The 61,727-nt window shown below is 43.8% G+C and overlaps 12 protein-coding genes, 1 long non-coding RNA gene and 1 other non-coding gene across 16 annotated transcripts; 7 read left to right on the top strand and 7 right to left on the bottom strand.

Moving 5' to 3' along the window:
- Positions 1–9,361: 9,361 nt before the first annotated feature.
- On the top strand, positions 9,362–11,527 carry LOC129593166 (uncharacterized). Its single transcript, XM_055489372.1, has 3 exons — positions 9,362–10,402; positions 10,968–11,126; positions 11,215–11,527. Exons 1-3 carry the CDS (start codon positions 9,362–9,364, stop codon positions 11,320–11,322), a joined length of 1,308 nt encoding a protein of 435 aa, XP_055345347.1. The 3' UTR covers positions 11,323–11,527.
- Positions 11,528–12,590: 1,063 nt separating this feature from the next.
- LOC129593165 (uncharacterized) lies at positions 12,591–15,581 on the top strand. The gene is made up of 5 exons (XM_055489371.1): positions 12,591–13,091; positions 13,237–13,557; positions 13,923–14,249; positions 14,305–14,463; positions 14,563–15,581. The coding sequence occupies exons 1-5, from the start codon at positions 12,591–12,593 to the stop codon at positions 14,698–14,700; spliced, it is 1,446 nt and encodes a 481-aa protein (XP_055345346.1). The 3' UTR covers positions 14,701–15,581.
- On the bottom strand, positions 15,015–22,250 carry LOC129593132 (DDB1- and CUL4-associated factor 11-like). The gene is made up of 9 exons (XM_055489321.1): positions 21,703–22,250; positions 20,865–21,152; positions 20,509–20,644; positions 19,907–20,087; positions 18,892–19,121; positions 17,752–17,853; positions 16,804–17,014; positions 15,939–16,045; positions 15,015–15,420 (listed from the first exon to the last, which is right to left on the bottom strand). The coding sequence occupies exons 1-9, from the start codon at positions 21,960–21,962 to the stop codon at positions 15,295–15,297; spliced, it is 1,641 nt and encodes a 546-aa protein (XP_055345296.1). The 5' UTR covers positions 21,963–22,250; the 3' UTR covers positions 15,015–15,294.
- A 461-nt stretch (positions 22,251–22,711) lies between these two features.
- On the bottom strand, positions 22,712–26,368 carry LOC129593144 (uncharacterized). 2 transcript variants are annotated; one of them, XM_055489338.1, is made up of 5 exons: positions 26,003–26,368; positions 24,594–24,645; positions 24,125–24,514; positions 23,315–23,416; positions 22,712–23,226 (listed from the first exon to the last, which is right to left on the bottom strand). In XM_055489338.1, the coding sequence occupies exons 1-5, from the start codon at positions 26,179–26,181 to the stop codon at positions 23,113–23,115; spliced, it is 837 nt and encodes a 278-aa protein (XP_055345313.1). In that variant the 5' UTR covers positions 26,182–26,368; the 3' UTR covers positions 22,712–23,112. The 2 variants fall into 2 exon arrangements, with proteins under 2 accessions (XP_055345313.1, XP_055345314.1); XM_055489339.1 differs by having other exon boundaries at positions 23,336–23,416.
- An 862-nt stretch (positions 26,369–27,230) lies between these two features.
- On the top strand, positions 27,231–28,388 carry LOC129593226 (uncharacterized). The gene has a single exon (XM_055489442.1). It carries the CDS (start codon positions 27,249–27,251, stop codon positions 28,296–28,298), a length of 1,050 nt encoding a protein of 349 aa, XP_055345417.1. The 5' UTR covers positions 27,231–27,248; the 3' UTR covers positions 28,299–28,388.
- Positions 28,389–29,597: 1,209 nt separating this feature from the next.
- Positions 29,598–31,494, top strand: LOC129593156 (uncharacterized). Its single transcript, XM_055489360.1, has 4 exons — positions 29,598–29,744; positions 29,920–30,302; positions 30,363–30,538; positions 31,030–31,494. Exons 1-4 carry the CDS (start codon positions 29,708–29,710, stop codon positions 31,286–31,288), a joined length of 855 nt encoding a protein of 284 aa, XP_055345335.1. The 5' UTR covers positions 29,598–29,707; the 3' UTR covers positions 31,289–31,494.
- Positions 31,495–32,414: 920 nt separating this feature from the next.
- Trnan-guu (transfer RNA asparagine (anticodon GUU)) lies at positions 32,415–32,508 on the bottom strand. Its single transcript has 2 exons — positions 32,471–32,508; positions 32,415–32,450 (listed from the first exon to the last, which is right to left on the bottom strand). It is a non-coding gene; the product is annotated as a tRNA-Asn (tRNA).
- A 1,216-nt stretch (positions 32,509–33,724) lies between these two features.
- LOC129593146 (thioredoxin-2-like) lies at positions 33,725–35,178 on the bottom strand. Its single transcript, XM_055489340.1, has 2 exons — positions 34,819–35,178; positions 33,725–34,132 (listed from the first exon to the last, which is right to left on the bottom strand). The coding sequence occupies exons 1-2, from the start codon at positions 35,041–35,043 to the stop codon at positions 34,037–34,039; spliced, it is 321 nt and encodes a 106-aa protein (XP_055345315.1). The 5' UTR covers positions 35,044–35,178; the 3' UTR covers positions 33,725–34,036.
- Positions 35,179–36,291: 1,113 nt separating this feature from the next.
- LOC129593128 (carboxypeptidase B-like) lies at positions 36,292–40,193 on the top strand. Its single transcript, XM_055489318.1, has 11 exons — positions 36,292–36,533; positions 36,621–36,708; positions 37,628–37,782; positions 37,850–37,946; positions 38,214–38,382; positions 38,461–38,516; positions 38,676–38,774; positions 38,842–38,932; positions 39,035–39,237; positions 39,633–39,717; positions 39,793–40,193. The coding sequence occupies exons 1-11, from the start codon at positions 36,445–36,447 to the stop codon at positions 39,984–39,986; spliced, it is 1,326 nt and encodes a 441-aa protein (XP_055345293.1). The 5' UTR covers positions 36,292–36,444; the 3' UTR covers positions 39,987–40,193.
- A 228-nt stretch (positions 40,194–40,421) lies between these two features.
- LOC129593131 (N-acetylneuraminate 9-O-acetyltransferase-like) lies at positions 40,422–43,069 on the top strand. Its single transcript, XM_055489320.1, has 8 exons — positions 40,422–41,076; positions 41,227–41,325; positions 41,385–41,553; positions 41,615–41,722; positions 42,088–42,133; positions 42,221–42,292; positions 42,354–42,562; positions 42,870–43,069. Exons 1-8 carry the CDS (start codon positions 40,982–40,984, stop codon positions 42,969–42,971), a joined length of 900 nt encoding a protein of 299 aa, XP_055345295.1. The 5' UTR covers positions 40,422–40,981; the 3' UTR covers positions 42,972–43,069.
- LOC129593129 (uncharacterized) lies at positions 42,964–47,497 on the bottom strand. The gene is made up of 5 exons (XM_055489319.1): positions 47,131–47,497; positions 46,625–46,775; positions 46,428–46,566; positions 45,767–46,038; positions 42,964–43,371 (listed from the first exon to the last, which is right to left on the bottom strand). The coding sequence occupies exons 1-5, from the start codon at positions 47,177–47,179 to the stop codon at positions 43,041–43,043; spliced, it is 942 nt and encodes a 313-aa protein (XP_055345294.1). The 5' UTR covers positions 47,180–47,497; the 3' UTR covers positions 42,964–43,040.
- Positions 47,498–47,728: 231 nt separating this feature from the next.
- LOC129593164 (uncharacterized) lies at positions 47,729–48,798 on the bottom strand. The gene has a single exon (XM_055489369.1). It carries the CDS (start codon positions 48,796–48,798, stop codon positions 47,851–47,853), a length of 948 nt encoding a protein of 315 aa, XP_055345344.1. The 3' UTR covers positions 47,729–47,850.
- A 363-nt stretch (positions 48,799–49,161) lies between these two features.
- Positions 49,162–53,812, bottom strand: LOC129593141 (aldo-keto reductase family 1 member A1-like). Of its 2 annotated transcripts, none has more exons than XM_055489336.1 (9): positions 51,220–53,812; positions 50,961–51,128; positions 50,722–50,822; positions 50,620–50,642; positions 50,487–50,563; positions 50,311–50,427; positions 50,065–50,247; positions 49,437–49,609; positions 49,162–49,372 (listed from the first exon to the last, which is right to left on the bottom strand). In XM_055489336.1, the coding sequence occupies exons 1-9, from the start codon at positions 51,292–51,294 to the stop codon at positions 49,258–49,260; spliced, it is 1,032 nt and encodes a 343-aa protein (XP_055345311.1). In that variant the 5' UTR covers positions 51,295–53,812; the 3' UTR covers positions 49,162–49,257. The 2 variants fall into 2 exon arrangements, with proteins under 2 accessions (XP_055345311.1, XP_055345312.1); XM_055489337.1 differs by having other exon boundaries at positions 51,611–53,812.
- A 229-nt stretch (positions 53,813–54,041) lies between these two features.
- On the top strand, positions 54,042–55,456 carry LOC129593143 (uncharacterized). Its single transcript, XR_008691061.1, has 3 exons — positions 54,042–54,187; positions 54,511–54,669; positions 55,045–55,456. It is a non-coding gene; the product is annotated as an uncharacterized LOC129593143 (long non-coding RNA).
- Positions 55,457–61,727: the final 6,271 nt, after the last annotated feature.

Below are 61,727 nucleotides of genomic sequence, written 5' to 3'. Positions count from 1 at the left end.
ATCCGCACTGTTCTATCACGACAATCCTGGGCTATTTAACGATATCACGAATAAAGGGAGAGAACCCGTCGTAACATAGTTTCAAAAGGTGAGTACGTTCAACTGTCCGGAAAACTGTTCTCTGATTTATTTGATCAGAGTAAACCTTTGATTACGGGAGTACCAGTCAATGTTCGCCTCGTAATGAGCCGACCAGAGTTTTCTCTTCGCACTTGGGATGATAAAGTGTACAAAGCATTTATTCGGAACCCGCGACTTTCAGTGCGGCGGTACATTCCATCGCCGGATTTTATGACAGCTGTGGCTTCGCAGTTACTAAGTCGCACAGTAAAGTACCACATTGAACGGGTGGTTATGCGTGTCGCAGACATTCCGCGTTCAACGCAAAGTACGGTGATAAGCAACCTGCAAATAGGGCAGATCCCAAAAGTCATGTATATTGCATTCGTGGGAAGAGACGACTTTCATGGCTCTTATACGAAAAATCCGTTCAATTTTCGGCATTTCAATATTCAGCAGTTGAGCGTTGAGGTCGATGGACAGAGCTATCCCACGAAACCTTATACTGCGAACTTTTCTAAAAATCAATCCCTAGAGTGTTATGACGGGCTAATGGATGCACTGGGCCATTTATGCAATCCCCAAGGCTCACTATGCTTCGACCGCGAAGATTATAACAATGGGTACACGATTTTTGGCTTCGATCTTACTCCTGGGTGCACAGAACGAGGACCCTTGACCCTGATAAAGCAAGGCAATTTAAGCGTTGCGGTAACCTTCGAAAAAGCTCACACAGAAACCATAATGATGGTCTGTATGATGGTCTATGACAGTGTAATTGAGTTTAATCAGCATAGACAACTCATTGCTGGTTTTTCGACATGAACACACGTGAGCTCGCAAACGCTCTATCCAGTAACCCGATCACTAAAACCGTCAGCCGCGGGGTTTTTGCTGCAGACGAAATTCCAATTTCTTTGAGACCATTGCCAGCAGCATGTATTGCCAATACTGACCCATCTACTGAAAATGGAACGCACTGGATCGCTTTCTACCAAGAACACGAGGACGCAATCGAAGTTTTTGATTCGTATGGTAAACTTCCCGAATTTTACTCGAATTGCTTTGCTACACTGTTAGAAGGAAAGCGAATGATTTCGCAGTCATTACAGCTGCAATCTAATTGCAGTACTGTTTGTGGTCAGTTCTGTTTGTACTTTATCTTCGAGCGGGCAAGTGGCATGAGCTACGACAAATTTGTCCGTCAATTTTCTGCTAATCTCTTACAGAATGACAAGATGGTGCAACACAAGGTCAACTTTTATTACCGTATACAAACAGAATTAGTATCCACTAAACTAATCAAACAGTTCTGTAAAAAGTTATTGTAGTAAATGAACATCGAACATTATTTGCGTATCGGAATGAACGAAAAATCAACCAAAGCTGTCGAACACTGTATAGTACATTATTCCAATAAAACAACAAAACAGCTCAATCTAAACCTGCCTGCACAGCGCTAAACAACTGATCGTGGTGCTGGTCCAGGAACGGTTTCACATCCAAGTCAACCGCTTGAGTTACTGTCACTTCTTTAGCCTCAAGCAACAGCCCCAATGCGATACGCTTTTCCACCAGGCGCTGCTCGGCCGCCTGCCATTCCTCTTCAGTCAGATCGGCCGGCTGAAAGTCCATCTGTTCACGTGCTTCTCGAATTAATTTACCCATTGCAGCGATAAGGTCTTCGGCCAGCAGGTTGTACTGCAATCCTTTCTTAGGCGCTTCCGCAATTTGACCATCCAGTTTACGAATATCTTTGAACAGTGTCAGGTCCAGCATCAAGTCTTTCAAAGCGTCATAACAACGTTCCCCAAAGGAGATACCATTTCGGGTTGGAATCAAGTCACCATTTGGGAAAAGCTGGTGGCGTCGAATAGTAGCGGTATTCGAGCGCATATACCGCCCCCAACCAAAGTATAATCCAGCGTCTAACGAATACAACGGCGTGAGCTTTCCAGAGTCGCAGGTGCTGCCCCGAGCAACCTCATCCAGGTCACCTTTTCCAGTGATCATCAAGCCAGCAAGCCGCATAAAGTTGTCCCGCCCCAGCGCCACCGATTTCCCAAAGGTGGCTTTCCAGGTGTTGTCAGGTAGCTCTTTCCATTCTCCAATAATGACCTTAGATTGTCCAAGCTGTCGGCGCACATACACAAACTTGTCGTTACCCAGCTTGTACACAGGAAGACTATCCTGCGTGAACGCATAGCGCGCATGTTGCTCGGCAGGTACTGCTTCAACCACTGGAACTGATCTGTCCTTGCGTCCTCGCTTGCCATTGGCTTTGGAATTCGAATTCGAAGCGTCAAGGACACCACCAGCTTTACCGTGCTTGGAAACGACTGGAGCGCTGGACGTAGGTACGATTGGCAATTCCATATTCGTAACCTCCGGTTTTGGAATGGTAACTTTCAGATCCACAGTGCGCGGGCGCTTTGGCTGCTTTTCGGAGACATCGTCCCGGGAAAAAATGTCTAAAAACTCCATTCCTATTCGAGTGAGAAACAAATCGAATGCTAATTCTAGTGACTTAGGTTGAGATAAAACACACTGAGCAAACAGGCGGTTTGGGTTACGAGAGTTTTTTCGTTTGCAAGAAATTGTGTCTCGTACACGGTACACGTCCGTACGGCGGAGAATACGATGTACCACTTTTCGTAGCTAAGCGTAGGTAAGCTGTACTACCTTGCGACACTGTACTCACAGCATTAAGTGTTCCAAAAAGGCTCGCATAACGTAATAGCTAAACGGTACACGTACGCATGACGAGATGCATGCACGGAACACCTCTAGCATTACTAGTCCATGAGCAGGTGACTAATACCTAGAATTACTCATTTCACTGATCACTGTTTCACTAGTCGGCATTGGTAAGCCAAAATGGCGGTAAAGTGCGTTATTGATGTCGATTGGTTTGTGATCAAAGGTGAAAAATATATTAAACAGCTAGCCTTTTTTTGTTTGGAGCGCGGTGAAGTAGGGGCCTATACATTCTCGTTACCGCGTTGCGCTACACATCACAGTCAGGAGCTGGTCCGTCAAGCTCGCCATTCACATGGGCTGTTATGGTATACTGAAGGTGACTATCGGCATAATCAGGTGACATGTGTGATGCAAGACATTTTTCTCAAAGTTGGACATCCCAGCGACGTTACCTTTCTGGCCAAAGGAGCTGAAAAGTGCCGGCTTCTAGAAAAATATTTACCCGAAGTGCAAAACCTAGCAGATTTAGGCTGTCCTACGTTCCGCCTGCTGTGCAGCCTGCCTCAGACAACTCTGCGCAAAGCGGTGACATTTGCTTTGTGGCTTTTTTGCGATGGTAACCATCACCAATGTGGTTGCCACTGCGGAATTAAGCTGCATTCTGGACTTGGTTCAGATTGAGCGGCTGCTACCGATGGCTCTGTACATTCCCAAACGATTTTCAGGGCTTTTGATTCGGACATTCACGCCCTTCAAAGCCCACTGCCAGTTGTACAAAAATGGAAAGATTACTGTGAATGGTGGCCACACTGAAGCGGATGCGATTTTGTTAGTACAGTACTTTGAACAAATGCTAATCAGAATTGGTTATTCTTGTTCTTTTACGAATTTCAAAGTAGTTAATATTGTAGCGAGTCACAACTTTCAGAGACGTTTTGATTTGTGTAAGTGTAGCATAATGCTGGATGTACAGTATTCACCTGAGCTTTTTCATGGTTTAGCCATCAAATGTCGAAGTTGTACTGCTGTTTTATTCTCATCTGGAAAGTGCAATTTTCTTGGTGCAAAAAATCTGAATGATATAGAGCAAGCTGTGCAGTATATTTCCATGTTAATGGACAGGCCCAATAAATTTATTGATTCTTAAATCCGTACGGCAGTGTCTTCCAGTCTTCGACAATTCTACGCTTATCGTACGTAAAACGTAACCGCTTACACAATTCAGTTTGCTCAATGGTTAATGTCTTTTTAACGCGTTTCAAAAACTCTGGGTACACAACTGCAATAGTATTCCTGTTGTGCAAAATGCCCAACATGCTATCAAAATTAACAAACGAGCTAACACTGCCCTTGATAGTGAACCCTTTCACTTTCACGACTGATTTCCCATCGTTGGTGTAGTACGCGTAGGTTTTGGCCCCCAAACTGACAAACTGTACAATGTGCTGACCAGGGCTAAGTTCATTCGTCAGGTCGCCTAAGAAAATTCCGGTTGGCAGCGGCGTGTCACTTGGACGATTGACAAAAAAAACAGAATCTGTAATAGATCAGCCTTTGTCGAACTTTTTAATACTGCAATGTTGAAGACTTACCTGTGTCAAATACAGAAGTCGGTCTTGTACTTGTGCCATTATACCATAAAGGTGCAAGCGAGCCCAACACGTCGTAAATCTGAAAACCGCAGCAAATACAAACGGGGTAACGGACAGACAACAGTTAACGGACAGACAACTTACGCGGCTAGCACAACATTCGTGTTTGGGTTTTGTTCAACAAACCCTTCCTCTTTCGTGTACGTTATTTGGATCATATCCTCAGTAAACAGATCCCAGGAGTGCACATGGTTTTTTCCTGAGTAGAGCATTTTGTAGAATACTTGAGGGTCATCAATAAACATGGTATTCAGTTTGTTATCTTGCATTCCCAGGCGCCCCCAAAAGCTGCGAAATAGCGTGAGCATATTAGTAACTACTTAAAGTTGAACGATATGACATCGTACCTATTTAAACACAGTTTAGCCAGCGCGCGCAACCCCGGGTTATTCTCAATTTTGTCGTAATCCAAGCGGATATTTCCCTTTCATAGTAGGCCTGGATGTATTGTCGCTTTTCTTCCTCTGTACGAACATGCTCAGGCCATCCACTAGCTTCTGTTTTGATTTTGAGGAAGCGATCAATGTAGTCTTGAAATAGGCGGTCTTCTTGGTTAGGGAAATTCCAGACTTCATACACTTTTCGCACAGTGTACCCTTTATCCAATGCAGCATGCAGTTCGGGTGTACACCAAGTACCAGTCAAAGATCTCTCACTATCAGTGTGGCCGCACGGTTGATTGCAGTATCCGTCCACACAGGTACGGCACAGCGGGAATGTCAGCTTGCCGTTGCTGCGATATGGCAAAATTGGAAGGTATAAGTTGCCAGGGGGAAGAACTTCGCAAAAAATCAACCCAAAGTAGTTTCGGATATCTTCAAAGTCGCGCAAAATCACGCGTGGGTGTCCGACGGGATAGCGCTTGTACTTGTTAACGAAAGGATACTCGCTGCATACATCATAGTAACAAATTTTCTCATCATGGACAGCCTGATGATGCAGCCTAACAACATTGGTCCGACCTCCAAAAAAGGCATCACGGGGATTCAGTGGGCTGGAAATTGTTAGCCGGTTAGTGTACTGTCGCATTTCCATATTGGCTCGCACCTCCGAATCGTACTCGTGCTCCCATATCTTTGTAATGCTGTATCCGAGGGATTTCAAATACTCCTCTCTGTCCAGTGTTTCTTTATAGATCTCCGACATTGGAAGATTGCGGAACGGATGCACAGTGTCGGGTGCAGTGCATATTGGGCAACCATGATACCAACATCCATAAAATTCATACACTCGGTTCCGTTGCGCGTCGTACCCGTCAACAAAATAAGGTCCAATTTTCCTCTCGCCACCAGACCACCTTGACTGCAGAAGACAATTGTCCTCCTCTTCCATCCACGCCAACCACTTTGCCGCTTTGGCTGACTGCATCCTATTGCGGTTGTAGCCGTGATTTGGTAGCAGTCCAATCTGGTTCGGTTTAAGGACGAAAGAGCGCCAGAACCGGTTGCACAACCCAGCTATTGTAAGCGCCGATACAAAGGGACACAAGCCACCGCTGATCGTCTGGAACAGTTCTCGGAATTTTTGGCAGCATCGCCGCAATACCGTTACGTCGTTTCGGCAATAGGTTGTGAACTCTTCCCGGAAATTAAACAGATTTTGTTTTCGGGCAGCTTCTTCAGCGTACCATACATCAAATTCTTTTTGCGCATTTTTGTCCATGCTGTCGTATCCGTATTCTTCTTTCGCAGGGAACTCCAGAATCTGGTCCCAATTCTGCGGGCGATTGAAACGATGAGGAAACGTGCCCTTTGCAGTGTTTGTAATACCGAAAGTTGCTGGCCATTTTGCCAGGCTTTGCGGGTTATAGTTCATGCTGTCCCGGAAACAGATATTTAGTTCGCTAACATCTAGCTGGAGGATCTTTCCACCGTTAAAGATGATCTTCGGTACGATCCCATTTTCGACTAACCAGTGCAATATAAAGTACCCATCAAATGCCTACAACAGCATAGTGATTATGTAAATGTTCGTTTAACCATCGTTTAGTGACCTCTACCTTGAAGTTGTGGGCGATGACATAAAAGTCCCGATGCTGCTCTTAAAAAATAAATCTGCAGAGCTGATCAGTGATGTCGACACCGAGTGGCGTGTTTTCGTCGGGAAACACCCATTCTCGACCATCACCGTCTTGCACTACCTAATAAACAACTATTGGTAAAAAAAAAAGTTGAACAGAGCTCCGGTTTATAATTACCGCCAAATTAGGAACCAGTCTGCTGTTTTCAGAGACATAAGTCTCAAAGTCAAAAAACAGAAAGCGCGCGCTCGCGTGTTTGGCTAGCTCCTCCGCAGTCACCTGGTGGGGCTTGATGAAACATTGGTGATCTTCAGGAATAACATGTAGTCCACAAGGTTTGCAAAATATTTCACCGCACTGGTGGTTATTTTGACCTTTTCTCTGCCGCATGGATACAATGCAACGACAATCGGGACACTGGAAAACCATGCTGCACAGGCTTTTTTGGGCCTTTCCTTGCTTACCAGCACCTCGGACTTGCTTATGGTGCTGATAACAGTCAACTCCAAAAAACACACGATGAAAATCCGGGCAGGTAATCTTGTGGTCCATGTCATACGGGCAGCTTTCGCGCAGACAGGAGTGGCATAAACGGGAACAGCGATGAGTGCCGCGCTGGTTGTACCCTTTGCTACACCCGAAGCACCAATAGGATCGCTTGAAAAAAGCCGGTAACGATTTCAGTAAGTCGAAATGATGGTTATGATGCAAAAGGGCAATGTGCTTGTCTTTTGCGTCGCCATTGTAAACAACTTTGTTGGCGTGCTCCGTGCTAATCACTGTTATTTGACAATCCGGCAGAACCTTTTCAAAAGCTGCAATATCCGCTAAAGTAAACTCGCGTTCGGGTAGCTTTGCTGTGCGCACCAAGGTTTTTGCCTCCAACGTAAGCAGCTTTTTTCCACGAATCAGCTTCTGGTAAAGGTCGTGATTTCCATCGGCATGCGCCTTTCCAATCACCAATGCGCGGGCCATGCAGATCTGATCGTCGTTTTTTATGACAACAACTGACCGCATTTTCTCCAGCTTGCGGCGGAGCAACTCAGGAACCGTACGAACACAACTGCCACTAGGAGCGTCTGTATGGTGTACCGAAATTTCAAACCGCTGATCCAAAATGAACTCTTCGTAGGAATTAAGAACTTTTTCGATTTCCGCCATCCACCGTTCCACCGTTAGTTGGGACCGCAATATCGGGGGTGTCCAGATTGGACGATCTAACGAAACGCAGTCGATGCGCAAACGAACTTTCTGCCCGTCACCCACATCCCGCAAGACAGTGTCGAGAACGTAATCCAATAACAAGACTATGACTAATGGCACCTCGGCAAACTCAATATGCTCAAGGTCACTGACCTATTAAGAGAAACTTTTGCCACATCCATTATGGTAAGTCGTAGTAGCGGCGGTTACCTTAACGGAAAAGACCTTGAAGTGCAGCTTCCACTTAGGGGAGAACGAGACTCCTTCACTGTTCACAGTAACATGCTCTTCCACCCGTAGTAGATTTTCTTGTCCCGCTCCCTCCTGAATGTCACCACCAGCGTCCCACTCCTCTAGCGCAAAAAAATCATTCGCGGCCGTTTGATCTTCTGCGGATAGCTCGTACGGGGCATCCCACTCCCCTAGGGCAAGAAACTCTTCCGCGCCCGCTCTATCCTCTGCAGACAAAACGTACGGTGGCTGTTGCTCGGCGAACCATTCCGGTAGATTGAAAAACTCGCTGGCCGCCACTTGGTCTTCTTCCGACAAAACCGTGCGCTCTTGATGCACAATATCCGGCTGGGCGGCTAATGTGGCTAATGCTAAAAGGTCATCGTATGACGGTTCATACTGCGACATCTTTGTTTAATTCATATGAAAATTAATAAAACATAATTACTCTAAAAAGAAGTTTACGAGTTACCAACAGGTCAGAGTGTTCACCGCAACATTGGCTGTATCACACAGCAGTCAGTACACCGCCAGTTAAGACGTGTACCGTGCACGGTACACGTCTGAGGTCATGTGAGCGTTATTCACCGGTCACCAGACGTGTACCGTGGCACGGTACACGTGTGACGTCGACAAAACCTGTCGCTAAGTCATAGCCATACTACTCATGTTCCGCATTCGGATTATAACTGGTTTTGCGACATTTCAACGCACTAGAAATCGATGTCGGACTTTTCCAAAGGCCTTTCATGTTGACACAGTTGGCGGCGCAGTGACATTTTGAAGGTCTAGTAGGTATTTTTAAATTGTCAACATTCACCCGGAAGAAAACGAGTCACTCAGTGTTGAGACTGTTAATTGCTCTGAGCAAATATTCGCCCGAGAAGAATTCGACTCCATTCTACAGTACAGGTAATTCTCGGTATGGGCTTCCTATGCCGTTCGCCTGATAATTACGACTAACACGGTCTCCCTTGGATTTCTTCCATAACCTTTGACCACCGGTCAGATTTCTTTAAAACGTTAAACAGAAAAGTGATAGAACTTTTACCGGCATATACTAAGACTGACAAAATCAGACATTTTTTCTAACAATGCTTTAGAATATTTTAAAATCATGTATGTCCTAAAACATTAAGTCATGTGGGAAGAAAAGATTGAGCGTCGATAAAATGCAGTCAGGATCTCACGGTATCGTTCAACATTGAAACGCGCTGCCGGCAGCGACGTGCGCATTATCGGTTTAATTTAAAGAAGAGTCCTTATACAGCGGCACCGCTAATTACTATGCCCTGCAACCGATACCCATCTCCAACCCTCCTCTCTCCCATTCTCTTCCATCGCATCACACGGCCGCTGACGATATCCCCTCCACTTGATGCGTCCGCTTGCGAAGCCGGTGGCAGTGAAAAGACTATATTGCGCATCTCTCCCAACACGCACATTTTTTAGTATCGATTTCATCATCCAAACACAGCGATTTTATTACTTTCCCATGGAGACCCCCTCGCCGGATTCACTACACCTCATCCTCCCGGTCCCCGCCCGCAAACCCTCCCTCTTCGCGCCGGAACCCGCCGGTGACCTTTGGGAGGCCGGGGGTATCACCGCCTTCTTTTTCTTGTTACGTTGCTTCGGGATTTTCCCCTGCCACCAGGCCTGCCGCCCGCGGGGCGGGGTGTCGCAGTTCCGTGCCTGGCAGCTGCTCCTCGTTATATTGACTATCGCCGCCACCGTCCTCGATACATGGAAGTCCCTGGTCCGTTATAAAAACCGAATATCCTCCCTAGAATTCACCGCACTGGCGATGATGATCACCCGGCTGTTTTTCGGATTGAAATGCTTCTTGACCATCGTCAAAATATGCCGGATGAGCGACCGCCTTAAAAGTCTCTTAGTTCAGCTGAATACTTTATGCAACGAGGATACGGAAAAGCGGCGAATGCGCCGGCAAATCAACCGCCTTGCGCTCGCCTGCTTCGCCTTCGGGCTCGCTTCGCTCGTCGCGATCTGGCTAGCGGCGTACTGGAGCTTCTCCCTCATCGTCAACCGGATGACCACCGACGGGGGGTGGACCGGCGACACCCCCAATCCCCTCCTGGGGCGGGTGCCGGTGTGGGTGACCTTTGTGCTGTATCTGGTCGCCTTCACGATCCACGTCGGTGTGGACGTGTTCGCGCAGTTGCTCCTCGTTTTATTGGTTTATCCGCTGGGATTACACTTCCGGCAGTTGGCGGTCGGGCTGACCGCCCCGCCGGGCGGTTGGCCGGAGGGGTATGTGGGGCAGGCGACAACGCGCCACCTGCAGCTGACCAGTGTGGTGCGGACGGTGAACCGGCATTTCTCGATGGTGCTGTTGTTGATGTATTTGGCGGATTTGATGGGGTTTATAACGACGACATCGTTGGGGCTGCATCGGGATAGTACGAAGGAGTATATCGATGTGGAGCTGCTGCCGGTGTTTATTGGGTTGGTGCTGATTTCCGGGATGAATGCGCTGCTGCGGACGGGGTTTGCCGTTTGGCTCAGCGAGAAGGTAGGCGATTTGCTAACGTACACACGAGTAAAATAAAAATTATTGTGTAAATAAAATAACTGCTTTTCCTTTTACATAATGATATACAGTATGCAACTCTTTTTTGTTGTTACATAAAGTAAAATTTAAATGAATACTAGTATATAAATTAATTTATTTCTCGCGGAATCCGGAAGCAGTAATAACAGCAATACGCATAATGTTAACTACAGTAAATACAATAATTTCAAGAAATTATTGCAAGAACGTAAGAGGAATTATTAAAGAATTTATTACAGAAGAAATGAAACGATGCCTAACAAGCAACGTGCGCATCCGTAAGCAAAAGTTTAATACGAGTAAAATCGTGTGCATAGTACGGTACTTTGTAAATACATGAGCGAATGCAACTGCATACATTTTTTTATTTACATTGATGTGATTCTGCGTGCCTTTACGGTATTGCTATGCGATTTTTTTAAACAGACATTTTGATAATTTATCATGTTAACGTCATAAGCTCCGTAATTTTGTAATTTAACTTCGTAACCGGCAGTTTATTTACTGAGCGAATCGAATGATATAGGCGCATTCAGTGCTGCCGTATCTGCACGAAGCTCAGTTACGCGCCGTCCGCGAGGATGACCGGTTTTTATGCGGCATCTTCGTGGCACGGCTGCAGGGAACGCGGATCGCGCTGACGGCCGGCGGATTCTTCTACGTCACCCGGGAATTTGTCATCACGGTAGGCGAAAATACTGTGCAGTGAAATTCGTTTTACTTACTTTTGCCAGCATTCCCAATTTCCCAGTGTGGTTGTGTATATTTCATAGATGTTTGGTATCCTACTGACGTACGTGCTGTTCGTGTACCAAATGGAGGACAAGAAAATGGACGTCGCCTCCTTATCCGGCCTGCCCCGATTGATGCTGGCCGTGTAGCTTTATTGTCTATCCTACTTGTCGCCGTTTTAATTAAGGTTCTGTTTGTGGACGAGAGATATATTTGTCCAATGCCTTTAATTTGCGGCGAAATTTATTCTAAGCGCACTCACATCATTATTGACAGCTTGTATACACGCTCGTAATGTACTAGCATACCGGAATGCTTTCCTGTTTGCCTACGCGGCTGTAATCTGTGTATTGTCACACGGACATTTCTGTACCTGTCTACGAGTATTTTTTACTGAATTGTGATTTACACTTCTGGATCACGTTCAGTCCCGCTTATAAATGTGCAGAACAGCGCATTAAAATAAATTTTTTTTGTATGTGGAGCTGCAATAAAAAACGCTTCAAGATAATGTTGATGTAGCGGTTGCAGCAGCCCGGCATCTTCACACTGCGCAATTCTATGGAAGCACTGAACAGCTGATTAATGAGATTATCTCATTCGCGGCCCGGCATGTGACGCGCTGTTGATGACGCCCACGGCCACCTTGTGCCGGCTTAATGCGGTTAAACAAGACGTCTCCCAGGCAGCAAGCCAGCCATCACGCGCATCATCTGCCACTCTTCCCACACATCTCTTCCCACCCGTCACAATAAACATACCGCCTATTATCCATTCGATTATAACGTTCCCAGGGAACGCCGTGTCAGGATAAACGTAACCCGGGCTGGGAAAACAAACGAGTAAATGTCGCCATTGACATCAACGTAATGTTCTCCAAGATTTCCATATTATTATTCCTACTGGATTGTGAAATGCAGTTGAGCGCAGTCAGTCATTTCCGGATGCACAAGGTACGACTAGAGAAAAGAATACCTATTCCTTTATTCTTATACTGCGCACACCAGCACTTCTCTGTTCGAAGTTTCGAACCCATTGCCGGCGATTTTATGCGCAATCGAAATGTACTTATTGATTTTATGATTCGACTGGCCGATTTCCACTTCTTTTAGCTCTGCATTGTAGCCTGGTTAATTCCGATAACGAACGAGACTCTAGCCTTCCTGCTAAGCAGCCAACAATCTTCGACGTAGGACTGCAAAAGTATGTAGATGCTCGGCTTTTACGCACATAAAGCAAACGAGTGCTTCTCTGTTCGAATCCGGTGCCGGCGATTTACGCGCTTTTGATGTGTGCCAGATCTATACTGTTTGTTGATTTTACTATTCAGTTTTTGAACCGCGGACCGGCTGGCTGATTCCCGCAGTTATTTGGTCTCCCATTTGTATAAACCAAAGGTCATCACTGTATAGACCCAATGGATATCTCCTCCAGCGCCAGTTTCATCCTGGACGGCTTCAGCGCCAGCAGCAGTCATGCCGACTGCATCAGCCTGCACGACACGGCCTTACTAGCCGCCTCCAGCAGTATCTGGTCGTCGTGGGCCGTCGCCGGGTTCCTGCAGCAGTGCCGGCTCTTCGGGCTATATCTCCATCCAACACCGGCCATCCGCCGACCCACCCTGGCTGCAATCGTGAGCGGCAATGTCTGGCGCGTGTTTCTGATTTTCTTCGCGGCGCTGGTGGGTTTCCTGGACACCTGGAAAAGCGTGGAGCGCCACAAGAACCGCCTGACGACGCTGGAGTTCACGGCGATCGGAATGGCGTTCTACCGGTTTGTTTTTGTCACCGTCACGGTGGTGGTGGCCTGTCATATGCGGCGGTTCACGAAGCAGGCGCGGACCATGCTGCTGGCTATCGATGACCTTTCTAATGAGATCCCTCGCGCCACGCGCTGGACCTACTCGATTCGCCAAAAGGTCAGCGCATTTTTAAAAATTGTAGTCTGGTTAATTCCGATAACGAACGAGACTCTAACCTGCTAAAGACCCAGTGTGAGACTACAAACTGTTTTCATTAAAACAGTCTATAAAATTTTATCTAGTGTATGTTGTTGGATTGTAGGTGGCGCGCCTGGCGTGGGCGTGCACGGCCATCGTCCTGACGACCATCATCGTGGACCTGGTGGCCAACTACTATACCTTCGCCAAGATAGCGGGACGCAGCGGCCACGAACTGCAGCTGGAGTGCGGCTGGCACTGCCCGACGGCGTTCCCTATCGCCGGCAGCGCACCGGCCTGGTTCGTGGCTACCGCCTACTCGGTGTCGATGACGTTCGAATTCGGCATGGTCATCTATCCGCAGCTGCTGGTTTTCCTGCTCATCTACCCCCTCGGATTGTGGCTCGACATGTTCAGCAAGAGCATCAAGGTGAGCTACGAGCTCGTATTAACCGAACTGGAAACCTGTTCGGTCTTGTTCTAAGGACTGCTTTCGCTCCACAAGGAAACCAGCTGCTTCAGCCTGCACGTGCTAGCTCTAGAATTACCACAGTTTTTGCGTAAGCTACCCGATTTACAGCCGGTTCAAAGACGGCACGGTCGTCAAAATTAATAACAGTATGCGCTTCACAAAGAAACCAACTGGTTCTGCGTATCAGTTCCAGAATTACCGCAGTTATCAGTGTGAAATGGGCTTGACCTTTCCGAGAGCTTTTTGGTCGTTTTCTAACAACAGCGCTCGCTTCCTAAATAGCTCTCGAATTGCCACAGTTATTCGTGTAAACAATCTCGTCAAATTTTTCGGAACAGGAGCACTGCGTGCAGCAGGGCCACGTCAAGCACAAATTCGTCTACACCATGCGCCAGCTGTCCCTCAGCCAGAAAGCCCACTTCCACCTGCGCCTGACCCGCATCGTGGCACAGCTGGACGCTGCCTTCTCCTCCATGTCCTGGCTACTGTATCTCAACGACCTCATGGGCTTCATCGCTACCGCCTCCCTCATCCTGCGGCACAAATCCAGCGTCAAGGAGGGCGACAGCGACTTCGACCTCCTGCCGCTCTTCCTCATGACCGTCGCCGCGTCCGTCCTCTTCGCCACGCTGCGTACCGGCTGCGGGGTGTGGGTCAGCGAGAAGGTACTGCTTTTCTTCAATTAGTCTTCATAAAGAAGGTTCACTGGAATCGTTGCAGGCACATTCGTGTCTGCCGTACCTTCACGAACTCAACCTCCGCGTCACGGCCGAGGAGGACCGGTTTCTCTGCAGCTCGTTTGTGTCCCGATTGCAGGGATCGCGGATCGCACTGACGGCGGGTGGGTTCTTCTACATCACCCGGGAGTTCGTCATCACGGTGAGAGCGTTACTCGGTCGGTTGAATGATTTAGTGAGGTCTTCGAACAGACTATCAACGCTCCCGGAAATCGGCTTTAACGGTGTATTTCCTTGATAGATTTTCGGGGTTCTGCTCACCTACATCCTCTTCGTCTACCAGATGCAGGATCAGAAAGAGGACATGTCCCGGCTGCTTCGCCTGCAGGATTTCATCTCCGCCCTGCCGAACGCCACACCCAGCACAACCGGCCTCTAATGCCCCGCACACGCTTACTAAATTATATATTTTTAGAGAAATTAAAATGTTTTTGCTGTCGCGTGCCTGTAAAATCTATACGCCCAGTTGTTTTATACGCGTTCAAGGACAATTTCTGTGACTAATTACGAACAATTTTTTTAGTAATTGAAGTTTGTTTTGCAATTTTGCTGAGTATTTTAATCTGCGGGCGCTTGGCTCGGCTGAATTTATTGCTTATCAATTTTATAGATTGTTTTAGAACATTGCCATTGAATAACAGAATTTATTGTGTTTAATTATTAATTTTACCCTATTAATTGTATGCTACCGTCCGGATTTTATAGAAATTTATTCTGATTTATTCTGCATATTCCAGTTTCGATTTAAAATTTCTGCGGACTGCTTAAACTTAAGAAATGTCTAATATAAACTATGTACACTGTTTCAAGCGAGGAAAAAAACAAGCCGAAGTCGGCATTGCATTGCTGTGGATAAAAGGACTTTGAAAAGTAAAAACCGTTGATTAAATTCTGCTAGCATAACACAAGGTCTATCATACATACAAGCAAGCAGCACCGCGTTGAAACAACGATCACACCATCGAGCGATCTCTCAGCCGGACTCCTCCGAGTCGGAGGGATCGGAGCTCAGCTGGCCGCGCATCGTATCGTCGTCGTCCGTCAGCATCTCCTCGTCCTCCTCCCCGCCGCACGTCCACATCGTCTGACATCCGTCCCACTGCCCAATAATCGGCAATTTATTTCGATTAATATGTTTAACTGAATAAATACGAATTGTAATTCAAATTCAGTTTACTTTTATTACCGTCGATGTTATCCAATAAAAATACGGCGAACGAAAAGACTATGAACGATCATTTGAATTTTCCCTGCATTTAATGTTATTTTTATTTACACATCCATCCTACAAAACACAGACGCTCCGAGAAAATTGAAAATTAACAGTGAACAAAAAATAAGGAATAACCGATGCTTTATTTTCAACAAGATTTAAATTCAGCTCATATAGAAATTTATTTGCCACCAAAGCTCCAACCAATAATAATTCAACTCTGTCACATCAAAAAAATACATTGTAAATGTGACAACCGCTAACACTATCCCATAATAAAAATATTGTTGAATAAATGATCTGTTATTGTCCATTATTTTAGAATTATTCGATTGAAATTTTACTACCGTCAGTCAGCGCAATTCAAGAAAAATATACTGGAATAAAATATATATGACACGTACGCTGGTGCTGACGATTTCCGGCCGCACCGGATGCCAGGACACGTCGCGCACCACACTGTCGTGATGCCGCAGTCGCTTGATAATCTCTCCGCTCAGTGAATCAAAAACTGCAACGAATGCCACATCCACCAGTCAATCAGAGAACAGAGCCACAACAATGACTGCCACTTCGTCAATTTATTTTATTTCATTTAATTTTTACCACATTTTAATCTAATTTACCTTTTTCTACTACACTGACATTTGAATTTAATTTATTTAATTCTTTTTCTTCATTTTCTTTAGTTTGGCCGGTGACGGGACTTATCATGCGCTAGATGCGGGAAGTTTTTCCGGCAGAAGACGCACACAATTCCCCGACAGGTAAGTGTGCGGGAAATCGCTTTGACCTCGCTTAATGTTAATATTTAATTCAATGCGAGAATCAGATCTTATTTCAATAACATCGTAATCAAAATAACGTAGTGCAGTGACTTTCGGTGAATTTTACCAGTGTTTTGCAAAATCCGACAATCCAACATTCTAACCTCTAAAACTTATAACAGTTTTTGAAAAAAATCAGTCCAATTTCAATATTCTCACTTAAATCCAAACAGTAGTTAACTTCTATGTGATTTTAAATTCGCTTCTCCATTAACGCCATTAATTTGCTGCATTGATTTTAAGTTAATTGTTTCAATTGATTTCACATTACTAAATTGGTTTAAGGAAGTTATGTGATTTTTATTCAAGGTAATTCCATTGATAAATTCTATATTTATCCTGGGTTACAATTCAATTCCACTCATCCGTTTGACGCTGAATTTATTCCCCTTATTTAAATGCATAATAATCTGATAATTATCAGTATAAAGTGGCGACTCACTGTAGACCATCCCGGTGGCGTCGCCGGTGACGATGTAGCGCGAGGCGGTGCTGTCGAAGGGGGAGAAGCGGGCGCGGATGAGCGTCTGCGAGACGACGTGCCCGGTGTAGGTCATGATGGAGGTGTCGTGGCGTAGGCGGCGCGTGCACATGGGCCGGCGACTGCGGTAGCGGTAGTCCCACTGGTTCTCGTTCACCGCCTTCCGCGCTTCCTGTACCAACACACATAACCCCACTTATATCCGACCAATGCCATAAATACCGTGCCTTTTAAATGGTTTAAAATGTGTTTTCGAATTTTTTAACCGGTCCATATGAGCAAAATTATAATACGAATCCCGATTTCCGCCGAGAAAAGTCATTGAAAAAATACAGAAAGAAGGAAGACTTGTCGAACCGAATAAATAAAAAAAATCAACGACTAAATTAAAAGGTAAAAAATTACAAAAAAATAAACTTGTAATAAAAATAATATAAAATACAGTAAAAAAAATGTGGAGGTAAAAATTTTTAGCAAGAATTCAAAACAATTATAAAATATTGAGTAAACTTATAATAAAAAATAATTTAACATACAGTAATAAAAATGTGGAGGTAAACATTTTCAGCAAGAATGCAAAACAATTAGAAAATACTGAGTAATTTAAAATGATTAAACTAAAAGGTAAAAAATGATAAAAAATAAACTTACTCTGTATAATAAAAAATAATATAAAATACAGTAATAAAAAATGTGGAGGTAGAAATTTTCAGCAAGAATTTAAAAAAAATAATAAAATACTGAGTAATTTAAAAGGAAGAAAAGAAAGGAGATAGTCACTGATACTATAAATAAAATTTTTTTTCAGCATTTCCTTTGAATGTGTAAGGGAAAATTCTTCGCTAGCTTCGCGCAAAACGAAAGGTTACCATATGAAAATATACGTGATAAATTGTCACTGCAGCGCACCTCTAAGCCTTCCTGTGGGGAAAAGGCGCGTAAATCCCACAGTTTGATACACTGATCCTTCCCGTTGGACAGGACATGACGGCCGTCGAAATGCGGATCCAACTGGACACAGAAACGTCCACACATTATTTGACAATTCTCCAAAATTCTCGTTTTGGCGAGACGACCAGCAGAAAATTACAAAAATTACAAATCGCAAACAAACCCAACGAAACGGAAGCAAATATTTCTACAAAAACCATTAAATATTTTCAAGAAAATGTGATAAACTTTAACCATAATCTAATGTTATTATGCTAAAAATTTAGCCCATTTCGACGGTAACCACACAAACAAAAGCGGATTAATTCTAAAAATATTACAGAATATTAGATATTCATTATTATTTTTTGTGTCGACATGTGCGATGTCGTAGTCTGGTGGCTTAAATGTCCTCATAGTCTGGTTCACGACAACGATGGTCAAACTAACGAAAATTAAACATTTATTAAGAAATCAAAAACTGTGTGGGTCGATTTTTATATTTGCAATTTTTACATTTTTTTTATATATAGTGATTTCCAAAAATTTGTCTAATTTCAAATTTCCAAGTAATTACTAAAAATCCAATTCCAGTTAGTCTGCCATATAATATGCATAGAAGCACTTCTGCAAATGTGCAGAATATGGGACATGTCAAACCATCTCTTGTAAAATAGAAATTCCCATGAAATTCTTCAGAAATTAATTACAACACAAGCAAAAACGCTGCCACTTCAGACGTTAGTCAAAACTGGGTTATCAACAATTATCACTGGAAAATATCAATTAATTTTATGAAAATTCAGTCATAAAAATTCGGTACTATTAAGCAACTCATGTAAAATAACCTGAAATTACATGGAAATTTAGTAATAAAAATTCTAATAATATTAATTTTTCTCAACTCTACTGTTTAGTTTGGCCAACTTACGAAGCACAAGTAATGGTAAAGAGCCACCACACTACGTTATCGCATATGTCCACGAAAGCGTACTCGTGTATTATTGTTAACAGATTTCTCAAAATACATCCCGAGAAAATTCCCAATCGAATGAAAATTAGATTTTCGTCAACTAATGATCGCGAAACAACGCGCAAGTAAAAGGCCGTATTACTCACGAAAGTGATCCCGTGTTTATGGCCGACAAAGTAGCCGCAGGGCCGCGGCCGGCTCTCGGACAGCGTCCGACGGTCCCACACTTTAATTATCCCGTCATCCCCGGCGCTGTACAAGATCTGCGAGGAGTGATCGGCGAATGCCACGCAGTTGACGTCCTCCTGGTGCGCCACGATGCACTGCGACCGGCCCGTCAGGTTGCACACGTAAATGTCGCCCTGGTTCACGCCGCCTAGCCAATCCGAATATTACTCAAGAAAATTCACAAACAAACAATTCTTTAATAGAATGTTTAAATGACAAATAAAAAATCTTAGTCACGAGCATTAAAATTATGTAATATTCATTCAAATAGGAGTATCGTTTTGTTTATTCAAAAAAGTTTACAGTTTATAATCAACCTTAATTTTTTTTCGCAGTTCCCACTGAAATTATTAGGCGCTACGCCATAAATCATTTTTTACAACCTTCATTAACAAACTAATTAATTAGTAATAAATAGCAAAACCAAGATAAAAATTCACTCACGCCACCTGCCCAATCAAAAATTATTCAAGGAAATTCAAAAATTAAATCAAAAACAAACAATTTAAATCCAACCATTTGATTACTATTTAACAGACTGTTTTAAATGACAAATAAAAAATTCCAGTTACGAGCATTAAAATTATTTAATATTTATTCTAAACTCTAAAACAAATACGGGTGAAGTTTATTATTTATTCGTTAAAATTTAAAATTTCTAATCAATAATCACCTACATTTTTTTTCGTAAGTAATTCCAACTGGAAAATATTATGCACTATGCTAGAAATCATTTCCTAACCTTTATTAACTAAGTAATTAATTAACAAAAAAAAACACTTAATTAACACAAAATAAAATTCACGCCATCTGCCCAATGGAAAGCCGTAGGAAAAAATTTAAATTCAAAAAATGAATATTAAAAATTAATTAAGGGCAAAGAAAAGTGCGCGCGACGCGAGAACGACAGGATAACGCGCTGGGCCTGCTTACACAAGATCTCCTGGTCGTCATGGGAGAACATGAGGGAGAAGACGCCGCAGGTGCTGGGCTGGCCGGGATTCAGCGGGACCGCGACGTGCACGCTGTCGCTGTGCACGGACGCCACGTGCACGGCGTCCGACCAGCTCCCGTACGCAACGAAACGGCCGCACGTGCTCAGACGCACATCCAGCTGCAGCCGACAAAAAAAAACACCCCTCGTTACTGAACGTTGCACAACGCAGTGGTAATCAATTGCTGAACAAATAATGACAACAGCAAAGACTTTTATTTTCAAAAAATAAGCGTTCAGAAATTTTTGTTAGACTAATTTTTGTCAAATGCGCTATAGTTGTTCAACAAATAATGACGATTAATATTGCATTTCTATTTTGAAAAATCATTCACACTGAAATTTTTGTTGTATGTAACAGTGTCGTTGCAACTTGCATTTACTTAGCAAATCATCGAAACAGCACCTATTTTATTTATTTCTTCTTAAAAACATTATTTCAGAATTTTTATTGAATTAGTTTGTCAATTTCGTTGGAGTACCGATCAGTATAAGCCATAAGGTGCCGGTAATTTCGCCAAATATAATTTGGCCGACTTACGATGCTCCAGCCGACATCCCGTGCCACGATGGTGCGGAACGCGTCGAACTTGCTGCGGACGGTGTGGGATTTGGAGGTGTCGAAGAGACGGATGCGCTGATCCTGTCCGGCCGACATCAGAATATTCCCATCCAGACTGTCCACACAAGCAACTGTATTTACTGTACTTATTAAAATTTCATTAACAAATTTATTTTTCTGCCTTACTTTGACCTATTATCCATTTGAATTCTTTCTTATTCATTCTCTTGAGTATTCTGATTATTTAAAATACATAAAATACTATTATTTTTGTTTCTTACTATCATTATTTATTTTTCCGTTATAACTGTTTATTTAATTTATTTTCTCTGTACCTGTGCAGACCACAGAAGAGTTTATCATCCAGCTCCATCAGTTTCGTGGCGACACTGGGCAGGTGGTTCTGCATGAGCTGCACCTTCTCGGCCGGGCGGAATGGACGGAATTCGCGCAGGGCGAACAGCGGCACCAACCCCCGCGGGTAGTCCGTGGGCGGCGGCTCCATCAAACCGCTGCGCAGCATCACGTGGTGCTTGAAGTCGCTCCTGTCCATGGCCGTCGTGTCCGGCGGATGCTGCGGCGTCGGGGTTGTAGCTGGCTCTGCGGCGTCACCCCGATTTCCTCTGTGTCGAAAAAAAGATTACAAACATACAGTAAATGACGAATTACAAAATGAAATCAACATTTCAATCATCTCGCGTCAAGCGTCAAATGCAATCACTTCAATAATCAAACCGGCCTTCCGGCATTTCGAAAAGCTGGAAACCATACACTAAATTACAAAATTATTACTGAAATGATTTTACGGCAATTTTCAGGTCTATAACAGAAAACCAATTCGGAAAAAACATTTTCAGAAATTATATTTTTTCATTATCCAGTTTCCATAATTACTGGCTAAATAAGCAATGAAAAAACGGTAGAGAAATAATGAAATAAATTATTAGTTAATTAGTATTTAGTAAGGGATATAGATAATAATGATGGATATTCCCCAGGAAAAAAGTAAAAACACTAAAACTTCAATGCAGCACAATCGATAACGTTACCTGTTCAGCTCTACTGCACAGTTACGGAACAGGGAAATTATGTCCATAGTGCAGTTTAGACATCTGCACGCGTCTGCGCGTTCAGACATGCTTTCTACACTTTCAATCAACCACCTCCGTTTACCTTCTGGGCATCACCCGCAGCTGCCCGGTGCGATACAGATAGTCGAGTGCACTGAGAATGTCGACGGCGCGCTGGCCGCCCTGATGACGGCGGGGCTCGAGTGCGGGACGGTCCGCCGCAGCGTTGTCGGGCGCGTTGTTGGCTGGAGCGTTCGCGTTCGCGTTGGCATTGGCAGCAGCGCCTTCCCCGCCGCTCTCCTCGTCCATCCGCTGATCCGCACCGTCACCGTCCCACTCTTCGTGCGAATTGCGCGCTCCCATTCAGCTCCACAATAACAGCCCGTCGTGGACAAAGAGCAAAACAGGATGTCGGACACTTGTCCACGATTTGCTCCTGTTTTCGACAAGCGCTACGTGACTACTTCAGTTCGCGCACAAATCAACAGCAATCACTGCTTTCGCAAATCATGCAGCTCTGCAGTAATAAAATAAATTTTTAAAATTATCAATGTTCGTGAATACAACAAGAAACAAATAAAAACGTTTGGGAAAAAACAGTTTCCAGCCTTTTTTGAGTTTTGCTGGTTTGGCAAAATCGAAAAAGTTGCAAAACAACACGCGCAAAACAAACAGCTGGTGGAATTTGAACGGGAAAGCGTCACCACCGTAGCCCATTCGTCCGGGGGATGGTCGCACTGGAAGCAGTGTTAATTATAGCTGCGCTGCCCCTTTTCACGGTGTGTTGTAGGCTAGGCGCCACGACAGCTACAGGGAAACGGCCGAATTGGATATTTTAACTGGTATGGCAGCTGGCAAGTGTGCGCATATGCCCAACCGCCCCGTGTTTACGGTCTCATGATACGTACAGTCGCACAGTTTGAAGATTTTGTAGCGGGTGTAATTTCAAAGTGAAAATAAATAATAATTTTGATTTTAATATTTTACCGTAACAGCCTTTTGTCATGACAATGTCATGTAAATAAATGGATGATTTTCCCATGATAAATTATTCTAATCTGAATTATGGGCTGGTTTCGGTTTGCAATTTTACATCAATTTTAATTTTCCGTTTTTATTAATTCGCAATTTATTACTGTTTCTGTGTACAGGAGACTCCATCGCATAACCACGCTGACAACGATAATTTGCTTACTATTATTAACAAAAAAACTTCCATAAAAATGAGGAAAACATTACCCCGAAAAGAACGTCAGACGCTGCCAAATTAACCGGAAATCATGCAACAAATAAGTCAAATATTAACTTTTTCCGAACAACAACATGCAGGATAAAAATGCCGACAACGCACTGTGCAATCTTTAACGGGCAATTTTTGTAAAATATAATACTGAATTTTTTATCGGAAATTTTCTCTCTCTAAAGAACAAAATGTACAATGAAAGCAATGCAGATTTTCTTGTGCTGACACACCCACGGCGAAACACCGGACGGAAAATAGCTGAGATAATTTTTATTCGCTTTTCCCCTTGCGGTTGCGACGGTTGCGCTTCTTTTTCGATTTGGACAGGGGCGCGTCGGTGGCGGCGGATTCGTCCCAGACTTCCTCCTCCGTCTCGGCCACATCCTGATAAAAAATTCAGAATTAGTTAGAACATTATTGATTAAAAAATAGTGGGGAAAAAAGCGGGAAAATGTGTCAGATCTTCGCTTACTAAAAGTGCCCATGTACCGACCTCCAGCGTGGGACTGCCGTCCGTCTCCAGACCCGAATCCGAGTCGTTGTGCCGGGCGGCGCGCAGATCGCTCATCGTATTCTACACAAATGATTTTTTTGTCAACGCAAATCACCCGAAATAATAAAAAGAAGGAAATAACAAATTTCAAATGAAAATTCATAAAAGACCAATTTATTTATTGGTAAGAATAATCTCTTTAATGGCACAAAAATTAACTAAACTACAGATACAGTAATGGCAAAGAAACTGACCGGATAAATGTGAACCGTATTAGAATTATTGTCAATAAATAATCAAATTTTTTTAATAAAGCAACTTAATCAAATTCATGGGACAAATCTACCCAATTATCGCGTCATCGAAATAATAATAAGAACTCAAGAACACACCAATAATCGAAAAAAAGACAACGGTAGAAAATTTCTTATTCAAAATAATGTTAAAAATAATTCAGACTAATGGCAAGCAAGGTTCTTATTCAAAATAACGGTAAAAAAGGATTCAAAATGACAGTAAACAAGGCAAAAAAATTAAGCAAAATTATAAAGCTCTGCATTCTGCGCTTAATGGAATTAATGCTAAAAATTAGCTGAAATAATGGTTAAAAAATAACCGATTTAGTGGTGAACATGGTAAAATATTAACAAAACTAATGACAGAAACTAACCTTTACTTAATTTACTATCAACAAACTGAGAAAATAATGGTAAAAACTATTCAAGTTGGTGATAAAAACAATTAAAATAAACCGCGGCAATTGGAATACGGAAATCGGTCGATTCATACCGTCAAATCGGCGATTTCCGCCGCATCACTCTCACTGGCCGTCCGGCGGCGCTCCTTATTCTGCCGCTTCTCCCGTTTGCGCTGCGCCTTCTGTTTCTGCTGCAGGATACACGTCCCCGGGCGGAAACTGTTCAGCGTGATCTTCTCGCTGAAACTGACCCGCTTCCGCCAGCCGTCCTCGTACAGTTCCTCCACCGAGCGGAACTCGTACCAGAATTCGTCCGGGGAGGCTTCCCGCACGTCCCGCGGCTCCACCGGGCATTCCGACAGGCAGCGGGAGCGTTTTAGGATGCTCTTCAGCTCCGCCAGGGGGAGGCGGGATTCCAGCGCGTCGGGGTCGCGTTCGCGGAGGGATTGGGCGCGCTGCAGGGAGGGTCGGCGGGGGGCGGTCTGAAATACAACTGGGAAGGTTAGCATGGACAGGAAGTGCGTCAAGGGTGGGGAAAATGGGGAAAGAGGGTGTACACACCCCGGCGGGACGCGGTGCGGATGTGGCGGGGAGCGCCAGGTCCAGGCGATCGCTGCAAAAAATCCACCGCTCAGTTTGACATAGTACCGGTATTTTAAACTTTCTGCATTATATTATCATTTATTAATCTTTTTATAATTTATGCATTATTTTTTCCGGCGAATTTAATTCCAAAAAAATAAATAAGGGATAAAACGAAATAAATCGCGGATTTGTAAACATAATTACACTGTACATCTATTTCTATTTTGACGGTATGTAGTATGTATGTACATATTATTTTCTCGATTTATTTAGAAAATAATTTATTTTTGTTATATAAAGACGTCAGAGTGCATCCCTTCCGCCTTCGTACCAGTGAATTAAATTATATAATTAATTTCCTGCTAACGTATCTCCAAAAATAAATCCGGGCATAATGAAAAAAATTCCACTGTACAGCAGTAAATTCTTTTCTGCTTTGGCGATACGAACAACAAATTAGTAATATAGCAGATTTATTTTAACAGTGCCTCCGTACAGATCATTAGTTTTTTATCAATAATTTTGTCATTTTTATTTCTTAATAATGTTATATTTCTTAATAATGTTTTTTTCGTAATATCGCTCATTTCGTTACTCATTAGTAATAGTCGTTTATTAGAATAAGCGTCGGTAAAAATGTTAACGCAGCAATAAAACTTCTTAATAATGTTGTTTTCGTAGTATCGCTCATTTCGTTAATAGTCGTTTTTAAAATAAGCGTCGGTAAAAATGCTGACACAGCAATAAAATTCGTATTCCAACTGTACACGGCAATGGCATGCATATTCAATAAAATCAATCACAATCGGCTGCAAATTTTGGCTCAAAGGCAAAGTCAAATTTCAAGGTCAAACGGTCGAGGCTGCACGCTTCAACGGCGCAAATTATGCTGACTAAAGAATCCGCCGAATATTTCTAACACACGCGCTGTCCCTATCGCCGACAAATCAAGGCAATTATCCAGCCACACATGTGATGCGCGAGTCAGCGCGACATGCAAACAACCTGACAAGGATCAGCTGATGATCTCCCGAATAAAAAATCAATACAAATCAAAAATTAACGCAAACGCGGCGCATCCGGACGATTTTTCAGTAATGATTAACCGGGTTTACCGAAAGCGATACAAGGAAAAGAAAATCCATCACAAACAATAAATAATCTACGCGCGTGCTACAAATTCTCTTTTCCATATAAGCATAACACTATACTGCGTACAAGGAAGAAACTGCTGCGCGCAGTAATGAAAAATTCGTTAGGGTTAAAAATAATCCTAAGCGCTTGCTGCAATTCTCCTGTACTACTGCGTGTTTACCGTATACTGTCTACGAGGAAGACACGGCATGCGCGCTTCCTTTTCGCGTCTGTACAGACGACGCGCTTACCTCGCCCCAGGAGGATTCCCCTCGGATTTCCCGTGCAATTCCCCGTTTGCATCCTGTTTATCCTTCTTGCTGGGTGCCAGCCAGCGGAAGGAAGGCTTCTTGGCATGCATCGTGTCGTCGCGGGCGCGACAACCGGGTGTGCTCTTCAGCGGAGGCATCGACAAAATCGCTGCAGACATTTTCGGTTGAAATGCGTGCAATCCGTGCAAGCAGGCGGACTCAAGCGCAAAATATAAAAATTATAAATAAGAAAAATTAAAAAGAACAGGGTTAGAACGAGGATTAATGGCACCGGTAGTAAGCAACAAGAAAAAATACGCGCATGCAAAAATTCAAAACATTTCGGATGAAGAGAAGTCAGCAATATTTCTGACGTGTGATCGGTGGACTGGAGGAAAACCTGCAGAGCGAGTCATCTGGCAACGGAAGTCGGCTGATAGTGCCGCCCGGCGGTGGTTGTGTGATGCATCCGATACAAACTCGTCATGCGCCTACGATGTTTCAAGTTTTAACGCAATTAATGCTGTTGATAGAATGCGTAAAATTCAAACCGGAAGAACAACCGCCGGAAACGAATGCGTTATTACTCTGAAAATTCTCGTACAACGGAAATGACTGTTTTGATATTTATTGGAACTGACGCAAACTCGCATTTTATAGTGTTACTGTTCTGTGTATCTATGTTTAAATTACTTACAAAATACAGTTTACTGTTCTTTAAAATAAAATACGGATCTTCAAAACCTGAACAAACCCGATTAAATGTGAATAAGAAACGAAATACAAGATTTTTGTTATATTAAATATTAGTAACTAAAAAATAATTAAAGTAATCAATAAACAATTTAATAATTATTAACAAAAAATCAAGAGTAATTTAACAATTATCCACAATTATGGAGTATGCATTTATTTTACTTTATTTATTAAAAATACTTATTTAATGTATTTATTACATAATGAAGATTTTATGACGCGAAAATTTTAAGTGAACGAGTGATAGCAAGCGTGGTTCACTGGCACGCAACGTAATTCTTATGCAATACCCGGCAAGGTCCACTTGAAGCTCTACTGACCGGCAGCGCATCTTCAGCGAATTTTAAAAAGTAGTGTATTATCATGCAACAAACACACTCCAAAATTTCTAATCAAAAAACTCCAGTCGAACGCTAAAAATACACACCCAAACTAGTCGAAGGAAAACAACAACAGCATTTTACCGGCAATTATAGAATTTCCAGCCATCATGAAATCAATAGTATTTTTAATCATCGCGGGACTCTCCTGGACATCACTGTACTATTTTTCCCAAATTTGTCTGTTATTGCCAAAAAATAATTATCACAGTATTCCAGAAAACTTGAACGTCCAGGGAGTGGAATGTCAAAACCCGGTGGACGACTGCATCGATGAGAATGCAGATGATTTACCGGTGCATCTCGTTCGCTTATACCACGCCCAGCCGGAACCCTGGAAACACAGTCTATGCTGGACGGAATGCCTCAGTCTCCTGTCCATCATGCACTTTATGCAGCCGCGGAGAATTTACTTGCACACCAACTTCCCGGATTACTGGCCCTTCGACACCTGCGAGAATTTAATTAGCAATTATTCCAGTTTAAAGATCATTTCCACGCGGCGTGCGTTTCACACCGGCGGGTGGCGGTTACACAGCTGGCCGTCGTTTATCGCGCACGAAGCCGATTTAGTCAAGCTATACGCGCTGCAACGCTACGGCGGATTGGCGCTCGATTTTGATGTGTTTGTGTTGCCAAATATCACCCATATTTTGCGAATTTTAAAGGAGTACGAGTGTGTCATCTCGCGGGAGGCGGATATGAAGGCGAATATCGGGTTTATCGGGTGCAGGAAGCAGGCGCGATTTATTGGGGATATTCTGCACCGCTACCGCACGGACTACCGCCCCGAGTGGACGTACAACTCGGGCGATGTGCCGATGCTGCTGTACCACGCGGACAGCGGTCACCGTTTAAATGTTTACCTTGACGATGAGACGGCGAGGAATCCGAATATCACGGAACGGAAATTGATGTGGGATCGCAAGGGATTGGTGAACTGGCGCGCCAAACCCGCCTACCACTCTTTTTACCATAACTGCTCGTTTTCCGAGGCTGATTTGCCGTTTAGCAACACGAGTTTAGCGGAATTATTTACATTTATTGTGGATGATTCGCGGAAGGAAGTCATGGAGCGGGTGAAGAGGATTTTGAATATTAGCGGAACGGTGCCGCCGGCGGTTGAGCCGGACGGGCAGTTACGTGTGCGGTTGTTCTAGATGCGGTCGCTGTGTTAATTTTTGACTGCCGCTCGCTGTGTAATTTTCTTGCAGCTAATTTGGCCATGACGACGCAGATGACGACGCATTTACGGCAAAAAATAATGTTGCCAATGACTGAATTGTTTCAGCCGGATGTGTAGAATTTGCGGTTTCAGCTGCAGGCGGAATGATGTCGCTGTTACTCCAAAGAAACCTTTCGCCGGTTCGAAATTCCGGCAATAAATCACGATATTGGCACTCGCACTGTTTCACTTACACGACTTAATAGTTCCTTGGAATTTATTCCTAATTTTTTAACAGAAACAGTGCAGCGAAAGTGGTTTTTTGAAGCAAGAATCAAAAAGGAAAGGAATGGAAAATCAATAGCATTCGCATTACGCTGCCACACCGAGCGGTTGCAGTTGCTTCAGGCCTTCAGCCGCCGGACGCTTCTGAATTTCTTTAATTAAATTTTCGGCTTAACGGTTTTCGTTAAAATAAATTATGTTCCACGGGAAGCGATTTCCCCACGAATGAATTAAATATTTCTACCATTGTAAATGCTACACATCGACTATAGATAATTATGTTTATCGTTATTTGCTCTTTCAACGAACTTGAAACATTAAGCGTTAAATCTTGGAAAATTCGTGGAAACTACAGTATATTGGTTTAGGATATTCCATCATTTTTATCCGTTATTTAATATAATGGAAAGAAATTTATAAAGGCTTAAACTGGAACGGTTTTAACTTGGCGGAAAAATAGACAGGTCATGACAGGTAAAGTCATGGAAACAATGGCCACAACATGTGAAGATCCGTCGCCTGCAGGACAAACAAAATGTTGCCTATGGTTGTAATCGTAACCGCAAAGGTTCGCAACACAAGCACAATTTACGTCGCATCCCTGGATGCGTGGATGATTGACGTAGCAGATGAAAGAAGGCTTTGTGCCAAGGCTTGTATAGAAGGGCGATCAGCTGTGCACAACACCGGAATTAATTCCTTTGTTTCCGAGAACGAAAACCGGTTTGGCCGGTGCAGCATCCAGGGTAATTTCCACTCGATAAACAGCGGCTATATGTCCACATATAGCTTTGCTAGTGCGATAAGCGACACAAAGAACGGTGCAGTGCGGACACTGGTCAGTCTTTGTCTGGGACTCTGAGCCGGCTATACCGGCCTTTGTTCGCTGTGTATGTACGTACGTACAAGTTGCAGCAGAGCATGCTCGGCCGCTCCGCTCGTAAAGCCTGTACGATACAGCTGTTTGTAATCATCCTGTACCCCGCGGGCATGCTGATCGCCAGGCCAACTTTTGCTGCATTGCCTTGCCATATAAACACTCGGCAGCTGCAGCAGAAATTTTGTCCGGCTTTGTGTGCTCGTCTTCTGCAAGGGTTGATTTCTTCCTAATTTGCAAAAATGAGAGGAATCACCGTGTTGGCCCTGGTTCTGATCGGTGAGCAATAGTTTCTTCTTGACCTTTATATATACAGTACTACGTATTAATTTCCGTCTATATCGATATCCAATAATTATTATTATTATTACGGCATAAGAGCAGGCAACCCTGCAACGAACTTAAGGTCTGGCTCAAAATTAAACTGCACAGTATTGATTTTGTCTGCTTATAGGTGCGACGGCCGTTCTATCGGCTGCCACCCCGCAGAAGGGCGCCGCGGGCAAGGGCGGTCCCGGGAACAAGATGAAGGGACCGGGCGATCACAAAGCAGGCGGCAACAAGCCGGGCAATAAGGTGCAGGTGCTGCGCACCGAACCGACCATCTACGCGACCGGCAACACCGGTGCCGGCGCCTGCGTCCCGGCCGGCACCATGTACTACACCACCACCGATAATAAACTCATCCGCTCGGACCCCGCCGGCAGCTTCAAGAAGGTCGAGACCCAAATCGCCGACAACGTCGCCTACTCTTTCAATGGCTATGATGACGGCCTGTGGTATGTCGACACCGAGGGCAAGGTGTGGCGAGTGCACTACCAGGGCAAGCCGGAAGTGGTCAGTGTAACACCGTTGCAAAAATGTCAACGAAACTTCTGCAGACTGATTGCGTTATAGGTCCCCGGTCAACCGGACGGTGTTAAATTTGCCCGTGTGAGCCCGCGCACTTATGACGAGACCTACGCCGTCACACAGGACAACCGTCTCTTCCACTATGTCGCCCACGAGTGGATCGAGGATGAGAACGCTAAGAACGCTCGTGATTCCGGTACTGGATACGGTGGATCCGCTATGTAAGTTTATACGACGCATGAGTTGGTTATTTAGCAGGCTAGAGTCTCGTTCGTTACCGGAATTAACCAGACTACAAAACAGCTAGGACACAGACATTAGACAGTCGGTCCGCGATTCAAAATTAATTATATTATAAAACCAAGAAACAGTGTGCAGCCGAGCCATTGTGTAAATCGCCGGCACTAGGTACGCACATAAAGAGCTAATTTCGACGACATGCGTTAAACCGAACCGTCTATCGGTATGTGGTTTCGGTTCTACTCGTACATTGTACATTCGTACTGTAAGCATTAAAAAACTGCTTCATTATCTTGCTAACTTGCTATCTTGCTCATCGTTCATCTTGCTCAGGGGTATTTTTGCTTAAGGTTGATTTGTTTAAATTTTGAAGTTGCAATATTTTTCAAAGAATATTTTCACAGTTTAAATAAGATATATTAATATATATATATATATATATATATATATATATTTTAATAATTTTTTGCAGGTATGTAGACACGGACTCGAAGATCTTCAAGTTTGACTTCAAGCAGAACCAGTGGGTGCCGTACGAGAAGAACGGCAAGGGCTTCGATATTTACGATGTCGACACCGTCGTTGTCTTCGACGATAAGGGCAACGCCGAGAAACGCGTCAACGGCACCTGGGTGCCGGTCACCGAGTCCAAGTGCAACGACGTTTTCATCAACGTCGACTCGTTCGTTTGCATCTCCCCCGACAAGCACGTCAAACTCATCCCTTATTAAATTAGCCATCGTAGAAAAACTTCAATGTCCATGCTACGTAATACATTGTAATATGTACCGCAGTATTGCCGCATGCGGTCGATGTAAAGTCAGTAAACGTGCGTTCGAGTACACCGATAATCCTTTGATTTTGTAATGGGTGGTGCAATTAATGGCGTTTCAATGTGGTGTGGTGACGGAAGGAATAAAAACAAGTTTAAATAAAATCCTGGTCGGGACAGTTTACTAGTATTGTAATAACAGATATCTTGTACGAGTAATAGGTACTAATTCACAATAATATTTAATGTACAATACGCCATAATAGGGAAAGCTTTTATTCCGCATCACAAATACGCCTGTGCAGATTTATAATAGTATTTATGGATAACTTTATGCATTAATTCTTCTGTTCATAGCCAGGCTTAGAACATATCCACCTTATGAAGTTATTAGCGCCATTGTAAATCTGTATATAATATTTGTACATAATTACATAAATACACGGATAGGTATACAGTACGTATTATACATCATCAATAAATAATAATCAGTCAGTGCCGCTCTGCAATTAATAGTGCAGTCTACTGGCGCTAAGCCAGGAGAAAAATGAAGAGAGTCAGAGATACGTGCATCACTGCATGTAGCAAATTAGGAAATTTGTATGTTAAATACCTTCATATACGAGTACTATTCTGTGAGCTGTAAAATAGGGCCCCGTAATGAGCAACAGTAATTTCAAAAATGATTAAAACTGTATTTTTTGAATTTTAGAGATCAGTGAGCAGCAATGAACGCAGCGGCAGGCCCCGGGTGGCTGCGAGCAGACGTAGGGCATTTTCGTGTTCCTTAAACTTGTGAAAATACATGTACATGTACCGGTAGGTATAAAAAATGCGGCTGAATCTGGGTAATCAGGGAAGATTTTCCACTTTTATTGAATAGATCTTTTCACTGTTTTGCACAGGTCGAAAATACGTATGCACATGGTTAAATGTACATGCATGATGCATATATAAATACGTACATAAAAACTGCGCATGTTTGAAAAATACTAATCTAGGGAGTTTTACTATCTGTGCTATCTCCTTCAAGTTAGAAAAAATATAGTTCTGCACGACGTAAGCCCTTGCAACAGCAAAAAATCCGCTCCTGGGTGGATTCGAACCACCAACCTTTCGGTGCCCATATTCGTAATTTTCATAACAGCCGAACGCGCTAACCGATTGCGCCACAAGAGCTCATCGTGTACGACAGCGGTATTTCATTACACGTACGAGTAGATATATCCTGCGGAATTGCACCGGAAATCCTACTTTCTCCAGTGTGCCGGCCCGTAAACACTTTTCGATTTGATTTGTGATATTCTATATTTATGTTCGGCTAATAGCGCTGCACCAAAGCTCACTCCAGTGTACGATTTTTCTTAAATACTGCAAGTATATGAAGGATCTCCGAAGGACTTCTAAATTAACGATAATAATTACTGCATCGTCATTAATTTCCGTAACTATACTCTGTAATTATCCGGCTCAGAAAACTTAATCCGGGATGATGGTAATTTGATTCGACATAATTACCGCATTGACACTTTTTTCATCTAAATTCCTGGATTAATTTTGCGCATTGGTTCCTTCACTTCCTTGTTATCACAATTAAATATAACAATATTTTCATATTAGTATCCTTTTTCGCTTGCGTTATAATTATTATTAACCAAACTGTATTTACAATTGTACATTATGTCTTTAAATCTGCATAATTATGAGTCATAATACTGCGCGTATATTACGTAAAATCCAATAATTATTATTGTATCTACCGGAAAATTAATTCGCTTCGTTCCGCACTTTTAACTGACGACCACAGTCATGCCTCCACAGTCCACTTATAACTTATTTCCATAATTATTACTTTTTTCTCATCTGCATGTACAACCTGATATGTAATTTAAAATCTTGGGTTATTGATGTTCAGGTTTTCAACGATAAGTCAGCATTTATCACCTTAAAGATCAGTTTGAAATTTTAATTCAGAATATTTTTCTTACTCGTATATTTTCTTTACTCGTATAAGCAGAGAACTGAACGATTAACGGTGACTGACATACCGCTTCTAGATCTTTCGATGGGCTTGTGTTTTCATTGGTCCACGTACATTATTAAAGGTTAATCGCAAAATTACGCAGTTCATCATTATTTTAATTTTCAAGACATAAATACACTTCATCCAGTCACTTGCCGATACAAAACGCTTTGGGAACACAAGCGCTGCATTTGGTTTATTCGGCGTTTAAGTCGTTCGCTTTCTTTACCGATAACTGTTCTAATGCTAATTAAAAATGCAAGATTTTAATTTCAGACCGTTTCGAAGCTCCTTTTGATGATTTTAAAGTATGTTTATCAGCAAAGTGGAATTAAGTGGCTGCGACTACGCATTATGGCAATTATGGCGTGGTACTTGTTTTTTCTCTTATTTCTCACATTCAGCCAAAATTGCATAAAAGAGTAAAAATGGAAAAACACTTGCTGAATTTATATTGCACATGGTTGAAGCCTCCAGCTGCCGGCAAATGCATGCTCCGCTACACAACAGCGGCAACAAGGGCGTAATGCAGAATAGAAAACAATCATATTGTATGGCGGATTTCAGTGCGGCGCAGAAAAGCAAGAAATGTCGTCGGAAAATTAAGCAGCGTCATGATGAGTAATTACTGTTCCCCAGGCACACACACCGGCCGGCTGTGCACGCGCGGCGCGGCAGGCCTGTTTACAGGTTCTTCTTGATGGTCTGCTCCAGCTTGTTCACGTCCGCTCCCGAGAAGCTATCCACTTTCTTCCCGTTCTTCACGAAGACGAACGTCGGCTGCAAAGGAACACATTCACATGACAATTAATTCCATTTGTGGCTTGCATATTTAAAATAAGCACATAAATAACTGATTAACACTATCAAGCTGAAGCGACCAAACGAACACGGTACAATATCACATAGTTATTCTTTAAGATACTACTAATATGTACTGCGGAAATTCTAATATGAAATTTATTAACTCTAACAGTATTTTAATATATCACTAATTTTCGCGAGTACTTCATGTAAGGTTTACCAAATTAAATTGACAATTATAAAATGTGTTCTGAGGTTTGCGTATTTATAAACCATAATAATAATAACAGTACGCGTATAACAGATTTAACCGTATCTGCTTAACCGCGAAATTAATTCATTTCGTTCTGTATTTTCACCTAATGCCAAGAGAAAAAAATCTGTTAATAATTAATAAGAACAGCACTCTTAATAAAATAATAACTATCAATTGCTTAAATTTGTAAAATTAATTTTTCAGAATTATCATCTCAATACAATAAACTTTTCATGTAGTTGAAGCTTCACTGAAAACGCTTCAAACAGGAAATTGTCTTACTTAACTGGCTTAATTTTGGACATAAATTACTTAAATTTTATGCTCATAATTTTATTGTGTCGTATCTTATCTTATCGTGCAGCCAGGCAACCCATCGTTAATTACTATAATAATTCTGCCTTACCATGGAGGTGATCTCGTAGGTGGAGGCGATCTCCTCGGCCTCGTCGACGTCGACCTTGAGAAACACGGCGTCGTACTTGTTGGCGAATTCCTCGAATTTGGGCGCAATATTCCGGCAGGGTCCGCACCAGGTGGCGTGGAAGTCCAGCACCACCAGCTTATTGCCGGCCTCCTTCAGGATCTGGTCCAGCTTGGGCTTCTCGGTGACATGCTCAATTTTGGCCATGGTGCTGCAAGGTTAATTGCTGTAGCAGAGGGAGTGATTAAAATTGGAACGATATATGCTACAGTTATTACAGCAGACAGCTCACTTCGCGGACGAAAGAATGATCGTCTTGCTGGCTGCACTTTTATTACGGCCGGCGTGGAGGAGTTGATTCAGAGGACAACCGCAGAACGTCACCTTCCGAGTAAAGCAAGTACAGTAAGCGGCGATTAGTCAGGCAGTCAGCTGTACGAATAAAGAAGACAGACAGCGGCACACAGTAATACGAGGTAGACAGAGGCACACAGTATTATACGACGGAGTGCGGAATTCCCCGTAAACTTTGCTCATCGTATGTACGTACGGGTTGTGCGGTAGCTGTTTCCGCTCAACTCATGGCGCATATCCGGTTTATTGGTGCGGTAGCATTATAGCGTGGTTTAAAAACTGCCGAGCTTTACATGTAAATAAAACATTACTATTCGCCGGTATGTACGGTAATGCACGGTACTGCGCCCTGGCGTGGGTTGGGCCAAGATTTCCGCTGGCCTCTTATCTCTATCCGCAAATCACATAGAAGTACACATAATTTTATTACTCAAACATTTTGGGTTTCTTAATTCTTTCCAGTTTTTAGTGGAAACTAAAATTTGTGTAAATCTGCGCTGGTATATGTTTAGCTGGCGGATGCCGAACCAAATCGCTCAAAAGTAAAACACACTGTTATTTCTATTGCAAATAATTTTTCGTGAATCGTGACCATTGTGATCATTGTTCATTAAAAATCAGTTTTTGGGGTTTTTGTCGTCTTTGTAAGGTTTCACGTGTCACAGTTTCGAGTGGATGCGAAAGTTATAATCAAGCTGGATAAATGTACAGTTTTTTTTCCACCTGGCCCGGGAAGTATGAAGTAAATAAGGATTAAAAATTTGTACATGCTTAAATGAGCCCCTGAAACAGCGTAAATCATGATTTCCGGGTAATGCTGTATATGCAGCAGGTTGAACAAACACATGGTCGAGGTAATAATTATTGTTTTATTACCTTGTTGATGAGTATAAAAACGATTTCTCAAAAAAATATTTTGCACCTAAATAGTGTAAAGCAACGTACCTGAGCTTTAATTTATATCACTTGCACCGGAAATGAAAACTGGTAAACTGATAGCTTCTGTAACAACGTAACCGCATTTGTTAATAAGCGATAAACGATAAGCAACAGACTCGATAACAAGACAGCATTCTTTACCAGAAAAATATGTCATCATACACCGATATCATAGCTCTCTGCGCTGATCCACAGGAAGCCGCAAAAAGCACACAACCCACATCGCATATTAATTTCCGTATTATACACGAAATTGTCTTTCACAACAACGCGTAATACCACATAAAATAAACGTCCCTGGACGCTGTTTTCAAAATGGTACTAAGAAATTCCGGGATTGGCGCGGTGTTGGTTTTCGTCGCGGTAATATGTTGGACGAGCGTTGAGGCAATCTCGTATCACAAGTGAGCGAACTTCCGGTGATGCATATGCTTTGTACTGCTTGTCGGGGAATCTGGCTGAATGTGACAATATTCTGATTGATGCTGCAGTTATAAAGTATTCCACGTTATCCCGGATTCGGAGCAAGAAATTACCGCGTTACAACGGCTGCTGCATCACCTCCAGCATACAAACCAGGTATGACGGATGTAGTGTTCTTAGAACTACAGGAAGGGGTCGCTACAAGCTCGTGAATTTGAAGTTCTATTGCTCGCTGTGTTGATGCGGTAGAAATAACGGGATTGACAAGCATGTACACGCTCGTTCATGGTATCGGATTCGTGTGAATGCACGGTAACGTCCGCTTTTGTGGACTTCCAGACATATTTTTTGCAGACATTTTTTTTCCCAGACATTTTTTTACCAGACATATTGCAATACTTCATGACATTTTATAGCCAGATGATTCGTATACATTGGCGTGGCAACCGTCTGAGCGCACAACTTCCGGTTGGGAAATTTCACACAGTAGGAGCAGAATAAAAAAGAATAAGCAATAGATGCACACAATACTGTTACACTACAGATAGTTGTGAAAGGATCTTCCTGAATTCTCCTCGTAAAGGCACATAAATGAAAAAAGATTATTCTTATACAAATTAACCCGGGTTCCCCTTCTTTCCCAATCCTGAAATGAATTTAGAAACTGTCAAAAATCATAGAAAAGCTTTAAATATTTGGTTTAATGGTATAAAATTAAACACCTTCGCAGTAATTACCATATGTGCATTTTCGTGCAAACTTTCGAAGATTGTTCCATACTGGGTGTTTTGGTAAACCCATTTGTTTATGAGTTACTGCGTTTAACTTGCTCTAATTTTCTTACAACCGTAATTTTCTTGCCCAACAGATTATCATGGGCAACAACGCAAAACTGCTTGGGAGTGCGCGAAAGCGAAAGTTTCCGTTCATGTACCTATACGCACACGTACCATGTACAATACAGTACCATGTACCATGTACAGCGGCGCTTAAGCTTTACATAAATCACGCGGTATCTTTAAAGATTTTGTTGCTATATCTGCCTGAAAATAATCATGTAGATATAATATGACAGGCTGGTGCGGAATCCGCCATACAGTTCTGGGATGATGAGTTCTTCACCGGGAAGAAACACAAGGTTACCGTCGCACCGGACCACGTCTCCGGTTTTACGTCCTTCTGCCAGCTGAACGGTCTGCGTAACGAGCTGGTCTGGGACGATTTCTCCAGGTACATACACGACATATACCTGCGCATCGGGCTATTCATTATTAGTAAAGACGCCGTATTTGTTTAGCGTTCTGAGACAACATGAGCCGGAAACACCGGCCAATCGGTTAGGAATGGACAAGGCCCTCTTGATGAACTGGGAGACGTACCATCGCTATACCACGGTCTGTAGCAATAGTCTCGCAATTAAATTTAATTCTATCGTAAGAAAAAATAAAAAAAACACAAGCATATGTATACATATGTATAAAAATGTATTCATAAGTAGGTATAAAAATGTATATGTGTAAAAAATACAAATATGTAAATGTATAAGGCATATATAAAAATTTGCACTATATGAGTAAAGAATATATAATGTGTAAATGTTGGTAAATATTTTAAACTGAATATTTTTATACTTATATAAAAATGTGTATGCATATAAATAGATTACGAGCTTCTATTTGTACCTGGAAACGGAGCATCCCGACATCGTGCGCCGCGTGCTCCTCGGGCGGACGTACGAAGGACGCAATATGTGGCTGCTGAAGATCGGTCGTCTGAACGCCAACGGGACCTTCGCCGATCCGACGAAACCGGCCATTTGGGTGGATTCCGGTAAAATTGTCAGCTTTCTTGAACTGATTAACAATCTCTTAATGCGATTCTAGGCGTACGCTTTACCCACATATTTAGGCATTCATGCGCGGGAATGGATCTCCAGTGCCACGGTGACCTTTATGATTAACCAGGTTTGTCAGCGCATAGCTTCGGCATATTTGCAATATTTAATCTGTAATAAATTGCATACCCTTAAATTGTAACAATTAATAATAAAAAAATTGTAACAGAAGAAAATAAAATATTTCGAAGAAATTAGCGTTTAATTAGAGCCGGTGGAATTTTTGCAGATGGTGACGAACAGCAGCAACAGTTGGATGTACGAGCAGCTGAACTGGTACATTCTGCCCATGATCAATCCCGACGGCTTCGACTACACACATACCAACGTACACCGTTCTGATATCAATCAAATTTTTTCTAATTTCGCGTGGGACTGATGCCGGTTTCCCGTAGGAGCGTTTATGGCGGAAAACCCGACGCATCGACCCTTTCAGCGAGTGTATCGGGGTGGACGCCAACCGCAACTACGATTTCCAGTGGCAAAGTATTTCCTCAACGCCGCATCAGTTTATCTACAAATTATTGGCACAAAACTGTTCTTATTTCCCTATATTATATACGTAATTAATTCTAAGTGTTTTTGCAGAAGTCAAACCGGCCATAGATCCCTGCACCAACACGTACGGCGGTCCGGCGCCGTATTCTGAGCCGGAGAATCTGCTCATCTTCGAGCAGATCATGGATCTCAAACGGGAGCTGCGGGCCTTCTTGACCTTTCACTCCCACGGGCAGTTGTGGATGCCGCCGTATGGATACACGTACGACCACACCCCGGACTATCCCGACTTGGTGTGTTCTCCATTTAATATGAGACATTTCGGGGATACATTTTATTTTTCTGATTGTAGCTTATCTCCTTAAATTTTTCTTTATTATTGTCCGCCATGCTTAACTTTATTATTACAAGTTTTTTTGTTAGCATTTCATTAAATTCAACGAGGTATTAACGTTTTCCTTAAAAACACTTTCATTATTTGGTTTTTAATGCCGGTAATTTCTTTTTAAATATGTATATTGTCATATACAATTTTTCCATTGGGTTGTTTTCCTCATTTTAGTAACCCTCTATTTGTTTTTTGTTACAGCTGCTTAAAAATCTTATATTTATGTTTACATAACCTTATATTTGTTAATTTCGCTACATATTGTACAGTTTTCCTATTCGATCGTGTTTGTAATTACAGTACGCACTGAGCATCAACGCCACGGCAGCACTGCGCGCCGTCTATGGAACGGTGTACCGCGTGGGCACATCCGCCGAGATTCTCTGTAAGAGCTGCAACCGGCATCCATTTTTACGCCGCATATTGCCGATGGGATTATGTGATTTATTCCTGTGTGCAGATACGTCATCGGGAACATCGCGGGATTTCGCCAAAGGTCGCACGCCCACCAAATACGTCTTCACCATCGAACTGCGTGATACCGGGGAATTTGAATTCCTCCTGCCGGCCGACCAGATCATCCCCAGCGGACGGGAAACCATGGAGGCGCTGAAAGTGGTGGCGCGCCGACTCATCGACGAGTTCAGTCGTTAGGCGTTAATTGTCCTTTGTAATCACTGTAATGTGTAATTTATTTTCGGCGCATCAAGTAGGATATTGCTGTACCTGCATACTGCTAAAGATGACTGCGTAATTACGCTGTTTAAAAGCACGACGCTGATTCCTACTCTTGCACTCGAAAGTGATTTTAAAGCGGAACGCCCAGTTTTCCAAACTGGAACAAATTTTTGACGAGGAAATCTTTTTGCCACTTTCCTTATTTTCTGAAATTTGATATAGACCGTCGTAATCGGTGAGACGCAAATGTAGCTTCTTTATTCGGACGGGAGATACGAAATTCCGTGCTGCCACTTTTAAGTATCGTAATAACAAAATATCAAAATTTGGTAAAAAACGAAAACGGATAATGTTTGTTTTCCGAAATTATTTACTAGGACAATAATGCAGTGCATGTGGTCCCTCCCGGTGACAAAACCACCGTAGATGTCTAGACTAAAAACTCGCTTAAAAAACTTCTCAGGAAAATCAATCTGGATTTACAACCCGGGGAGGAACGCAAGGGGAGCAGTCAAAATGGCTGTCTTCCAGTCCACGAAGCTAACACAACGTATCAGTCCCTAGAATCTCACAAAGCCAGATGTTTTCTGAAGGCCACATGATGTAACAGTTCATTGAACCTAGCACCCATAGATTATGAATTGATGACGATTTTTTAGCAAATTTTTAATGGAAAGCATTATCTGTAGTAGGTCATGATTTTTTTCCTGCTAAATAAATGGCTGCACGTGTTGGCTAGTTTTCGAAGCCGGTTTTTGGGGTTGGTTAAATAGGTGGTCAAGCTGTAATTTTGACTGCACACTCATTAGTGCATTCAAGCGATTATTAACAAAGATTCATCTTATTGCATTTACGCATGAGCGCATACATGTACAGTCGCGGCAAAACTTACCTACGGCCGATGCAAACAATGTAAACTGGGAATGAAGTACTGTATTTCGTTAGAATAAAATATTGTGGTGTTGCGGTAAATGAAGGCCATCTTTGCCGGCGTTATATTCTGCTGCTGCACGCTCTTCATCCTGTTTTTTACCAGTCACATGACACTGGATAAATCCTCCTACTTGTAAGTATACCGGTATTTTATAATTCCGCATTCCTTGTTAAACATAAATTTTATTCGGTTTTTATTTGATTTTTTTCAATTTTGTTTCGCTGTTATTTCAGTTTTATTTAGTTTTGTTGTATTTTTCAATTGTGTCTTTATTTTACTTAGTCAGCCACTTGCGTGGCGGTTTCCCTTGTGCACCGCATATTTGACCAATGCTGATTATTGCCAAAAATGCTCACTTCGCAATCTGGACCACAATTTCAAGTACGTGTTAACAAATTAATTCAAAATGCTGTACTGAAAGGTCACGAATGCCGGTATAGAGAGCAGCTGCGGAGATCCCTCAGCAACACCTCGCTGGCGTTTATCGGCGATTCGCGGATCCGGCATATGTTCGCGTATCTGCGGAGTCTGTTGGACGGCCGGCATGTGGTTCTGAAGGAGACCATCAACGACACGCTGCACTGGGACGAACCACGCCAATTTCAATTGGTCAGAAAAGAGTTGAACGTTCTGTACAAGATCTCTGGTAGGAATGTTCGTGTTTTTGCAGTCGTTTTATGCGCGACTGTATCCGGATACCGCCATGCGGGCGCTGGTGCGTGAGTGGCGCAACGGTACCCGCCCCTTGCCGCATTACGTCATCATGGAAACCGGGGCGGTAAGTGCTTGCCGTGCCACCGCGTAACGCTGATTTTATTTCCTATTTTTGATAAAACTAAAAAGCGATAAATTAATATATGCAAGGGTGACCTTTCCCCACATCAATGATATAGTTATACATCATTAAATTCATATATGCAGCGGTGACCTTTAATTCTTATAAATATTGCAGCTCTAAATGACTGAATTTAAGTATGTAACGGTGACCTTTTGTCTATAATAATAATAATAATAAATTTTAATTTAGTCAGTTTATTATCTGCAGACAGTGTAACGGTGACCTTTATCCCGTTTAATCATGATTGAATAACTATTACACATTTTTCTAAAATACTGATTGTGCTAAAAATGTTTTGCGCTCAGTGGACAGTATTTCGGTATGGAGAAGCCGCGCTGCCGGAATTTCGCCGTAAGTACGCTCTTCCTTAAGCTTGCATCTTGTTTCGATACCGGTAAACGATGTTTATATATGTACCTGCTTCTTAATTCTGCGCAGGGAATTTGACCGTTTTGGCCGAGGATTTTGCTGCGCTGAGTGATCTTACAACGGTCATCTGGATACGAACGCGTAATTGTGATGAATCAATTAATTTCTGTGTTATTAATAAATAACCATAGCGGCTTCGCAGTGCCAATTAATCCCGTCGAACTGGCCATCAACACCCAGTGGAGTCACCGGCGCAACGCAGATGTGTTAGCCGAACGTTTCGGACGTGTTGTGGAAGAGGTGGCACGGAATGCCGGCATTGTGTTGTGGGACGCGGTGTACCAAGATTCCAGAGAATATGTGCATATGTATAAGGATGTCGTGCATCCCGGTCTGACGCTGCTGCGAAAGGTACGCTGGTTTTTATTTTACGCTTATTCATACTCATTTTATTTACAATATCTTAGGCGTATTTATTCTTGTTTATACGCATTTGCTTACGCTTATTTATATAAATTTTTTTATGTTACCAGTAATTAATAAACACATTTTATTTGCGCTTATTCATACACATTTTATTTACGCTTTTTAAGGTTATTTACTTTATTTTATACGCATTTGTGTACGCTTATTTTTCCGAATTTTTTTACGAAATGCGGAAATTTGCTGTGTTGTATTTAAAAAAATTTTTTAACAATAATTATTTGTTTGTTTTTAGGCGATTTGTCAACTGCTCTTCGCCCTAGATACAGGTTCCTGTCGATGCTCCCTTTCTGGATCATTCACAAAAATTTTTAATGATGTGACCTTTCTTAATTAAAGCCCACGATTCACTGTTTTTCTTTAAATCTTGAACAAGTGACAATAAAAACGGATTGCCGTGGCACTTTTAATAGCAGCACTGGAAGGAATTATCAAAGCGGTCGGTACAGACGTATTCCAGCAAAATATTGACCATCCACGGCATACTCTTCGGTCCGACATGGATGCCGTCCTCCGTGTCGGCGAAGCAGTCGTAGATGCGGTTGTAGGCCTTCCAGTAGACGACCTTACTGTCCTGTAGTTCTTCGTACACGTAGCGGTTGAAGTGCTGTAAAAGGTCATTGCCGTGGTCAGTTTTCTGTGGACCCCAGTCGCGCTTCATCCGGTTCTGCGGCATCCACACGACTTTCGTCCGTTCGGCTAAGCGGCGCAGTAACGGCAGCACTGCTGACATCATACTACACACCACAAACAACGTATATTTTGGGGGAAAAATTGCAAACAATTACAGTTCATAAAAAATCAGAACGTTAATAATTTAAAATAAAAACTGACATGGGCCAAAACGTAGTAAAAATTAAAGAATGTAGAAAATGATCGATATTAGAAATTAGAAAATTAGTAATCGATGAAACACTAGTTATATAAATATCAAAATTATAACTGCAAATTAAAAATTTAGTAAAACGCGTATAATATAAAACTACAATATATATATAACAAATCATGAAATATAATTGATGAAATATAAAATAATATAATTAAATAATATAAAATTACAAGAAACAGCCTCGGCTTCGCCTCCGCGTTTCTTGGGTTCTAAACTCCTTGGCCGGCTCACGGATTGTTAACTTAGAACGGATAAATCTGAAGAGCCCGATAACAAAAATTTTATAAAAAAATGGATGTTTTGGTTTCGTGCAGTCAAACGCAATTACTTTGACTTTACAGATCATTTTTTGTTAAATTTTCTTAGCGAAAAACCATCCGAATCTAATCACCCACGAGAGTACCACATTACAAACTAAAAGGACGCTAAGACTGGACAGTGGTGGTAGATAGGTCACCCATTAAGAACTTAGCAGGCCCTGCTCTATTTTGCTCAGTAGTACAGTTTGGTCATACGTTCACCTAACGGGCTCTGTGCACTGGATAGCATTGGTAGCTCGGTCACCCATCTACCTAACAGGATTTATGCAAAGGACAGTACTGGTAACTCGGTCACTAGATCACTTAACGGAGTTTATGCGCTGGACAGTAGTGCTAGCTCGCTCATTAGATCACTTAACGGAGTTTGTGCACTGGACAGTAGTGGTACCTCGGTCACTAGATCACTTAACGGAGTTCGTGCACTGGACAGTAGTGGTAGCTCGGTCACGCGTCCACCTAACGGGCTCTGTGCACTGGACAGTATTGGTAGCTCGGTCACCCATCTACCTAACGGGATCTATGCACTGGACAGTATTGGTAGCTCGGTCACCCATCTACCTAACGGGATCTATGCACTGGACAGTATTGGTAGCTCGGTCACCCATCTACCTAACGGGATCTATGCACTGGACAGTAGTGGTAGCTCGGTCACGCGTTCACCTAACGGGCTATGTGCGCTGGACAGTATTGGTAGCTCGGTCATCCATCTTCCTAACAGGATCTATGCACTGGACAGTAGTGGTATCTCGGTCACTCTTTCAGCTAACGGGTTCTGGGCACTGGACAGTGGTGGTAGCTCGGTCACAAGATCACTTAATGGAGTTTATGCACTGGACAGTAGTGGTATCTCGGTCACTCTTTCAGCTAACGGGTTCCGGGCACTGGACAGTGGTGGTAGCTTGGTCACGTACTCACCTAGCGATTTTTTGACGCACTCAATCACTGGGTGAGTGACTGACCGAGCTCAACCTGTCCAGTAAGAAATATCGCTAGGTAAGGAGGAAAATCGCTAGGTGAGGAAGCGACCCTGCTACAACTACTGTCCAGTGCACAGAGCCCGTTAGGTGAGCAAGAGCAAAGCCCGTTCGATGACTCACTCACCTAGAAATTCCGCTCAGTGGGCAGTAATGGTGTTTCGGTCACTCACCTGTCTAGTGATTTTTCTTACTGGTCAGTGGTGGTAGCTCGGTCACCCACTCATCTAGAGATTCCGCTCTGTGGTCGGTGATAGTGTTTCATTCACTCACTTGTCAAGTGATTTTTCGTATTGATTTTATATTTGATACTTTTACATTTTATATCGGTTGATTTTAAAGGTGTTTCGAGCTCGGCAACACCGGCAGCAATGTTTGAATAACGCGAGTGTTTGAATAAGTAAAATAATTTATTTATTTTTCGGTTTAATTAGTGTGATAATTATGTCAACTGGTATTTTGTATTGTATCTAGGCAAATATTTCTAAGTTTCAAGGTGACCTTTAAGATGGGGTGGATCAATCTGGTCTTGATGCCGGCTTGATGCCGGCTCGATATTTTCATAAAAAAAACACATGCTGGCCACTTCTGAACTATCCCGGATTTAACGGCGTTGTCCGTTTTTCCAGCAGTTTTATGGTTATAGAGATGTCAAAACTATGGGGCGCCGCGCGTAGTATAGATCTTGTACTTAATAAACAAGAATTTTCACAAACTGGAATAAATTATAAGTAATAAAGTTTTAATTTTAAACAGAATGAAATTTCGATTTTTAAATAACTGAATTTTTTCTTAATAAAATTTTTCCAGAAACGAATAAAATAAATTAAAAACAAAAATTTCTAAAGGATCAAGAAAGCGATGCAGATAAAATATAAAATAATAATGTAAAATTTTGTTTAAAAATTTAAGGGACATATGTTTTTTGGTCGGTTATTTTGCGACCGACCTGCGGTATTTTTCGGCGCAGTGGGTGTCGTTGATTTTGGACCGGAAACACGTGTGGACGAGCCACGCGCCGGAGTTAGCGATGAGAATATCCGGCAGTCTCGCATCCGGCAGCGCTAGCAGCGCCTCCAGTTCCAGCTGCATTCGCTCGTTTTCCACGGAGGGATACCAGCGCTCGCTGAGACTGAAACGGTGACCCGGGATGCTGACGTTCATGTGACAGTGGTCGCGACGTGCTGACTCACACAGCGGATCCACGTGCGAAATACTCTCCTACAATCCAAGGAAGGAAAAAAAATTAATTAAATATAAAACACAAAAACAAATGAATATGAAAACAAAAATAAAAATAAAAATAATGAGAAATCAGAAAGTCAGCCAAATAAAAATAACAAAATAAATAACTGAGAGGGAGTGTAACAAATGGAAAAAAATCTAATAGACGAACTAAATAAAAATTATATATTTTATGTACTGGAGTCATTGGAGCAATAGAACCTTTTTTTTTAATTAAAAAAAATCAAAAATAAACTCAAATAAAATTTTTAATTAATTTAAAAAAAAGATAAATCCTAAATAAAATAAAATTAATGTCGCTAAATTAAAATAAATCAGTGTGAAATAACTGAGTACAAAATTCAGTACTGGTTTATTAAACATACCGCGGTTGACCAGATACGCGACAGAGCCACGCTGACACCCAGGAAGATTTGCCGCGTCCGCGAATCACCGCTGACGTGGAACCATAATTTTTCTTTCCCGCTCTGCGCCAGCGTCTGATTCAGGCACAAGTCCAACGCGCTAATAATAAATAAAATAAAAATACCGGCAAATTGTGTTTCATCTTGTACGCATTTACCTGTCATTCAGATGGTTGCGATGCTCGCAGTGGGTGGTGGCGTTAGTGACACGCGGACAGTTGCTCCTGTAGACGACGATAAATCCGTAACGCCACAGTCCGGAAACCGCCAACGCACCGGCAACCAGAAGAATTATTCCTGTGGAATTTCCTGTTAATAAAAAAATCCAAAATTTAATCACTGGAAAATACCGGGTGGAAATTAATTAACTAAATTAAACTGCCGCGCAAAATCAAATATTTAAATTACATATAAATGCCATTGGAAAATAATCATTTAAATTAAGACTTAATTTAATAAATTAATTACATTATTAGTTAATTGCCGGGTAGAAATTAATTAGTTAAATTAAAATTCCCGGTGAATTAAACTAATTAAATACAAATACTGAGTATAAATTAAATATTTGAATTAAAATTCCGAATGGAAATTAGTTAATTAAATTACTAATGCGGATGGAAAATATTTAAATACAATAAACGGGGGCTGGAAATAAAATAATTACCGGTAAGGCGCGTGGAAAGCATGCGCCGGCAGCTGGTCAGGCACTCCATACTCCATTGCCGCACTAGCTCGCTGCTGCAAACGATGCTGCCGGTGGTTTTGCTGCAGTAACGCTCATCACGTAACCGGTGCGGATGGATGCATTCTAATTAGTACGAAACACGCGCGCTTCATTGAACAAGGCGTACACGGTGACCTTTGTAACTGACCACTCGCATCCGTTGTGCTCTACATGTTTCTTCATCCATTATGTTAAGCTAATGAGATCAGTAAAAAATTTCTAACGCCTGCTATTTAAATTTATAAACGATTATTATTTTCTTTCAGAGTTTTGAAAGAAACTTTATACATATATTTCGTTAAGGAATTTATTTTATCACGATTTTGAGACGTTTTTCGTGCAAAATAAGAAGAAAATTGAAGAATATCACCTCATTTTAATCTAGTATTTTCTATGAGCAAACCTAAAAACAGAAAATCGAAAGTATGTAAATCTTCTACAAAAAATTATAACTGCCCAAAAAACTTTATTAGAAGTTAAAATAATGAGGAAGATGTTCTAATAAAAATTTAAGTATCCCGAATTTTTATAATAAAAGTTTAATATATCAAAAAAATTTTATAATAAAAATTAAAGCCATCGAGAAACTGCTTAAATAAAAATCAAAATTATTAAAGACTATTTTTAAAATCACAGAGTTAGCGTTGTCATCGGCCGCCCTCAAATCGCCGCGGAGAAATAATACTGGAAATAGAACCACGGATTCCCGGTGCCCCCGAAATACGCCTTGGGTTTGATTAGATGCACGAGCTGCGGATACTTCAACGCGATGGCGTTCATCACCACCTGATCCTGCCCGGCATGGATCCCGGCTGCCAACAACTGCTCCAGCAGCGGATAATACGCCCGCTCCCACATCCGCCACGCATCCCGGTGCCCGGCGGCCAGCGTCCCTCCAATATGCAGCTGACTAACCGCCGCCCGGAGCGCTGTATCCTCAGCTAACTGGGAGTCCCTCCGAAAGGTCACGGACGCCGGGAACGGCTCGGTTAACAAGAGGTACACCTGGTGCCGATCCCGGAGAACCGATTTCGTCCGCTCCGCGTCCGGGAAGTGTTTCAATTGAGGGAGATGCCGCGGTTGGCGGAAGGACCCGATATCGCACCAGATAAAATACTCCGAGGTGAAGACGTTCTCGTTGATGGCGGAGATTATGAAGCGCCACTTTGCGTGCCAGATGGCCATTAGTTGCGCCGTGACGTTCTTCTCTGGATACTTCCGGGTGAGGGCCTCCAGCTGCGGGAGGAGGGGGGCTGTTGAAAGGTCATTGAACGGTAGGGTGATAAATCGGGTGCGGGAGAGGTAGGGTTGGCGTAACGAGGTGAGGTTGGGGAGGAGCGCGGGCTCGGTGAAGATGTAGAGGTGGCAGTCGACGTGGCGCAGGAAGTTCTCCATCCAGCGGAAGTATTCTTGGGGGGTGTGCTTGGAGGGAATGCGGAAGTAGGCGGTGACTACCGTCACGGGGTGGTGGGGGTAAAGGGTAGTGTGGTGGAGGCGGTTGTTGAGGTGGAGGATGAGGAGGGAGACGAGGAAGACGAGGAGGAGACCGGCGAGACGCCGGGTGATGCCGGAATAGCAGTACCGGCGTGTCATGTGATTAGTCGGCATCCTCGTGTGATAGAGTTATAATTATGGTTGGATTGATCACTGGTGTTGCTGCTGCCCGCGGTGCTGTTGTGGTTCAATTAACCGTGTTGTCAACAGAATCGGTGGCGCAGAAAGCTTCGATATTGTTGCAGTGCGTACGATACGATTAAAACCGGTGTAGAAAGACAGCTACGTAGTGCGTAACGTCTCTACAAAGAAATCTCTTTATTTGATTGGAACGTATCCGCATCGATTCTGAGTAATTTTGTATCATTTTATTAAGGCTCGCACCAAATATGTACTCGTATAGAAGTATACGTACATGTAAGTGTGTCTTCACAGCAAAATGCAATAGAAACATACAGAATAATAAAAAATCAGAGAGAGCAAACTGCAAAAGGAGAAGAAATTAACAGAGAAGATATGATTATCAAAGAAAAAGGCATAGATGCCGGTCGACAATGGCGCTGCAAGGGAAAATCATAGAGCGGTGCCGTCATAATCCGTTTGGCATGGGGAGGGACGGTCCGGCGTGACGCTGACGTTGCTAATTCCGGTCAACGGTGCGTACGGCGCATCCAGGGAATCGTTAATCCTGCCGAAAAGGTATGGTTATCCTGACCGCGTGTAGTTCTTCATGTGTATTTAAAAATACGTACTGATCAAAGGGATAGTAGCGCACGTGACCTTTGCGGTCCAATCCCGCCAGCGCCTGCATCTCCGCCGGGGCGAGGGCGAAATCGAAGACGTCCAGGTTGTCGTGGAGGTGCTGACGGGAGGTGCTGCGCGGGATGACCAGGCGGCCGCGCTGCAGCAGGAAACGCAGCAGCACCTAAGACATCCAACTGCGTATATGACGACATTTTCATTTCGCACCAGACCAGGTAGCCCATTCCCGATATACTGCAGTGACTAAGTATGTACACGTGGAACATTTAATTTTAACGAGTTATCCCGGTGCATAATGATTAATTTTGGTGCTATTTATTTCCCTGCGCTTAAAAAATGGTTGTAATTGGCTGTAAGACTTAGTTAATGCACGGAGAATTCCTCGTCTGTCATCTGGATACAGCACTAGGTACACTTTAAGGAATAAATAGTTGTTTAGCGCACTTAGTAGTTATTATAATTATGTAATATAGTACCATCAGTGTTCTTCAATTATTTCGTACAATATTATTGTAAGAGAAAACTACATGAGTATTTACGAGCAATTCATGCTAAGCGTTAATATATCGCTGTGGTTAATGGCAGTTAGGCCTCGCCTGACGCAGGTTACGCCCTCACCTGACCGGGGGTTTTGGCGTGCCGGTGAGCGATACGAATGACGACGGGATCGTCGAGGAGCCGCGGAAGGTCAGCGCGACAGCGGTCGGGCGAGCCCAGCGGTGAGAAGGCGGTTAGATGGATGGCGTGGCGCGAACAGAGTCGGAAGAGGTCGCCCTGCATTAGGTAGGCGTGGTTCTCCACCTGTGTTGATAAGAACGCTGCTCACCACTGCGGCCGACGGAGAAAGGTCACCACGGCCTCTACCTGCACATTGGCCGGTGTAATGGTGCAGTGGTCGAGGATGTACTGCACCTGCCGGCAATTTACAGCCGACAGCCCGATAGACCGGACCAACCCGGCGTTAACCGCTTTCTCCAGTTCCTACACCAGACAATATTGTTTATTGACCGTTGTGTAGAGCAGATACAGCAAAATGCGACCTTCCAGGTGGCGGCGTGATCCGCCGTGTCGTAGCGGATCGTTCCGGTGGCATCGCGCGGCGTCCACGTCCACTCGTCTACAAGCGGATAATTACACAACCGGTCAACTCATCCCAACCACGCCGGCTCTTACCAACGTACTGAAAACACGCCGGCCTGTACAATAGAAAAAACACGACAGTATTAGTATGAGATGTATGATAAAGGCTTAGTAGAGAGACGCCGGGTTAGCTACATGTGTATGAGGAACAGGTCGATGTAATCCAAGCCCAGGTTGTCCAGCGAACGCCGCAGCCCGTCCGTCACCCGCTGGGGATGGTTATATGTGCACCATAACTATCCACAAAATAACATTTTATTTAACTTATTTTATTGTTTTACTTAGTTCCATTCTGTGACATATTTCCTCTTTTTTTCAGGACATTTAGGTTATTCGCTGTTTACTAAAATATATTTAACAATAATCAATGGTACCTTGGTGGTGATGAACAGTTCCTCCCGGGTGACCTGCCCCCGCTGCAGCGCCTCGGCCAGGACGCGCCCGATCTCCGTCTCGTTCTGGTACAGCAGCGCCGTGTCGAAGTGCCGGTAGCCCAGCTCCAGGGCGGTCAGCATCGTATCGCGAATGCTGTGCCGCGTCGCCTGTACAAATTGCAGTTTTGCTTCCATTTCCTTACATTTTCCTAACATTTGTACACAAAAAAGGAATTATTTTCATGTACAGGATTCTTACGAAGGATGTGCCGAGACCGATAACCGGCATCGTGTGCCCGTTGTTCAGTGTCGTCAGCGGTACCGACGCCGCCATTAAGAATCATAAAAGTGTATGCCTCTGCCGATTAATTAACAGCAGTAATATAAATTATTTCTTATTCATAAGTAACCATTTTAATAAACACTATACATTAATTTTTTAAATTATCAGAAATAATATTATTAGGCAAAGAAAAGCTGTTTCCGGTGGCTAACGAATAACAAGTCAATGTACGTATAATAACGACAAAATTAACGAGGTGAAGCAAACAGCGGTACGAAGCAGAGCGGAACCGGTACCGTGATATACACATTTCCGGTTCCGTGTTAGACGGTGTAATTAACCAGCCGGTAAGTTAATTAATACCCACCACTGTCCATTCTGTTCCGCTCCATTTCTTCCAGTCGTTTAACCTATTTTGCCGGTATCACTTGCCATTTTGTGCAGGCTCATTAATGTCTTCGTTAATTGAATTTTAAATAAGTTTTCTATACTGCTAATACGATGAAGTATCTGTTATACGGTCACCGCGGCTGGATCGGGCAGGAACTCCAGCGCATCCTGGAGGCGGCCGGCAACACCGTCACCCCCGGCCGCCGCGTCCACGCCCTCCCCGACGTCCAGCGGGACCTCCAGGACCACAGTCCCGCCTTCGTCATCTGCGCCCTCGGCCGCACCCACGGCGTCTCCCAACCCACCATCGACTACCTCCAACCCCCGGAGCGTCTCCCGGAGAACCTGGCCTGCAACCTGGCCGCGCCGGTGTACATCGCCCGCGCCACCTCCGAGGCCGGGGTTCCCCTCCTGTACATCGGGTCGGGGTGTGTCTTCGCCTATGACGAGACGCACCCGGTGGGCGGGAAGGGGTTCCTGGAGGAGGATACGCCTAACTTCAGTGGCTCCGCGTACTCCGCGGTGAAGGGGACGACGGAGGGCCTCCTCGGGATGTTCCCCAATGTCCTGATCGCCCGCATCCGCATGCCGATCTCCGAGGTCGAAGGCCACCGGGACCTGATCACGAAGATCCTCGGGTACCGGAAGATCGTGTCCGTCCCCAACTCCATGACGGTGCTGGCGGATATCCTCCCGTTTTTGTTGGCGGTGTTGGAGCAGGGGAAGACCGGGGTCGTTAACGCGGTGAATCCGGGGTTGATCGATCACGAGGGGATTGTCAAGTTGTTTGAGAAGATCACCGGGACGAAACACGAGTACCAAGTCATCAGCGTCCAGGAACAGGGACAGTTCGTGCTGGCGCCACGGTCGAACAACTGCCTGGACACCGGGAAAGCGGAGACCTGGCTCCTGGAGCTCCCGGAGCACCTCCGAAAGAAGTACGCCTGTCCTATCCGCTTCCCGCCGATCGGCGAACGCGTCCGGGAGATTCTGGTGCAGCGGATGCAGCGGCGGATGCTGGGTGTCACTCCCAAGGGGACACCTCCAAAGGTCATCCTGGTGACCGGAGGTGCCGGGTTTATCGGGTCGAATTTCATCAATTACTGGATGCATAAGCACCCACAGGACGTCGTCATCAACCTCGATTCCTTAGAGTTCAACGCGAATCCCAGGAATATCCTGGTGTCCGACCGCCCGAACTACCATTTCGTCCACGGGAATATTCTGGATGAGCGGCTATTAGAAAAAATCTGCAAATCGTTCCAGTTCACGCATATCGTGCATTTCGCCGCGGCGTGTAACGTCGACCAGTCGTTCGTGTGCCCGCTGAACTGCTCCAACGTCAACGTCCTGGGGACCCATGTCCTGCTGGAGGCCGTCCGGAAGTACTGCAACCTCCAGTTATTCGTGTTTATCTCGACGGACGAGGTGTACGGGGAGGTCGTCGACGGGTGCGCGGTGGAAACCCCGACGGTCTTCGCCCCCAGCAACCCCTACGCGGCCTCCAAGGCCGCCGCGGAGGTCCTGGTGACGGCGTACGGGAAGGCTTTCCACCTCCCGTACCTCATCACCCGCGCCAACAACATCTACGGCCCGGGACAGTACCCGGCGCAGGTCATCCCCCGCTTCATCACCCACCTCCTGCGAGGGCGCCCGATGCCGGTGCAGGGCCGGGGGACTGTCACCCGGCGGTTCCTCCACGTCCTGGATAAGTGCGGCGCTCTGGACGTCCTGATTCACGGCGGGACGGTCGGGGAGGTGTATAATATTGGGACGACGACGGAGGTCAGTGTGCGGGAGTTGTGCCGAGTGTTGTTGGAGAAGGTGGTGGGGGCGGGGCGGAATCTGGAGGAGTGGGTGAAGGAGGTCAAGGATCGCCCGTATAATGATGCGCGGTATGCCGTGGATAGCGGGAAGCTGGAGAAATTGGGGTGGACGCCGAAGATCGGGTTCGAGGAGGGCATCCAGGCGACGATCCAGTGGTACGCCGAGAACGGGGAGTTTTGGGGGAGTGGCGGGAAGAAGGGGCAGCAGCGGGGCGTGCCGAACTGTGCGGCTTAATATATAGAATATTTTGATATATATAAGAATGACCTTTGCCTTGTTGGGCTTAATACATGTATATATATGGATCGTTTCGTTTGGGCTTAATACATGTATATATGGATCGCGACGGCCGCTTATTTATTTTGAAATTTGATGGTACACGCTTTTCGCCGGCGCTTGTAAATAACAGCGGAAATTACGCAATGGCTTGTTGGTGTTGGGACAGTTCAGTGTTGACTGTTAATGAAAAGGTTATCACTGGAATCGGACGTCTGATTAGGATCGGGTAGCGAAATCTGCATTAATGAATCTTCCTTCCGTACCTTATGGAAATGTCAGTTACGCTCGGTACAATTAGTAAACAGTCATGTGCACTGTTAGTTCAACTGCTACCAGTTAAGCTGATTTTATAAGGATCCCAAGAATTTTTCCTGCTACACAGGAAACAGACTGAAAAATGAAAGTTTTGATGTTTAGTGTTGTTGCTTGTTTTTATCGACGGTATTAGGTAAGGCCAGCACAGGATGCGGAATATACAATTAAAAACTAATAATAGTATGTTGTGAGATTGTAATTATTAGAAGTTTGTGCGCCTAACAAAACATGATCCCTTAATAGAAAACCCTGATTATTATAAATTAGGGAAAGCAGAAAAGCTAATAATTATTACTAACACTGTATAAATGAATGAATTATGAATTATTTATGATTATAAAAAAATATTATTTCTTATTTATTATTTCTTATAATGAATCGAAAAAAAAGCAATATTGATATTAAAATAATCCCGCGTAATTGTACAGAAACCAAGAAATTTCGTGTTTATGGCAGGCGGTGACGCGCAGGAGGAACGTCGGCGCTGTTTCGACTGTCACGGTCATGGCCAGGAGTGCGCCACAACCGACAACGTAGCCGAGTGCCTGGTGCACGAAACCACCTGCTCCACCATCGTCACCGAGATCGCCAACCCGCAGAATTCCAACGTTAAAAGTGCGTACATGGATTAAAATCGCTGCGTATGTACTTCGACGTTTGTCACATTCTAGGACACTCACACATTTTCATAAAGGAAAAAAATTATCAAGTTAATAAAGATAAAAAAAAATAAAAACAAAATTAATAAAAATTAGATTAATAAAAAATTATCAGGTTAATAAAAGTAAAATCAAAAATACATGTAAAATAAAAGGTAGTTAATAAGAAATCTAATAAATTAATTTAATGAGAAATGATCAAGTTTCATATAATTATGTGGAACAGCGCAAAGAATACCGTATCTGTGATGTCCTGAAGGCGAATCCATATTGTACAAAGGTGCGGAATATGAAATGTAACGAAGTATCTAAAATTCTTGACATGATGCAGGTTACAACGTGGTGCGGCAGTGCGGCCGGGGTCCCTTAGCCTACAAAGCGTGGGTGGCGGGCGCCAGTTACGCCCATTCCGCGGAGGTGGGCACGCGCTGCGTCACCACCACCCAAATGCAGGATGACGAGTTCGAAGCGGACGAGAGTAGTAGCGGACGCATCGTGGAGTGCTGGTGCCAGAGCGATGAGTGCAATAATCAGCCGACGGTCAATCTGCCCGACGGCACGGAGATCTACCTCGCACCGGCCGCCGACGACACGCAGGATCATTATGAATAATTCTGTGTTGCACTAGTAGCATTTTACATAGTATATTTGGACACTGCTGTGCAGTGTGGGAATGAAATTAAATTAATCATTCAAAGCTTTGGTATCAAGATACGGGTATACTGGAAAAATATTAAAAATAATCTAAGCAAGTCAAAGATTGTCGGCCAACGGCCATCGCGTCCTCATGAGATGACGGTCCCCGCAAACTTTAATGAGCCACTTCTCTACGTTAATCTTCTGAATTCGTTGTCGGTCTTAGGAAAGATATTGCCTTTTGCATGCTCCATTAAGGACTGCAAATGCAGATGTGTTCTTCCATCGCAGACTTGACTTTTATGCGGCTGTAACGCTTTCAACTTAAATTGTTGCCGGTAGGAAATTAAGGGTAGTTTGACCCAATACGTGTGTGATGGGTACAATCTCCGACTAGAATAGCACTAAGAAACTGTCTTTCTTGTAAATTTCGGTTTCTTTTTTTTACTACTCGGTGGATATATGACATCAAACTTGCGTAAATACTCGTAATATTGCAGGATTTAATGTTCGCTTTAATTAGTGCACGTACTTCCACCGGCACAGGAAAACTACTCAACTGACTGCAAGTCTGCAACGTACACGAAGGCAAACAATTCTCCTTCCCGGAAAGCACACCGCGTACCCGTTTAAAATTATCTGATTCTGCATATTTTATTATTTCCGTTGCATTTTCGATTTCGATAATATTTTTGTAAGTAGTTTTAACATTCACTTTGGTGTCATTCTTGTAATCTTTACTTTGATTAGTGGGTGTTTTCGTGTTTATAACTGCCCGTCTGAAATTCAGGAGGTGATCAGAGAAACCGCTAGCAAAAGTACACGTGTACTGTGCGTGACGTTAAGGCACCATTTGGGGTTTTGGTGCCACATTACGGTAGTGAATCAAATGTAGTTGTACTGTACAATTTGTACAGTATGCTGCATATTTTCCGTTCACGAAGACAACTAGCCGGAGGACATTTGGGGTCGCAGCTGCGTTTGTTACTGCCGCGCGACAGTTTGTGGCGGGATTTCATTCTTGTAAATGATTATCGCGGCGCTGGAGCATGTCATGCCGCGAAAAATTCCGTGGCGAGACCATTTCGCCGCCCAAGGACATTTTCGCGTCGCCGACATTTGACACGAAAGACAGAAACTCAAAAAACCGTAAGCCAAGACCTAAGAAACCTAAGAAAACATAAGAAAACGCATAAGAAAAACACAAGAAAACATAACGATATTTCGCCGGCCAGATGTCTTGCGGCAAAACGTTGCAAAGGTGCAAATGTCTCAGTGCATGATGTTGCAAAGCCGAAGTGTCCCAACGTCCATATGTCGCGCGACGAAATGTCTTGGCTACAAAACGTCGCGCGCTGAATTTCAGTGTCGCGAAATGTCGCTGTGCCAGTTGTGCGGATGCGGTATGGGCATGGTGCTTGCTGTACCTGTACTTGCTGCGACTGCACAGTGCACACCGACTCTAAATCTGGTGTACGTGAACGCACCGAGCCGAGTCAGCCGACGTATTCTCATTCTGTGTATTAGGCTGTGTATAGAGCCACACCCGTAAATTAATCTCCGAATCAATTAGGGAATGGACAGTATACACCCGTACGTGCACGACCGACGAGATCGCACAGTACAGAAACCCAAGTGAAAATCATTTTCTCGCTGATCCCCATATTGAGCACTCACTGTAAACTGCATGCATCTGTAGTTTTCTTACTTCTTCCTTTTCGCTTGTGTAACAATTGTGTGTCTTCCACTCTGATAAATTCTACCAGGCGCGTCGGAATGGATCGCGGGGACATCGATCAACGGATGCGCCTCGGACACATCGTGGACGGCCGTCCGGACACCTTGATCAACCAAAGTCTGCAGCTAACCGAGCATTTTCGCTCGCTGTCAGCGGAAGAATGCGAGGAGCTGGTTCAGCCTGTCAGTGCTAACGACCGGACCCAGCACTCGCCAGTTTTCGTGGTGGACCTCGTGGACGGCCAGCTGCCCCATCCGCGCGGATACGGAGAAAGCCATCCAGCTGGTTGTGCTGTGCTGGCAAGGAAGGGAGCGGATCCTTCTGGCGAGACTCGTCCCGAAGATGACGGCACGGCGCAGATGGCGCTCCCGGCGGATGTATGGCAGGAGGTCTTCACTCACTTGGACACGGTGACCCAGACGAAGCTGCGTGCCGTCTGCAAGACGTGGAATTGGCTGTTGAAGTTGTCAGCTCTGCGTTCTACCATCGTCATCCGCGGTGATGTTGGCCGTTTCCTCGGCACAGCGACAGTGCAGAAATGCCTGTCACCGGGAGCGAAGCGCGTCGTTCTAACCGAGTGGATGCTCATAGGTGAAGCGGAGAGCGTGCTGCAGGCGCTCTGCGCTGTGGCAGAGCAGACCAACGTTCGTCTGCACGCCGTTCTTCTGCACCGCGTCACCCTGGACGGTCTACAGGGGTACAATGGCGTCGCTGGTCTGGAGTGCGACCAGGTCCGCACGCTGCAGGATAGCATATCCGGATGGCGCCGTCTCCCGTGCGACACCATCCACATTCTCCACGGCATCCTGACCTGCAACTTCAGCGCGTGGAAGTATCCCCGACCGACGGCATCAACGCGAGTGGAGATGGCCGTTCCCTGCATCCGTTTGCTGCCGAGTGCTGACATCGTTGGCTGTCTGTTGGATGCAGTGGAATGTGGGCTGCCGGTGACGGATGAGCGGAAACTGCACAATCTGCTGCAGTATCTGAACGGCGTTGGCAGATCCAAGAAGAAGGTTATGATGCGACGGTTTGCTAGCCAGGTAAGCAGGGACTTTCTTTTTTCCTTCTCCTTCGGTTTAATTGTAAAAAATAAAGTGCGTAGGAACTTTAATCAGCGTGTACGTATGTTTGTGGAAAATAACAAGAAATACGAGTCTTCTGTTGATCGTTGTTACTTTGTTCCGTTGGCTTGTGAAAAGTTTAGTTTTTGACTTTTTGGTGCAACGCGTCAGTTACTTTGTTGAGGGAAATCGGCAAGAAATGTTTAATCGAACGGAAGAAAGCCGCTCCATATTTTTTCCTTTTTCACAACGCTTAAATATCGAGACTCAACGTGGTAATGCTCAGAGTGTTTTGAGAACTGTTCCATCCCACGCTATCTGTAATGGAGTCATCATCTACAGTAGATCATACGAACTCTAGAGCAGGCGTTGCCTTTTGTAAAAATATAGTTGTTGGTTGCTAATAGTTTTCTGTTTTGCAACTCGCGCCGCCCGGTTTGATCATGATGCTTGATTTGAAGGGAAACTTGTGAAATGATGCTTACCACCCTGATTGCAGGTGTTGTGCGCGCTGCAGTCGGAGGATCCGCGTCCGTCGGCGCACTACCCGGAGAAGCGGTGGTGTGAAGACGGGCTGCACGATGTGCAGCTGGAGAAGCTGTCGCGCATTACCCGCCACTGCCTCGCTGAACTGCGCTTGTGGACGAGCCGTAAGGGCTGGTGAACTCTGTAGTCCGTGATATGCATTCATTCCCGGAGAGTTATAAATATTTATCTAGCTAGTTTGGCGTTTATTTATTTATCTGACGGTAAGCAACGGTGACGTGATTGATCATTAACCATCGTTGTACATCTGATTCGTGTTATGTCGGTACGCGAACATGCTGCCGTAGCGATGGGTTGGCGTTTAAGAATCTCCTATTAAGTAACCGCGCGTCTTGACAATGAAATAAAGTTTTGACTGACAATCAGTTCTGAAAACGGTTCGTACCGCCGGCTGAACGCACTGACTGATTCGCAGTTGGTTTTGGATAGCAACTCCGCCTTGTGGCGTTTCGTGGCTACAATAACATACATGATGGCTGTGGGAACTCCGGTGATGGGACGAATTTCTCTAACACGGGTACATACGGTACACTTAACCGGCCGCGGAGAAAATGCGCAGTTAAATGAAGTTAAATATCAGAATTTTTACCGTCTGTCCGTTACCCACACGACGACCCGGTACTATTCAGTTTTTATTAGTTTTTCTGATCGTTAAAATATTGCTCGTATAGCTGCTCACTTTGGTGCATTCCAGATGCCGCGATTCTAAGCAGCGTTTCAAAGTCCAGAAGGTTCATTTTGTCAGGGATAGCCCGCGATCTCCAAGCCGCGCTTTGTCTCGTTGTTCAGCTCGACATGACGAGACCACCTGCCTTTGCTGCTTGAGCAAGACAGGCCGTGATGACCATTGGTTTCTACATGGCTTCTGGCAATTTACGCAGTGCTGTTCCTCCGCTACAGGAAGTCCAAAACGAAGGGCGACGCCCACCCTCACCTCTTCTTCGCGAAGGAATGTGCGCAGATTTGGTGCCGGGCGTGCAAATAAACCACCCGCTCCCGGCACCATTTTAAATTTTTGTTGAGCCGCTCGTAATGATGGTGGCGTCAGCTGCCCGGCTATCACATAACTCGAGGTTTGAGGTTCGGGTCTGTAACGTGTCCGATGTGCGCAACATGGCCCCTCATATAGTGATGAATAATGAAAATAAACGGTCGATTAGCAATAAATTCCGCATGATATGGTGGAAAGTAGTCCATATTTTCTAAAACTTTTCTTTCCGGTTTGACTGGTAGTGCGTCCCCCACTCCACGCTCGTCCACTGCTAAAAAAACATCTGTTCTTCGGCAGTTCGTTAGCAATCATGACATCTTTGAGAGCGCGCTACCACTTACTGTGGTTAGCCTCAAGTTTTAACTGGGGAAGTCACCGGCTGTACAATAAAACAGGCTGTGAAATTATAATCTAGAAAATTTTAGTTTATTAATTTTAAGTTATTATACACAGCCAAAACCCACACAGCCAAAACCCTTGGGCAGCGTTCAAATATTACGTAACGGCCATGGGTGGGGGGGTAGTCTGGCCGAAGCGTTACGGCTTTGTTATATGGGTAGGGGGTGGGTGACGAGCATGTTACGTTACATTTGGGCACCACTAAAGATAAAGCTGAAATGTTTTATTTTACGATTATTACTTCTGGAGCGTACAAAACACGCGAATTTACCAAGTGTATTCTTCCCACACGTTCCCCGATATGTTAGCAATATTTTCTTATGAGTATCTTGCCCACTGAGCTGTATTTAAAGTGAAAACTCAGTCATTTACGCGTGGTGATTGTATGCAAACCGGGAGTTGTAATGGAGGCAGCGTATAGAGAATTTGTCGCTGCATATCGTGCGGCGTACACCAACGTTATCTGGGATCAAGCAGATGGATAATGCCAACGCCGAATGGCGAGAATTAAAAAAGACTTTTTTGCTTGCTGTTGATTGCTGATTGCTGTTGTTTGCTGTTGATGTTTGTTCTGGTCTGGATTGCAGTATGGCTTGCTACGACAATGAAATTTTGCAGCGTGATTGGTTTTATAAAATATAGAGGGAGGCGAGATTAATCCTTTTCCTAGATCTGATTACAATGCACTGACTACTCAAATGACGATGAAGTCATGCAAAAGCTACTGTTCGTGATTTTTCTATTAAAATTTTTAGGAAAATTTTTTCGAATTATAGGGGGTGGGGGGTACCGAACCCGTTACGTACGGCTGTAGGGGGTACAAAAATTTGTTACGCGTTGTTACAAGGGGTAGGGGGTGGTGAAAAAAACGGAAAAATTGCGTTACGTAATATTTGAACGCTGCCTTGGCGATTTCCCGTGCACGCAGCCATAATGTTAACAAAATGACCTAGCCATACCGCTCTCTCGAGCAACCAAGAGCTCCTTATGACTAGATGCCAGAAACGAAGATCTACGAAAATCTAGATCTCGTATGTAGCATTCGGAAGGTTAAGAATTTGGAAATTCTAGAAAACGATTTCCTGCTGTCGGTGTATTTCGAAATTCGAAGTTCATTGGTATATACGGTGGGCTTCGTTTTAGGCACTGACATCACGGTTGCCGAGCCGTTATTTAAGAAATAACGGGAATGTTCGGTAATTAAGACAGTTTAACAAGACAGTGTTTTACAAAGAATTTTTCATAGGCTAATGAAAATGAAAACTTTCTGTTTTGCGCGTAGCAACATTGTCTTTGCATTGTAGTATGACCTAAAGAGAACGGGAATTCGTGGGGATATTTTTCCCACTATTTATACTTCTTTAATGAGTAGGTACGTATGTAACCAACAAATGTCTCGTGCTTCGCTACATTTCACGCAGATATATACCCTCAGGATTATCAGGTTGGCAGTTGTTGTCCTCATCCTGCTTCAGTCCCCACAGGTCGCTCGATATTCTTTCCGCAAGAGTCAAGGCATCCACATCCAGCAATTTTACGATGTCAGATTTTGTCTTATCGTCTGAGCCAGTATACAACATCAACAAAGCTATCTCAACGGCGAATTGGGAAATTCTAACATTCCGACGGCAGCCGGTGTG

The sequence above is a fragment of the Paramacrobiotus metropolitanus genome, unplaced genomic scaffold (genome assembly GCF_019649055.1).
Source record: "Paramacrobiotus metropolitanus isolate TYO unplaced genomic scaffold, Prichtersi_v1.0 Parri_scaffold0000060, whole genome shotgun sequence".
Taxonomy (NCBI): Eukaryota; Metazoa; Tardigrada; class Eutardigrada; order Parachela; family Macrobiotidae; genus Paramacrobiotus; species Paramacrobiotus metropolitanus.
This window is presented reverse-complemented; position numbering and strand designations above follow the sequence as displayed.

Bases quoted from the DNA above. Each gene is read 5' to 3' on its own strand.
- LOC129593128 (XM_055489318.1), top strand. From the start codon at position 36,445: ATGGTACTAAGAAATTCCGGGATTGGCGCGGTGTTGGTTTTCGTCGCG. The intron at 36,709-37,627 runs GTATGACGGATG...ATAATATGACAG, and splicing joins ACCTCCAGCATACAAACCAG to GCTGGTGCGGAATCCGCCAT. The intron at 37,783-37,849 runs GTACATACACGA...GTATTTGTTTAG, and splicing joins GTCTGGGACGATTTCTCCAG to CGTTCTGAGACAACATGAGC.
- LOC129593131 (XM_055489320.1), top strand. From the start codon at position 40,982: ATGAAGGCCATCTTTGCCGGCGTTATATTCTGCTGCTGCACGCTCTTC. The intron at 41,554-41,614 runs GTCAGAAAAGAG...GTGTTTTTGCAG, and splicing joins AACCACGCCAATTTCAATTG to TCGTTTTATGCGCGACTGTA. The intron at 42,293-42,353 runs GTAATTGTGATG...GCGGCTTCGCAG, and splicing joins GGTCATCTGGATACGAACGC to TGCCAATTAATCCCGTCGAA.
- LOC129593146 (XM_055489340.1), bottom strand. From the start codon at position 35,043: ATGGCCAAAATTGAGCATGTCACCGAGAAGCCCAAGCTGGACCAGATC. The intron at 34,133-34,818 runs GTAAGGCAGAAT...GTTCCTTTGCAG, and splicing joins CCTACGAGATCACCTCCATG to CCGACGTTCGTCTTCGTGAA.
- LOC129593226 (XM_055489442.1), top strand. From the start codon at position 27,249: ATGAAATCAATAGTATTTTTAATCATCGCGGGACTCTCCTGGACATCA.
- LOC129593141 (XM_055489336.1), bottom strand. From the start codon at position 51,294: ATGGCGGCGTCGGTACCGCTGACGACACTGAACAACGGGCACACGATG. The intron at 50,643-50,721 runs GTAGCTAACCCG...TCTATTGTACAG, and splicing joins GACCTGTTCCTCATACACAT to GCCGGCGTGTTTTCAGTACG. The intron at 49,610-50,064 runs GTGAGGGCGTAA...TGGATGTCTTAG, and splicing joins ACGCCAAAACCCCCGGTCAG to GTGCTGCTGCGTTTCCTGCT.
- LOC129593156 (XM_055489360.1), top strand. From the start codon at position 29,708: ATGAGAGGAATCACCGTGTTGGCCCTGGTTCTGATCG. The intron at 29,745-29,919 runs GTGAGCAATAGT...GTCTGCTTATAG, and splicing joins GTTGGCCCTGGTTCTGATCG to GTGCGACGGCCGTTCTATCG. The intron at 30,303-30,362 runs GTCAGTGTAACA...ATTGCGTTATAG, and splicing joins ACCAGGGCAAGCCGGAAGTG to GTCCCCGGTCAACCGGACGG.
- LOC129593132 (XM_055489321.1), bottom strand. From the start codon at position 21,962: ATGGGAGCGCGCAATTCGCACGAAGAGTGGGACGGTGACGGTGCGGAT. The intron at 20,645-20,864 runs GTACAGAGAAAA...TTGTGTGGACAG, and splicing joins CTCTTCTGTGGTCTGCACAG to TCTGGATGGGAATATTCTGA. The intron at 20,088-20,508 runs GTAAGTCGGCCA...TGTCGGCTGCAG, and splicing joins GGGATGTCGGCTGGAGCATC to CTGGATGTGCGTCTGAGCAC.
- LOC129593129 (XM_055489319.1), bottom strand. From the start codon at position 47,179: ATGGAGTGCCTGACCAGCTGCCGGCGCATGCTTTCCACGCGCCTTACC. The intron at 46,567-46,624 runs GTAAATGCGTAC...ATTTATTATTAG, and splicing joins CGCAACCATCTGAATGACAG to CGCGTTGGACTTGTGCCTGA. The intron at 46,039-46,427 runs GTATGTTTAATA...CTTGGATTGTAG, and splicing joins CGCGTATCTGGTCAACCGCG to GAGAGTATTTCGCACGTGGA.
- LOC129593144 (XM_055489338.1), bottom strand. From the start codon at position 26,181: ATGTCTGCAGCGATTTTGTCGATGCCTCCGCTGAAGAGCACACCCGGT. The intron at 23,417-24,124 runs GTATGAATCGAC...TCATTTGTGTAG, and splicing joins CGGAAATCGCCGATTTGACG to AATACGATGAGCGATCTGCG. The intron at 23,227-23,314 runs GTAAGCGAAGAT...ATTTTTTATCAG, and splicing joins TCGGTACATGGGCACTTTTA to GATGTGGCCGAGACGGAGGA.
- LOC129593164 (XM_055489369.1), bottom strand. From the start codon at position 48,798: ATGCCGACTAATCACATGACACGCCGGTACTGCTATTCCGGCATCACC.
- LOC129593166 (XM_055489372.1), top strand. From the start codon at position 9,362: ATGGAGACCCCCTCGCCGGATTCACTACACCTCATCCTCCCGGTCCCC. The intron at 10,403-10,967 runs GTAGGCGATTTG...CGAATGATATAG, and splicing joins CCGTTTGGCTCAGCGAGAAG to GCGCATTCAGTGCTGCCGTA. The intron at 11,127-11,214 runs GTAGGCGAAAAT...TATATTTCATAG, and splicing joins CCCGGGAATTTGTCATCACG to ATGTTTGGTATCCTACTGAC.
- LOC129593165 (XM_055489371.1), top strand. From the start codon at position 12,591: ATGGATATCTCCTCCAGCGCCAGTTTCATCCTGGACGGCTTCAGCGCC. The intron at 13,092-13,236 runs GTCAGCGCATTT...GTTGGATTGTAG, and splicing joins CCTACTCGATTCGCCAAAAG to GTGGCGCGCCTGGCGTGGGC. The intron at 14,464-14,562 runs GTGAGAGCGTTA...TTTCCTTGATAG, and splicing joins CCCGGGAGTTCGTCATCACG to ATTTTCGGGGTTCTGCTCAC.